The following is a 72,089-nucleotide window of genomic DNA, read 5'->3' as shown; positions in this document are numbered from 1 at the left end:
TGTTGGAATTGGTTATCTGAATCTTTTATTTGAAAGTTGGTTTTTGGTGCTTTCCTTTTCAAGTTGCTTGCTGCTTCAACTTGAGGGGATTGTGAATTTTGTTTTAAGCTGTGATTAACCTTTCGTTTGGGGGTCTCACTTTCCCAGTGATGGTAGCTACCACTATGTGTATCGAAGCTTAGCCTTTGATTCTTTGAGCATACACGTATCAAATTATTATTTTCAGCAATGGTGATTTTCAGATATTTCTCACTTTGTTGCTGTGTTTTAATTGTTCCTATTGGTTTTGTGGTGTTGTTGCTGTGTTTTAATTGTCTTGTTCTTGTATTTTTAGTTCATGTTCACATTCTTTTTATTATAATTTGCTATAATTTGTTAATTTGTTACCTTGTTGTGTTATCAATTTATAATTGTTCTTGTCTTTGTTCAGTGCACGACTCCCTTGTATAATTTGTGTCTGATTGATAATTTATATATATTTTTAGTTATAAAAGATAGTATCGATCAAGAAGCATTTTTTATAATTTTGTTATTTCACTTTTGAGTTTGTATTTGGATGAATTCATAACATTTTAGTTGATGTAATACTTTTTAATTTGGATGATATTTTAAAGTTTACATTAAATTATAATTATGTTTTTATTCTGTTTATTTATAATTTATTTATTATAAAATGTTTTTCGGTTGAACCATAGTTGAACTGGTTGGACCAGTGAACTAGTTTATAAAACGGTTCGGTGACTGGTCTGATTTTCAGAACCTTGCTCAACACTATTACCTCCCCTTTCCTTTTCGTTCTGCTGATTCTCCCTTCTTCGTTTTGAGTGATGACGACGGCGTTTCAAGGAGCTGCAACCTCGGTGGCTCTCAATGACCACCACAGGTCTCAGATTCACACCTTCCATGGATTGAGGCCTGCTTATGCTTCTTCTCTCACTCGCAATGCCCTCACTCTCTCTTCTCCCGCTCGCTCTTTCTCCCTCATACGTGCTGTTTCCACGGTTTGTTTCTCATACCTTGCTTTACTTTACCTGTTCCTCTTTTTTCTTTAAGTTTATTATATTTTTTTTCAAAAGAATCATTTTTGCTATACTGTTGCACTCTGGAACTTGAGAAATTATGGGGAATGAATTTTTTTTTTTTAATTAAAAAAAGCTGTAGCATTTGTGGTGAATCTAGCTTTCTTTTACTTGATTCTTTTTAGAATATAATTAATGTTTGGAGAGCTGGAGGTTTCAGCTAATCAATTCCGAATTTATTGCTGCTTTTTTGGTATGGGATTATTAGTATCTTGTTTAATATGTTCAATATTGGTCAATCATTTTGCTCCTTTTTTCTTTTGTTGTTGTGAAATTCTATTACTTTGTAAGATAGTAACCAAAGTCGTTTTGATGAACATAGTTACTTCAACTGAAAAAACATGTAATAGGCAATATTAGGAAGAAGAAACAAAGGATCATTCGATGAATCTGGTTTATTAGACTATGGATTGTGGAATATTGTTGTGATCAGTTTCTGTACTTGTTGTGCTTGTAACTTGTTTATAGTCGGGGAAGCCTGAAACTGCCACTGAGAAGCGAAGCAAAGTTGAGATATTCAAAGAACAAAGTAATTTCATAAGGTATCCTCTTAATGAGGATCTGTTAACGGATAGCCCTAACATCAATGAAGCAGCCACACAATTGATCAAGTTTCATGGTAGTTATCAGCAGTACAACAGAGACGAGCGTGGTACAAGATCCTACTCGTTTATGCTGCGTACGAAGAACCCTTGTGGGAAAGTTCCAAACCAACTCTACTTGACCATGGATGATCTTGCTGATCAGTTTGGAATTGGTACGCTTCGTTTAACCACCAGACAAACATTTCAGCTCCATGGTGTGCTCAAGAAGAACCTTAAAACAGTAATGAGTACCATTATCCATAATATGGGCTCGACTCTTGGAGCATGTGGTGACCTAAATAGAAATGTCCTTGCTCCTGCTGCTCCAATTTTGAGAAAAGATTATCTCTTTGCTCAACAAACTGCGGAAAACATAGCTGCACTTCTGACTCCTCAGTCTGGATTCTATTATGATATTTGGGTCGACGGGGAAAAGTTTGTGACATCAGAACCTCCTGAAGTAGTTCAGGCACGAAATGACAATTCTCATGGCACGAACTTCCCAGATTCACCTGAGCCAATCTATGGGACTCAGTTCTTGCCAAGGAAATTCAAAATTGCAGTTACCGTGCCTACTGATAACTCAGTGGATATTCTTACAAATGACATTGGTGTTGTTGTTGTTACTGATGATGATGGGGAACCTCAAGGGTTCAACATATATGTAAGTTGGATTTAAAAAACAGTTATACTTAAATGAATGTTTACCTGCCATTGTTCTAACTGGCATGGCATCTTTTTCTCATGCAGGTTGGTGGTGGAATGGGAAGAACACACAGGTTGGAGACCACCTTCCCCCGCTTGGCTGAACCATTGGGTTATGTTCCAAAAGAGGATATTTTGTATGCAGTGAAAGCAATTGTTGTTACACAACGGGAAAATGGGAGAAGAGATGACCGCAAGTACAGTAGAATGAAATATTTGATCAGCTCTTGGGGCATTGAAAAGTTTAGAAGTGCTGTCGAGCAATATTATGGCAAGAAATTCGAACCTTTCCGAAAATTGCCAGATTGGGAATTCAAAAGTTATCTTGGGTGGCATGAACAGGTTAAGCCTCTATATGGATGACTAATATTGATATCTTTATGTATGCGTGTAGGTATGCTTTATATTATAGCTTGCTGATGCACATGGTGGATAGTATTTTGGCATGCTTAATTATGTTATGGATCCAATACCTGATGCAGATACAATGGAAGTTTGTTTTCTTTTGTGCATCGCATCTTGTAACAAACACAATTGTTTTGGATAAAAATGGTGCTTTGTAGATTTTTTTTACTTGCCTCCTTTAGTTGTAGATATGTATATAAATTCTTTCTCACACACCCATGTCTTGTTTTCATGTGGTTAAACAATCTTTAGTTGACTCATTCTTTGGTGATACATCTTTGGCTTGAATATAGTTCCATTCCATTATGCAACGTGACCTTATTTGCTGCCATCTTCCAGGGTGATGGTAGTTTATTTTATGGTCTTCATGTTGATAATGGTCGCATTGGTGGAAAGATGAAGAAAACACTGAGAGAGATTATTGAGAAGTATAATTTGAATGTCCGGATCACTCCAAATCAGAACATCATCTTGACTGATATACGTGCTGCATGGAAGCGTCCCATCACAACAACTCTTGCTCAAGTTGGTCTTCTGGTGAGATTTGTCTACAGCTTATTGTTTTCTTTGTTGAACTAAATTTGTTAGCAAACACATCCCATTTGACGTTGCTTAAGAACTATACCTTGCGATTCATTTGAGGTCATAATTAATAATTAGTAGGGTATGGGATACTCTTTAAATTTCTTCATTTTATCTTTTCCTTTATCTGGTCTCCTTCCTGTTTTCCAGTTTATAGATTTTTCCATTATTGGCCTATAATGACCTGTTTTTCCATGTACAGCAACCTAGATTTGTAGACCCCCTCAATCTAACGGCAATGGCATGCCCTGCTTTCCCACTATGTCCACTGGCAATTACTGAAGCTGAACGAGGGATACCAGACATTCTTAAGCGGATTCGAACCATGTTCGAGAAGGTATTGCGGCAAATGAAAGTCATATTTTTTCATCAAGATCTCAAAATAGTATGAGTTATTGTAATTTAACGATCTTTGACTGTGTGGTGCAGGTTGGTCTGAAGTATAACGAGTCTGTGGTTGTAAGGGTAACTGGCTGCCCTAATGGTTGTGCTAGGCCATACATGGCCGAACTTGGACTGGTTGGTGATGGTCCAAACAGCTATCAGGTATGCTACTTAGGGTTTCAATCACGGCTTTCAGAAATTTGCAAACACTATCATATTACGTAAGCATGTTAACATTGTTAACCTTTGTTTTTCTTCCCGTTTCTGGTACAGATTTGGCTTGGAGGAAACAAGAATCAAACATCATTAGCTCAAAGTTTCATGGACAAGGTGAAGGTTCATGACCTTGAAAAAGTTTTGGAGCCTTTGTTTTATTATTGGAAGCAAAAGCGCCAGTCTAAAGAATCATTTGGCGAATTCACTGCCCGCATCGTGAGTTTTGAAATTGTGCTTTTTCTGTTTGCATCTTTGCACTTTTTTTTTGTTTTCTTTTGTTTTAATCTTCAAATGATTGTTATGCTTAGAGGTAGGGTTTAGCCAAAGTGACACCATTTTCTTTGTCTAGGGATTTGAGAAGCTTAAAGAATATGTCGAGAAATGGGAAGGTCCAGTAGTGGCACCAACACGACACAACCTTAGGCTCTTCGCTGACAAGGAGACATACGAAGCAATGGATGGGTTAGCAAAGCTTCAAAATAAGACTGCTCATCAGTTGGCCATGGAAGTTATCCGCAATTTTGTTGCTTCCAACCAAAACGGAAAAAGTGAATGAGCTCGTCGACTAACCTGGCCAAGGAAAGACTTGTGCAATTTTGCGAATGGTGGACAGGTGACTGATTGTTACTCTGCTGTAATGGTGGTAACCCTAGGGCTGGATGAAATTCATGTTTGGATTTTGATTAATTTCGACGGTAAAAAGCTTTTGATGTAGAAACTTTGGATGCATCATCTTTTATTGTATGCTTTGCCTTCCATAAATACAATAAGTTTTTGTATCAAATTTTGGGTTGTAGACAACTCTTTTCTTGTTCACATTTGTCTTTTCTAGGTGAGATAGTTTGTTCAATCTTTAGCTTCACTCAAGCTCATTGTGTTCATTGTAATAACATGCTTAGTTTACACTACACGGAGATTATTAACTGAATATGATCATGTGTCTCAAGCCGTATGATAACCATGGGGGGATTCATTACATTCCCGTGATCTAGGATAGTGTAAAGAAATTCTTAGTGAAATATTTGACATGAAGGAAAATTGTATACTAAAGTGTTTTTTGTTCTCATTGCCATAATCGCTAATTACAATCCAAACTAATTGTGTACTATGTATATATAAAGAGAAATTAGCTGATATATAAGTTGGCTAATGTATTGGGCACATACATAATTCGAACTCTTACACATTTGTTTAAGTAGACTAGTGAACTGATCAGTTCTAGTTAGGTTTTATCTCTAGTTTGCCATAAGCAAATAATGTTCAACAAATTGGAGGCTGATTTTTATTAGCTTCCCTGCCTTGCTGGCTTTTGCAGTTTTGCTCTTCCTACATCACAATACCATGCCATTTATTTTTAGGAATAATTTTGTTTGAAAAATATATAATTAAATTAATCCTTTTCCCTTTCTTTTTTCACAACGAGGTTTGTTTTGTTAGACGACCTCCACAACCTTATAGATTGATAGTGTAAGAATCTTTTTGGTCATGCACTCACACACAATGAGTTCATTCTTCACCGAGTTATAACCAATTTCGAAAGTCGAACCAAGTGCACTTCAGCTATGCCTCCGCTTCCAAATACAATATTTACTACGTTTGGTTCGTGCAAATGCACTGGACCACAAAAGCTTTTTTTCACCGCATAAATTTATTTGCTCTAGAAAAATTTCTAACTTCCTGTCATAAGAAGATTATGTAAAATGATATTCGAAAATAAGTTTCTAGCATCTGTTCTTACGAAACAATAGTATCACCAAAAGGGAATAAAGTCATCACACGCATAATATTCAGTTATATACTACAAATATGCTACAAAATATTAGTCCATTGAAAGAAGTCAACATCAGAAATACATATATCCTCCACAACAAATTAAAAGTAGCTAGTTGGTATGGTAGAAGTTAAACCAAAACACAAAAAACAAAGGAGCCAAAATACAATACATGCTAATAAACCACAAGTTCTGATTTAGGGATGCAATTTTCTTGAAGTAAAAAAATCATAATTTCCAATTTTGCTTTTAAGGATACAAATACACTTATTATTGAACAAGGATAAAGGAAGTTGTTTTGAGACTTGCAATGGCATGTAAGGCATAACCAATTGAACTCTTAATAAGATCATCAAAGTATTTCCTTTCGTTCTTTATGGTAACATTCAAATCTCACAACGCAACAGAAGCGCATACGATCTTATGAAGAAGAACGGTGAATCATATGGAGATGCCAAGGAACCGCAATTGGGCTCAGAAAGCGAAAATGAAGCGAGGTTGCAACATTGATAGTATCTCCTCCTTCTTCATCAACTTTAACTTCAACATCAGTGCCTTCCCGTTCAGGTGAGTCTTTAAATGAGATTGGTTGTCCAAGAGAACCCGATTTTTTGAGGTAGAACTTGATGACACCTACTCGGTGGGCTACTTGCAAATGATGAAGAAGACCGATATGAATCGAATTGAAACTATATTTCTTCTATGAATCAAAATCTAAATACCATAGAAATTCAATACAACCCTGTTGTTACATACATTTCTTGTATATAATCAAAATCCTCCAGTCAATGAAAAATTTGTTTCATCAACCACCTATCATGCAAGTAAGACATTTCAGTTAAAAGCTTAATATACTAAAAGTGGTAAAGTTTATGACCCAAGTTGGAAATCTAAAAAAATATAAACAAAAAAACTATATAGAAATTAGAAAGGTATACTTGGAAAATACAAAGTACAAAATAACTAAAGTGTTTGATTGTCTCCACTCTTTTCTTCACTAAGTAAAAAAAAAATCTAGTTTAAAGTGAGCAGAGAAAGTAAAGTGGGGATCCTTAAACAAATGCAAAAGTTAAATAAAAAAATAAAATTAACAGAGTCACGGCCGGAGTTGCTGTTGTCTGATTCAGTTGTTCTTCCTTAGTTACGGTAAGCATTTTTGTTCCGAAACCCTTGAGATTTAGTATTCTATTATGGGTTTTTAAGATTCTGAAGTTTTGATAACGTAGGGTTGAGTTTCGGTTATTGCATGTCGCAATTGAAACTACCGCTGTTGCGGGTCAGGAGCAAGATAGGTTTTGACGCGTTTTATAGCGTTTGGGTTTTGACTATTCGAGGTATGGATTTTTCTTAAAACTCATTTTATTTTCAAGAATTGTTATAAATCGATATTAATGCAAAAAATGTATTTTATGATTTTGTCAGTCTTATGGATTAAACTGAGCTATTTTGGATTAATGAAGTTGTTTGCTTGATGGGTATATTGATTATTTGAGAAGGTTGAATAATCCGGTTAATTGATTGGTTGTTGTAATTTTGTTATGTTGATTCTTTGATTTGGCGTTGGATTGAAATTGGTTTGATAAAGTATGTTTTTGTAAGTTGATTGGAAAGTATCAAATGCTAGAAATCCTAATTGAATCGGTTTTCTTGATTTATTGGAAGTTAAGTGGTATTTGAAAATGATTTGAGATTTGGAAAGGATATGATAATTGAAATTAGTTAATTTTAAAATGGTTTGATATTGGAAAATGATTTAGTATGCAGAAATAGTTTGACGTTGAAAATAATTTGATATTTGGAAATCTGAATTTTGTGTTTTATTGGAGAATAATTTGATTTTGAACTCGTTGGAAAGGATTGAGGAATAGTTTAATTGGGACCATTAAAGGACAACAAACGTCTGAATTTTAGAGGAGATGCTACCAAAATTTTTATAAGCATTTAAATGAATTTAAATCATTGGAATTGATCGGTGAAATAAAATGTGTTTGTTTGATTAAAAAGACTATGTTTTTGAGTAATTTTTGAGAAAACTAAAGTACTGAAAATGAATTGGAAATTTAACTTATTTTGGTTTGGTTAACTTTGGAAAGGATTTATGTTTTGGGGCGTTTTAAGCAAAAATAAAGAGAAGTTAGTTCCTGAAAAGCTTGGTTAATTTGAAAAGGGGTTTAGTTTGATTAAGATTAATTAAAGAGGTTATATTTTGAAAAAAATTAGTGAATTTAAAGTATTTAGATCCAATGGGTGAAATATAATGAGTTCTTAGACTTTGAAAGGCCTGAAATTCGAGAAAGGAGTTGAAATTACTTTTGATTCTGATTGGGTTATGTTTGATGAGATTACATGGTATTATGGGGTTGGTTATGATATTGATTATGCTTGATTTTGATTATGTTAACGATGAGATTATGATTGATGATGTGATTGGTAAAATTTATGGATTTGAATTGTGATTATGATTGAATGAGATAAAGTCTTGAAACATCTGGGTACGATGCAAGGATTGTGGTTTTATCCCACTTGTTCTAAATTGAAATTTGAAACACTTGGGTAAGATGTAAGGGTTGTGGTTTTGTCCAACTTGTTTCGGGTTGAGATTGTAAACACTTGCATGGGTAAGATGCAAGGGTTGAGATTTATCCCACTTGCTCCTGATTAAACGGGTAAGATGCAAGGGTTGCAGTTTAGTCCTACTTGCTCCGTGATGTGGTATTCTATGTCTGGATTAGCTATTGAATGTGTCAGATTCTGGCTATAAAATTTCGCAAAATACTAAATAATTAATTAACAACTAATAAATAAATTAAATGACAGCGAAAAAAATTAGAGAATTAATGTTTATAATTTAGGAAAATAAAAATATTTAGGGTGCGAATTAAAACTCTTATCTTAAAGATTTTTGTCCAAAATTAGGTTAACGGGTTAAAACAAGTGAACTGGGCCAAAGTGGATCCAAACTCACACATATAACCCTCCATTACTTCACAAAATTCTAAAGTTTCACATTGAGAGAGTGAGGGAGGCGGACAAGAGAAAAGAGAGGGAAACCCTAACCACCCTCACCTTCAAATCTCCATAACTTTTGCTATGGAGCTCCGATTGACGAGTCGTTTGTAGCTACGCAAAATTTGTCTCCTCCTCTTCAATTTTGTCTAGATAGTTTGGTGAGTGACTCGAAATCTTAGTCCCAGTTTCTCATTTACATTTGAAATTTTATTTTTAGTTTGGGTGTTGAGAATTTTTAGTGATTTTGATGTTATAGGGGTCCTCTAAATTATATTCTTGGTGATACTCATCACTAATTTCAGTGGATAAAGGTAAGGGACCATTTTTTCTCTTGGTTAATCAATTTATAAAATCCCTAATTTTTAATATTGTCTTAAATCATATAATATGATGTTAGATTGAGTAATTGGAAGCTTGGCTTGGTGGAACCTTTAAAAGGAAAGCTTGGAAACTTAGAATTGTGACATTAAGATACGGGTGGTAGTTTTGAGTAGGCATTATATAAGGGTATGTGAAAGTCTAGGTTACTTGCCCCTAGGATATGCTGAACAAAATTAATGGTTGATATGTTTGAATAATGGTTAGTATGAGTATTGTGTTGGTTGATGCATTTTAGCATGAAATTGAGAGTAAAAATAATGAGTATTAGATGAAATAAGAAGTGCTATGTGATATGATTGTAATTGGATATTGTGAAATATGTTGGTGTTATGTTGCTTGAGAATGAATATGTATGTTGATGTTTTAAATTGAGAATTTAATGTATGAATATTGTAGTATGTGTAAATTGGGTCAGAGGTTGTGATAGGGTGAGAAAAACCCTATGTAGTAAGTTGAGGTAAATGTTGTGAATATTTGTATGAGAACGAGAGAATTTATTATTGATTGGTTTGAAAACTGGATATATGAATGTTGTGTGTTATTGATGAATATGAGGAATTAGACAAAGTGTGTTAAATAAAATGGGAATGATTTGAAGTAGGCTTTGAGTGGTTGAGAATTGTTAAATAAGTGTTTGGGGTGTATTTGAGAGGTTTTGGAATGGTTTTATGATTGAATTGAATTGAAAATTGATAAAATTGAGGAGTTTTGAGAAATTGGTAAAAACATATTTTTAGCCAACTTTAGCGGGTCGTAACTTGGCCCTCAGAGTTCAAAAATTAATGAAAGTAAATTTTTATGAAAATTTATTCAATGATCTTTCCAATGGTTCAAGAATGGTTGAAAAATAAATTTTGTAGAAAAAGATACGCGAGTTTAAAAATTCGGTTTAAAAACTGAATTTTTTACTTGATAGCTTTTTGCAATTCTGCAACACTCGCGTACGTGAAAGGGGGCATGCATATGCGGGAGTGTCAAAATTGCATACTCGTGTACGCAGACATGGCACGTGATGCCAGGGAAAGCTGTTGTTTTCAGCGCTCGCGTACGCGGACAAGGGCTCGCATACGCGACACTGAAATTTTCAACCCTTGCGTACGTAAGCCACATGCATGCGTACGCCAGACCTCCAAATTTGCAAAACTGTCTTTTTAAGCTTTTTAACCATTCCTTTAGCCTCCGAAACTTCTGTAAACCCTGTTATGAGTCTAGAACCGGTGTAATAGAGGGTTGAGAGGATAAGTATGGAACCTAATGAGTTGAGTCAGTAAATTGAAGAGATGTGGATTAATGTAATGATTCGAGAGCATAATGAGATTGAGTTAATATGATTGAGTGATGAAATGAGATGATTCGAGAGAATGACGAGATTGAGTTGATTCGAGAGGACAATGAGAATGAGATTATATGATTGATTGACGAGATTGAGTTGATTCGAGAGGATAATGAAAATGAGTTTGATTGATTATCAAGCTTCTGGGGTAGATGCAAGGTTTGTGGTTTTGTTCTGCTTGCTCCCAGTTGGTATTTGAGCTTCTGTCCAGGATGGAATTGAGACTGTTAATCCTCTGTCGCAAGATGTGGCCAGACACTTATATCTTCCCGAATAAACCCCCCAATGGATATTGATCAATGAATATGAATACAAGCTTTGGGAATACGCGCACCGAGGAACTGTCCAGGGTTAGCTACCGGACATGTCAGGTTTGGCTGTATAACCGACAGATGAGCTCATTGGCCATAAGACATGCATGCATCATTTATATTTTTGTGTATTTGTTTGGGTGTGCATCTTGTATTTGGTTTGTCTATTTGAATAACTGTATCTATCTGCTATTTGATCTAATTGCTCTACCTATGTATTTGCATAACTGAGAGATCCTTTATACTGATGGTGGTGACGCTGAGGGTTGTTCTTGATGAGAGATGATGATTTGAGAATTATGGAAAGATTGAGAATGAATTAACAATCTTGAAACTAAATTTTAATATTGGATTATTAAATTAGTTGGGTATCTATGTTATTGAGAGAGATGATGACTTATATAAGGAAAAATTGAGATTTAAAGACCACTAATATAATTGAAATTTAGCTTATTTATCTTGAATCGGATTAGTAAGAACCCTAGGCTTGGACTTGTGTGATTGGAAATTAGGATTGCCTAATGGGTTCATATGATTTTACATAGTATCTATTTGGAATTATTGCCCTGCTGAGAACCCCGTAAGGGATGATGTTCTCAAATGTTTCGGAAATGATTACATTTCAGATGCAGGTCTTGGCGTTTCTCAGTGAGCGGGAGGTTTATCTGGAAGGACAACGAAGAAGATCTTTATTCTACTTTAATTTTAAACTCTCTCCTTCTTTTGGAAACTCTTATATTATACTCTTATTTTAAAGACCTGCCTTTAGAGGCTTATGATGTATTTTGGAGAGTTAGGTTATGTCTATCTAGCTGTTTTACTGTTGTAACTCTAGCCAGTCTAAATCTATATATATATATATATATATATATATATATCGAGCTTTTGATTATCTACATTCTAGACGCGCTTATGTTTAATATCGAGTGTAAACGATTGGCAAATTGTCTTTCATTCGAGTTTTAAATCTTTTCACAGGCTTCTAGTATAATATTCCTTTCTATATATATAAATATTTATATTCCAACTTGAGTCGTAGCACCAAACTATAATTGAATTATGACTGAAGCATAAGGCCATGAATAGTAGGGTGTTACACTGGTAATATAATCGACACATGAGCTCATAGCTAGTAAGACAGACATGCATCATATGTATCTATATAACATTATTTGGGTGTGCATATTATATTTGGTTTGTCTATGTGAATATTTCTGTTTAACTACTAATTGCCATGCTTACTCTTGATTGTATTTGAAATTTATTACTTGTGATTGTGACTGTTGGTTTGGAAATATGGTGGTTTGCTTGCATGTTAGGCTGGAGGCCATGGTTTGCTTGTATGTTGGGGCATATGCCGTGGTTTGCTTGTATGTTGGGGCGGAGACCGGGATTGATTATATGTTGGGTCGGGGGCCGAGATTCGATGATAATTAGGCCAGAGATCGGGATTGGTAAGTTTGGTTGGCTTGATACTGTGATGTGTATTGGAATATTATGGAAAGATAATTGATTTGGAATTCTTATAAAGCTTGACAAGAATGTTAATTTTGGATAAGAAAATGTCGTGCTTTTAAAAAGATTCATAAGACGAACGAAGATCATTGTTTTTGAAATCCATTCTTCTTTTTATACGTGTTCTCTTATGACAATTCTTAAACCCTCTATTGAGAACCTGCGAGGACGATGTTCTCACCCCCTACAGACTTCTCTTTTCAGGACAAACGAGGAAGCTTATGAAGTTTTTGCTGAGCTCTTAGCTGTGCTATTTTTGTTTCGATATATTAGTTATAGTTTTTACCTCGCCTTTGTTATTATTATGTTTCTGCAAAGAGGGATAGGAATTGTAATGATATGTATGTTTATAATATTTGTAAGTTACTTGAATGAGAAGTTTTTTTTATATATGTATGTTTGTAAAAAGTGAAGAAGAACTTTTTGTTTTTCAAAGAAAATAGCAATACGATTTTGAGAGTTAAAGTCTCTTATTTTATTAATAAGTATATTTAAAGTCGTCGTAACACTCCTCGCCATTAGAGTGGCACAGCTGAAAGCGTGACATTCTGATAGTAAGGATATTATATGATGTAATCAACAATGACAAGTAATTTTTACAATACGAAGTGAAATATGACCTACATCCAGTCTCCGCCACAACAATGGTAGAATTTTTACTATTATCAATCCGTATTACAATCACAAATTCCAAAAGACTCACACTCATGTAACTCACCTAAGCTATCCCAAGTTTAGTAACTCACCTAGGTGCTAACCTAACCTAGTCAAAGGGAATCAGGTGCACTCTAACTCATCACACTTTTGAAATTAAACACTCGTACAAAATAGAAATTGGCTTTTGTATGAACCACTCTCTTTGATTTTTGAATCTCTTAAAGTAAGCTTGTATCTAGACTAAAGAGAAGTAAGAACACACTCAAAATTTCACAATGCCAAACTCGTCCTCCCACCCTCCACAGCGTCGAATTCCTCCTCCTACCTGTTACAGCACCGGTGTCCTCGTCGCGGTCCTTTCTCTCCCTCCCTTCCTCATCGGTCGTCGCGCTTCCCTCTCCTCATCACGCTTCCCTTGTTGTCTCCTCCACGCCGTGTCTCTTGACATACCAGGAGTTGCCTATTGTCTCCACGCACAACAGCCGTCGTCTCCTCCACGCATTGGCAGGCACCATCGTCTTCCATGCTGTCGTCCTCAAGAATAGAGCCTCTGAGTCAGGTATTCACTAATTTAGGATTTGATTTTTGTTCTAATTATTCTTTTGCTCTATTTATTTTTTGTTGTGTCTATTAGGATTTTTACTTTTGTTTTTTTAATTCTGTTTTAATTTTTTGTTTCTATGATTCTAATTTTTGATGTTCTGTTTATAAATTTGTTGTTATAATTTTGATTTTTTAATTTATGTTTTTATGATTCTATTTCCTTGATCATAATTTATTGTTTTCATTTTGAATTTTGAAGATTTTTATGATTCTGTTATAATTTCATTGTTTTGAATGAATTTACTATTTCAGAGCTTGAAATCAACTAGCACATTTGAAAAAAACATTTTGGAAAAGGAGGTAAAAGGTGGAAGAAATGCAACAGCTGAAATTAACTAGCATTTTTGGTTTTGATTTTGTTGAATTTGTTCTATTCTGATTTATTTTTGTTCTAATTTATTTGTTCTTTCTAATGCAGTTTGGTTCTATTTTTTATTCAATCTCTTCTTGCTTTTTGTTTTCTTCTTGATTTTTTCTTAGTTAGATTGGTTATTGTTCTATCTCTACTGTTTTTGCAAAATTGTGAATGATTTTAATTTGTTGAACTTTTGCTAATGGTAAATTTTATGGAACCTTTTATTGTGGTACCTACTTGCGAAACTTGCTTTTATAAGTAAGAAATAAAATATATAAAGTAAAAATAAAATATTTAAAATTTATTAAATATTATCTTAATAAATTAGGCACAATGTCATAGACACCATAGCATTTATCTTTGCTAATTTGTCTTAAGAAAAAATAGTTATATGATTTTGTGTTGACTATTAAACTTTTTATGACAATAATTGTCTTATTGTAATTTTTCGGTCATTGAACCTCATTGTGTCAAGACTATTTTGTTTGTTATTGTGTTGTATAATTTTATGTTAAGACTTTATGAAATAATAGAACAAGCTTTTGGTTGAATTAATTGAAAAACCAAATAAAGTTCGAATCGAATTTAATTGATTTGATTTGGTTGAGATGGTCACTAAAAAACTGAACTAAATTGAACTATACTATTAATATAAAATTAAATTGGATGACTTTTATTTTAAAATCGAACCAAACTGCACTACCAATATCCGTACTTAGTTGTCTAAACCTTTTTATTTTTTGTAATTATGTCCATCAAAAACTAAATTTAAAAATGTGTCTAAATAATTTAATTACATGTTTATTTAAAATATAAGCAAATTGTAAGTTATATATTAATAAAAAATTAAATTTTATTTGTTAAATAAAATTTAAAATTAAAACTAACCCTAATTGCATTCATTTATCCTTAATTTGAAATCCAAGAATAATCATACAACTTATCTCCATATTTCCTATGGTTCATCTTCAAACCTCATCATCATGTGTTGATTGTGTTCACTCCCAACACCAATCTCATTCAACTCTTCCACTTGGCACAACCATCACGACCATTGCATACTACCGTCAAAAGGCTTGGATCTTCCACCCGCTTACCCACTATTCTTCTTGCTTCTTTGATTGCCAAAGAACCTCATCACCCATTTTTTGCCCAACGCTGCAAAACTCCCAGATTTGTAAGTGTTAATGGCGTCTACATCTACAAAAAATCTAACCTCGCTTCTTTTCTTTATGAGTTGCTTAATGAAGTGGAGATAAATTTAGATTTTAAAATTGGGGATGATTTTTTTTTTTGTGTGTCTAAACAGTAAACAATGAAAAAGAAGACTAAGAAAAAAGAAGCTTTTTCTGTTGGACAAATGATAACATTAGGTTTGGTTTTAATTTTAAAAATTTGTTCTTAAATTAGTTAATATACAATTTGATATATTTTAATTTTTTAATTAACTTCTTTAGGCTCATTTTAAATTTAGCTTTTAATAGGGGTACAATTGCCAAAAAAATATTTAGACAACTAAGCATATGAATTCATGTTAATTTCTTCACTTGGTGTATTATTACTTATTAGCGGTCCATATAATATAAATATTGCATACTTTTTCAAATATTAGGACATGGGAGCAATCACCTAAGTTTATTATTACCCTGTCTTAAAAAAATAATGAATTTATTATCCCCACACACAAGACTAAAATATTGGACAGGTAAAGGTTTTCATGAATAGATGTTAGGTGATGATAAAATTTCTGAAATCTTGAGATCTTTGTTAGCTCAATAAGAGATCTTAAGTTCATGTTTTGGATATGCAACTGTGTGAAAACTCAAAAGGAATAATTTGAAGAGAACAACTCGAGTTTCAACTAGAAGTAACCTATTGAAATGCCACTTTTGCGTTTGAAGAAGCCCATGAAAATCCCATCATTTGTGACCTTATTTTTTGTCGTCTAAGCGTGTCTCTAGCATTGACCTGTCCTGCACATAATTGCATTTCTTCTAAGGCCTTCCCATGCTTGAGGAGAAATTTTGCAAGTGTAACTTCATTCTCACAATCCAGAAACCCATGGATTTTCACCACTTTCAAGTGTTGTAAAAAGGGCTTTAGACTTGGTATTTGAGATTCCCAATATTGCTCTTCCTCCGTGCTTGTCATGTCCCACAAGTCCCTGTTCCATTGCTGAAGTGCATGAAAAATGAAATCAAACTTTGAAAATGTTCTTCAAATGTGAGCAAACATAAAATTATAATGGGAAAGTTTGGGAGTCAATTAGAGTTGTATATTTTAAATCCAAAATATGATTCATCCTTTGAAAATTCATAACCACATTTTGGATAATCAGTTTTCTAAAAGAATTTTAAAATCCATAACCAATTAACCAAAACCAAATTTCATCCTACCATAATTTCAAACTGTTTTCACCGTCGGCAAACACTCTCCCCAAGTCTCTCGGTTTCTCCACTCTCTTCTGCTCTACTCTCTCCACCTCGGCCTCCCATGCTCGCCGCTATTCTGGTTTTGCCTCTATTTCTCCTTCTTCCTTTTTTATATCAACTATTTTTGGAGCTTTCTCTTTTGAACGAGCATACTTGCTGTGTAGTTAATTAATTTTTTTGTGTTTTTGTTGACTCATTTTGGGGACAATGATTATGATAAATGGGTTTTTGGTCAAACTTGAAATTTTGTTTGCTTTCTTCTCCTTTAGAATGCCGGATTCATTTCGTGTGTCACATTTGGATTCTTGAACTTGTTCCGTTCAATTGAAGTTTACTGTTTGTGTTGCATTTGGTAATAAGGAATTAAGGATATGTAGATCGGCGGATCTAGAAATTTTAAATCCTGGGGCAAATATATAACACATGAAACTAACAATTTTTTTTATAAACTTATCAAAGTATATAGACTTAAATAACATGAAATGTTAAATATTAAATAATTTTTTAGTTATTCATTTAGAGGAATGCTAGGAGGTTAGCAATTTTGGTATTTTGTAACTATCAATTGGCTATCAATAGTGTTTTTAATGGAGTGAAATTACATCTAATGGTGAGAAATCACTCACTTTTCTTTTGATGATTAAGTATTGGTCAAAAAACACAAAAATTGCTAGCCCTTAGATTTTTCTTTATTTAATACTGATATATTAATAGCTACCAACATAGTTATTAATTTACATTTTTATAAATTAAATACATATAATAATGGTAAGGATGAGATTAATCAAGATAATAAATAGCTTATTTTTTAATCAGAAATTTTTTTATACAAGTTATCGAAATAGCAAAATATGATTTTTATGATGAAAGTATTTTAAAAAAATACACTAAACTCTTCATATCCCATTATATATTTTATAGTTTACGTAATAATTATTTAATTATTTAATAAAAAAAGACAAATAAATTTTTGATTTAGTAAAAATATCACTACCAACAACAACATCAATAAAGTTTGTTGGTTAAATAGATAAATAGCAAATAAATAGAAATATAAAACACTTTATTGATTGAACTAATTTTAAATAATTTTTAATTTGATTTATGTTTGAGAATTAATCATCAAAATTGAATACAAATTTTTTTAGTTTACAACTAAATATTAAAGTTTAATAAAAAAAATTTAAGAATATACGCTAATTAAATAAAATTTCTAATTGAATGGTATGATAATATTCTATTTTTATTAAATTAATTTAATATATACTATACTTTTGGATGAAATTTAATAAAAAGATTTTATTATTATGTGAAATTAAATTTAATAAAATATGTATTAAATTTAATTTGGTAAAACTTTTATTTTTTAAAAGCTACCGTACCTTTGGTAAAATCAAATAAAAAATTATTTTTGATAGGCACAAATACCATATTTATGTTTGGTAAAATAACTTTTAAAAATAAAAAAACCATAATAGACATGTATATAATAAAGAATTATTATTTTTTTTGGTGCTAATAATTAATAAGGATATTTTTGGATATTTATTATTATTATATAAAGTCATATTAGATTTTTTAATTTTGATAAGTACAAGCTAACTTTAAAAAGTTTCTCCTTAAATGCTTTCAAAAGTATCCCTAATTTTTAAAAGTTGCAGGCATAAGCACATAAACTTTTAATCTACCAAATATAAGAATTTGGATCCTCTAAATTTTGAATTTTTACTTTAGAAAATAAAGTATGATCTCTCACTCTTGAATAGTTTCTCTCTTATGTTTTCTCTTAGTCCCACCTATAAAATAAATGATAAAAGATCACACTTTACCTTTTAAAGTGAAATTCAAAATTTAGAGGATTCAAATCCAAATATAAAACGAAGTGCTTGTGCTTTTAAAAAGTACAAGCTCCTCTCTAAATGAAAAATATTATTTTTTTAAGGAAAAACACAATTTTCAAATAAAAACCAGAATATTTTTAAAAAGAATTTAATTTTGATTTAATATCGGTGTAAAGCAGCTTTACATATGCATCCAATCATATAAGTAGCGTTTGGAGAAGAGATAGAGATTGAAAGACTGAGACTGAGAGACAGAAATTAAGAAACAGAAACTGAAATAAATCTCAGTATTTTATTTTGTATAAAGTAGAAGACAGAAATTAAAACAAGAATGAAGCTCTAATTTAATTTGCACAAAGGATAAAATTAAAATTAATTAATTGGAATGATCGTATTTTTGATATAAAATGTTATTAAAATTTTAGTTTCTGTATCTAAAAATTTCAGTCCATATGTCCTCACTTTTTAGAGATACTGAAATTTTAGTATCTGAGCCAACAAACATAATATTGAGTCCCAGTCTCTCAATCTCTGTCCCAATACCTCAAAATAAACGCTACCATAATGTCATATCATAAAAAATAATTACTATTTTTATTAATCGCATAAATAGCCATTCAAAAAAATAGATAAAATTGCACGATTATGTAAAATATTTTACATTATTAATGTATCAAAATTAAACTCTTTTTAAATTGGTTTTTATTTTTAAAATTTGTTTATTAATTTTGTAATTGGTCAATAACCAGTTTTATTAATGAAAACCAATTTAGGTTCTCAATGTAAATCAAATTTTTAGTTAATTAAAATTCGGTTGAGTTTTTTTTTTTTCTGTTAACCTTAATAATGTGCAACCCTAGAGTCAATACCTCTCGACCAATATTGTAACTAACGGTATTCATCACTTGAAATTGAACATAAAAATAATATTTGAACCTCAAATAAAATATATTTGAAAGTCAAATAAAGTAAAATCAATTTTAAGTTATAGAACTTAGAATTTATGGTTTAAGGTTTAAAATATAAAGTTTAAAATTTTGGCTGGTGGAAGGGGACGAAATTGTAGTGTTAGAAAGAATAAAAAAATAATTTCTTCAAAAATGCTTTATATTTTTTTATTTGTTTTATTGAATTTTTTGGCTGACAAATAGTTATTGGTAAAAAATATTGGCTACAATATTTGTTTCTTTCATTGTTGGAAGAAAAAATTTAAGAAATTAACTCTATATGTAATTAAGTAGCTAATTTTTTTTTTAAAAAAATTAATTTTTAAATTTTAAAAACTAGTTTTATGCTAAAAAAATAGTTAATTTCCACTTTTTTTATTTTTTTTTTCCGCCTTCAGTCTCCTCTTCTTCTTCTTTTTCTTTGCCTTTTCCTCCGTACTGCCTCTCCCTTTGTTTCTTTTTCTTCTCGGGATCTCTTTTAAAAGTTTTTATACAACATTTTATTAAAATATTTCTTTTTGTTATATTTTAGATATCTTTTTTATTAGGATTTAAATATTTTTTTAACTATGATTTTAGAAGTTTCTTTTCATTTAATTTTAGATATTTTTTTGTTATGTTTTAGATATTTTTTAATTTTAAATTTTTTTAAAATCAAAAAATAACAAAAAAAAAAACAACACATAAAATCATCAACATCTAAAAACTCTGAAAAAGCATTTAAAATCATAAACAAAACAACATCCAAAATCTCCCAAAAAATTGAATCTACTTCCCTCCAAATGCTCAAATAAAAAATCTAAGAGATATTTAGAGTAGGTCATAGAACTTGGGACTTCACCGTGGCAATGAAATAATGACGGTAGAAAAAAGCACACATATAGCAGAAGGAAGCGCATAAATGGCGGAAGGAGGCTTTTTTTTGGAAGAAAGATGTGGGAGAGAGAAATAAAGTGATTAGAGATTTTTTATTTAAATAAATTAAAAAAAATATTTTATTTATTAAAATAAATAATTTTTAAAATTATTACAAAAATACGTAAGATGACTTATCTCGTTTATAGTGTAAACGAGATAAGTTTACACATATTTCGTTTATATTGTAAACGAGATAAGACAGTGCGCGTAACACGTGTATATCTCGTTTACAGTGTAAATGAGATACGCGTAAACTTATCTCGTTTACACTGTAAACGAGATAAGATTGGGTGAAGCCTAATATAGATGCCGTTCACAGCGACCTTATAGGCCCCATTTCCAACCTTTCCACAACTTTCTCCTCTCTTCTATCTTTTTCTGACTAGATTATTGAGTAAGATGAAGATGGCGCACGCAGATGCATGTGATTCGAACATCAATCGACTAAACGCAACATGGCACGTCGCAAGGGCAACTGACTTCGCGGTTAGTTTTGTTATTTTGACGTTTATGTTTTCTCATATATGTACAACCATGGTTAGGATACTTACCAAGAACAAGAATACAATTTACGATTTAGGTGGCTAACTAATAGGGTATGATTTCAGGGACGTGGTTCTAATTTTTTTGTAATTAAATTTTTAAGTACATAATTATTAATTTAGATATTAAATACTATGGTAGGGATATTTCAACCCTTGAAGTTAATTTATTAGTTACATGTTTCTTAATTTATTAATTTAGTTATTAATTATCCAAATAAAAGTTATTTTTTAAGTGAACAATTATATAATTTTGTGTTTACCTAAATTAAATTATTAAATAAAAATTTGTTAATTAGATTATTAATTACTTTAGTCGATATTTTTATTTTAAGTAATGTATTGAGGAAACGTTTATTAATTAACTAAGTAAATATTAACATAGAAAGTTTTATAAACATAAATTCAGTTAGTACATGTGTAAATTTTTGTTAAATAAATGAATATAATAGTTAACTCAGTTTGTTATGTCAATGCACATATAAAATATTTTTTTAATTGTGATTTTTTTTGTCAAAGGCCTCGCTTACTCTGCCTCGGCGAGTGAATCACACAGAAACTCCAGGGACATCTAATTATAGCTTGGCAGCAATGCACATGGTACTTAATCAGTCCAATTCGATCACTCGGTACTCAACACTTCTGCGAATACTATAGTTCTTCACACCTTACATCACTACATCTTTGCTTTTGAATTTGCGGCCGACGCGAAAATTCACACTACTGTTTAGGTTGTAATCGTCTTCCCATGTGTTAGAAACAGAAATTTCTCATGCATCGCCTCCAAATCCAATGCATGAGTGACTTGGTACATCTGATAGCGCCGAAATCAGGTGGGGGAGGCAAAACATAAAGCACCGCTGTCTTCGCTGGCGTCTCTGGTACGAATTTCTCCTCATCATCATCATCTTCATAAGAACTACTCTCATTGCTATCTGCAACATACTCTTCGTCGAAGTCTTCATCATCCACGTCCATATCTTCTACTGGACTAACAACATAAATCGGAGGTAGTGCGAGGGGTGGGTCATCCTGCACAAAGGTCGAGTGGACGGATCCACTGCCACCAACATCACCAATCTCGGCAGAAAGCTCTATCACTTGTTCCGCCATGATTCTTCCACAGATGTCAAACATGAGGCGCACATGCTCGTCTCCCTGAAGCCGAAACAGACGAATTTGAAAAACTCTATTTTCCAATGGTGCTACCAACATATTCCCCCACCCTTCTTATCTCTTTTCTTCCTACATCACCAAGGTTACTCGATGTCAGACTCTTTAACTCGGATAAGGAACTTCTTCGCCGAGTGCGCAACAGTAATGGATTATTACACTCAAATATCACCCCATTGTCATTTTTTCTCATACGACAATTGGAATACACACAGACAACTATATACCCGCTACTACTGGACATTTTTGCCTATTTTTTGGAAGAAAAACAGAGAAAAAAAAAAGATATGAAATGTGTGTAAAAAATGCCAAGAGTTGTACATCCTTTTATAGCGGCTGAAAATTTGTCTTAATGTATCTCGTTTATACTATAAACGTTATAATTTACTATGTATCTCATTTATGTAAACGAACTCGTTTACACTGTAAACAAGATATACATGCGTCACACGCACTGTAACATATTATTTATAGTATAAACAAGATACGTGTAAATTTATCTCGTTTACATTGTAAACGAGATAAGTCATTCTACATATTTTCGTAATAATTTTTAAAATTATTTATTTTAATAAATAAAATATTTTTTAATTTTTTTAAATAAAAAATCTAGTGATTAGGATTTTAGATGGTTTTTGTTTTTTACAGTGCTAATAAAATTGATTTTTTGGAGTGAATTATATGTTGTTTTTGGAGTTTTTTAAATTTTTTTACAACTCAACTAATAGTTGACTGTAATTCACTGGTATCCTAATTGGTTTCCTAATAAGATTGTTGTTAAAAATGTATGTAATAATAGCATAAAATGTAATTTATTCTAAACTTTTAGTTATGTGCAGTTTACTTTCTAAAATTTTTTAAATGTGTAATTCGATACATAAATTATATACCAAAAAGATTTAATGTTAAGAGTTAGAGGGTCAATTGGCAATTTTAAAAGCTAAGATCAGAGGATGAAACAGCGCAGCACATGAATAAAAAATGTGAGGGTAAAATATATTTTACCCATAAATAAATTCAAGGTGCAACTTACTTTTCTTTCAATCTGGAAATCGTTAATGATCTTGAGAATTAGAGTGTGGAGTGTAGGAGAGCTCCTGAATAGGCATGCTAATCCTTGAACATTACTTTTGTTGAAACCAGTATGCAGCTCTAATGATTTAAGACTATAAAATGGCTGAATAAAGAATTTATTATTTGATAGAACCTGAAATTGAAAGCGAGGGGGAAAGTTGTTAAATCTATTTCCACTTTCAAAAGAGAAATACACGAGTGAATAAGAGTAAAATTATTATCATGTACTACCAGATTTTTATATCTGTATTAGATTTTGCTCATGAAATATATTCTCTAAGAAAACAAAGTTTAAGAAAAAAAAAGACTTAAAAAATTAGGAAGTAGTCAATCTTTTAGTTATAAGATATTAATAATTAATAGAATAAACTACTAATAGTATTCAAAAAATTTTACTGTTGATAAAATAATTCTAAAAAACTGAAACTAATTTATATTTTACAACCTCTAAAAGATGATAATTATTTAATATAGTGGTCCAATCATCAACTTGAATCTAATTTCATTGTTATCTATGGTTATTTAGCATGTTAAATCTTAATACTAATATATTTGTGTGATAAACGAACTTTGATTGACCTTAATGTTCCAAAAGAAACCCCTAATCTCTCAACTCTTATAGCTTTTCAATTTTTCCCAACACATTGAGCTATTCTGTCAAATATTTGATGACAACTTTCGAAGGTTGATATTAATTTTTTTAATTATGATACATATACACTAAAAAATAATTATTAAATTAGTTATTAATATAAAATACATATTAAAATATAAAATATACATTAAAAATAAGTTAAATAACACATATATTTATACATAAATATATTATAACTAATTTTTAATGTGTATATAATATTTTTATATTTTTTAATATTTTTTTATTAAAAAATCAACATCTTTTAAAAGTCGAAATAATCTAGTCTTAAGACAAATACTAGAGAATTATTAGAGTTTATTATTTTTAATAATTTTTAAAAATTATTTTGACAACCATAAAATCTTTCTAAGAACTATTTGACTAGTTTACTCTTTTCACTAGTTTGTTCTCTAACTCGAAATAGGAAAATAAATTGGCATGCCTTTGTAAATTAACATCTCAACAAACAACCAATATAACAATGAGAATGGAGTTTCATATTTGATAGCAACCATTAATTATTCCTATGCACGCATAACTTGAACTACTTTACCTCAATGGTTTGGCTTTCAAGAGTCAAGGAACGAGCATGAGAGAGTCCAGACAAAAAATTATTCACACTTTGAAGCTTACCAATACTAACATCCTCATTCAGTATGAAGAAACCAACTGAAGCATCACCACAGAACAACGAAAATGAATTCGACGAGGACTGATGATGATTATGATGATAATGATCCTCAAACATACTCATATCTGTAACCGCATTATAGTGCCAAACCAAATTTTGAAGTTTCGGCGCACTAATTCTCACCCAACTCTTTTCACTATACGCGTCAAAACAACTCGCCACCTTCAAATTCTCGAGCTTCCCACACGAGATATCCAATCCTTGTAACTGAAAACATTTCTGTAAACTGAAATCTTCAAGAGCCTTGCAGCCAACACGGAGGTATTTCAAACCAAAACACATGTCCAGGTGCAAATTCTTGAGGAGAGGAAACGATGATTCGGAAAACAAATCGGAGAGAAAAGGCTGATTATACAAAATTACTAGCGATAACGAGAGTGTTTGCAAGGACTGGAAACCGTCCCTCATGATAGAGGACGGTGGGAGGCGAAATCCGGACTTCAATTTTAACACTTTTAACGATTGGCTGCCGATGACGCAGCGAGGAAAGTTGAAATAATCATCTGTAACGACTTCCGTTGCGACTTCAACGTCCAGTTCTTTGACGTTGTGACGGATGGCGCTTCGGATCAGGTTGTTGAGCCTTGAGAAGCTTAAACGGGCGCGAAAACAGAGGACTCTGATGTCAGAATTCTTCTCGCGGATCGAGAAAACTTGCGTGATGAAATCCGGCTTTCTTGAGGAGGCAGAGTGGCGGTTGACGGTTGAGAATTTGTAACGGTTTTTTGTTGTCGGCGGGGAGATTGTGAAAGGGCTGATGGTGGTGAAATCGAGATCTGGAAACGTTGTCCAGAGGAATCTCCACCTCTTTGAAAGAACACTCGTCTGTGCAATGCATTTGATGGGAAGGAGGAAGAGAATGCGGTGAAGAATCGCGTCAGGGAGATCACTGATCCTATCAATGGCCCTCTTTTTGTTAGCGCCTTTCGCTGTCGTTTGATTCCGATGAGCAATCTTCTTGCGCTTTGTGGATCGTGTTTCCATTGCGGATCTTTCCTTGACTTGCTTGCTCTGATTTGGTTTGCGTTATGAAACACATGCAGCAATAATAATAATGTAGGAGCAGTTTTTGTTCTTTTGGTTCTTCGTGTTTTCGTTGATTGTTAGATTTTGAAAATTTCAAAAGTAAACACAGTTAATTAGGAGAGTTTGTTTGAGATCTGGAAAATGAAACTGTTATCTACGTAGTGAGTGAAGAATCACAAATTCTATCAAATTAGTCTGAAGACTCGGACCTAAAAACATATTTAGAATAATGGTATATACACAATTTTTTTCTAGATATTTTTATAAGAAGTAAAAGAAGATAAAAAGTTTATTTTATTTTATTTTAAGAAGAGCGTTAGGTCCAGTAAATTTTATGATTTGTAGTCATCAATTAATTATTATAGATATTTTTAATAGTGTAAGATTTTATCTAATAAAAATTACTCATTTTTTTACTATGACCAAATTTTAATAAAAATGTTCGTCTTCTAGACTTGCTCCTCTTTTAATATAAAAAAACTAAAAGAGTATATAAAAAAATGTATAAAGAGGTGTTATAAATATTATTTCTCAACAATGTATGATAAAAAATATATATATAAAGTAAAATTGCTAGGTTATATGGTTTTGTTTGTGCATCTTATTAAAAAAAAGGCCACGCCATTCAATAACTTTTAGCTATATGGCATTTATAACACAATTAATGTGTAGATTTTTTTTATCACGTGAAGAATGTGTTATTTATTCTCAGTGAATACTACGAATAATAAAATGTTATCGATGTTATAACTCCATGCGACAACAAGATCAATCGAGTAAATTTTTATAATGATGCATGATATTTACATAATTACTTGATTTTGTCTCCGAGATTTCAATTTTTTTTATAGTAGCCTTTGAGAAAGAACTTCAGACACTATAGTAGTTTTATTGTTGTTTCTAGTGCGGAGTCAGCATTTACAGTATTGATATATCTTGTGTCACGTTGGACGGTCCCAAAACGACGTCGTTTTGGTTTAGCACCCAATCTTGGCCAAAATAACGTTGTTTAGATGTTTCTTTTGTTAAAAAATAAACTGTGATCAAATACAAACATTCGTCCGTCTTCTCCACTTTCACTCTTCTTCTTCTTTCTTTTTTCATCAACGACGCTATTTTAGGGCTTGGTTTCTTAAGCTGCATACCTCACGATGACTACTACGACGTTAAAAAACCGAGTGATATCATCTGCTCCTCAGTTCAAAGGTTAGTGTGGCTCCAACATCCTTGACAGTGAAGGTATGACAAATTTTTTTCGGCAACGAAGTAATGCTTCTTTCATGTAATCGTGGTGTGAGTATTGTTTGAAAACTCTATTTTTGTTTGTTCTTTTTTGTTACTAGGGTTTAATTGTGTTATTGCTAAGTTGGGGTTTATGCTCTATTTTTTGAATAAAACAAGGGCAAAGTGCATAGGCTAGAGTAATATGGTTTATTTGGTTTGTGATAGTGTTACATTATTGTAAATAGCCAAGAAGTTCAATTGGATTCTGGAGTAACCATTGTAGAAATATTTGCATATAGATGAGCCATTGGACATCCTGTTTCACCACGGCGGTAGTTTCAAAAAAATGAAGAAGGGGTGTTGGTTTCTTCACCAGATCGATAACAGGAGCTGTCTCGATGATCTAGATGTAGACACCTTGGATGTGTTTTATGTAAGAAACTATTATAAGGAGCTTGTTTACAGTGAAATAAAGCATTGATGGTGGCATGATCCTGGTAGAGGGCTAGAGAATGGTCTAAGAAACTTGAATAGTGACAAAGAGCTAATTGAAATGGTGAGATGTGGTAAGAAGAATGAAGGGGTAGTTGACATATATTTTGAGCATAGTATATCAGTTCCAATTAAAATACGCCTTATGACGTTTTACAGATCCATCAGGGTTGTATTTAATTTTGAAAAGCCATTTGCATCCTATAGCATTCTTCTTAGGTGGCAAAGAGGTGATCTCCCAAATCTTGCTATCATTAAGTGAATCAAGTTAAGATTTAATAGCCTTTTTTCAACAAGGTTGAGACATAGCCTCCTCATAATGCTTGGATTCATTATTTGTGGACAATACAATCAAAAATGCTCTATGATTTTTAGAAAGTTTCTCATATGAGAAAAAAATTAGATAGAGAATACTTATAGTGGGCATTGACGGAAGATATGGGATTGGTGGTGAGATTTAGGTACTGATAATGTTAAAGATAAGAAGGAGGTCTTCTTATTCTCGAGGTCCTTCTTTGCGTATTCTGTTTAGCAATAGGTATTGGAATACTTTTTTAATTATTAGTATTAGTGTTAGAGGTAGTAAGTGGTGGTGAATTATTAGAAAGTTCAATTTGTGTTGACTCTGCATTATTGAAAACATCATTATGTGAAGAATGGCCAGTAAATTTACTCGTTTGGATGTGATTCAAGATTAGCTAAATTTTGGTGTTATATATATACATATATATAAAAAGGGTCCATGAGATTGAAAAATGTCATATGAAAAGGGATCGACACTCATAGATTGTTGCTGATTAGATGTAGTAGTGGTTAAGGAGTCAGGTTCATGAGAAAAAGAAAAGTGATCTTCATAAATATAGTTATAAAAATCGAATTGGACTGGTCGACTTGACCAAAAAAATCAATGAACCGGATTCTAAACCAGTTTGATTTACTCCTTGGACCATTCAAAAAAGAGAACCGGGGTGAACCAATAAAAAACGGAGAAAACAGGTCAAAATCGATAAGAATTGTAGCCAAGGTTCAAACCAAGAACCTTAGTGTTGCAGCATCTTCCCCTTACCACTTAGTCATCATGCTTCTTATTATTATATATGACAAATAGTAATTATATAGTATACATTTAATTACATAATTTTATAGATACCTAATTTAATTTAATTTTGTAATCTTTATTTGTCAAATTAATTATATTTTAATTATGTATCACTATTTATATAAATATATATTTCACTAAAAATTTATTAATCTGCTTGATCTATTTCAATGCTAATATTATGATTAAGGTTATTTGTTTTTATGCTAGTGCTAAAATCTACTGATATTATAGTTAGATGATAGACTTTGTGAATTAATCATTACTTTTATTGCGTCAAATTAAGATACTATTGTAGTAGTACTGACAAAATTTATATTTTTTTATATTAGTTATTTTTAGAATTTGAGATTTGATTCTTTATAAAATGTTAGTGAAGATATGTATTTCAAATTTTAGTTTAAATTTTTTACTATTTTATATTTTTTATTTACGTGAGACTAGTTTTACCGGTTCAACCAGTAATTTATCGGTTGAATCAATAAACCAGTGAACCAGTAGCTTGATTGGTTCGATCACCGGTTCGATTCTGACAACTATATTCATAAAAATGTACATGTCTTAAAACAAAAATTTGTCTAGTTTGTAAGTCCATGAGTACATAACGTTTGACACCCTCCCTGAATCCAAAAAATACTTATTTTCGAGCTCTTGAATCAGGTTTTGATCTATTTGAGGTGATGATGCTAGCATAAGCTAAGCAACCAAATACTCTAAGAGTCGAGATATTATGTAAGATTTGAAATGGTGATTGATTGTTTAGAAAAATGCTTGAAACTCGATTTATGACATAAACTACATGAAAGATAGCAAAATTCTAATATCATTTTGGGATTCCAAATTGAAGGAACAAACTGCTTGTGGCAGCTAATATATGTTGATGTTTTCTCTCAAAAATTTCATTTTGTTGAGGGGTCTCAACACAAGAAGTTTGGTGTATTATCCCAGTTTCAGCATAGTATATTTTCATTGAAAATTCTGGTCTATTATCTATTCTAATGTACTTTACTTGGCTGCTGAACTGAGTTTTTGCAAATTGAACAAAATTTTTTACTATTGTGCTAGCTTTAGCTTTGGTTTTCATTAAATGAGTCCAAGTGAATTTAGATTTGTCATTCACTATTGTTAGAAAGTATCTGTGGCTAGCAACTGAGGGAATTACAAGAGGTTCTCAGATATCAATATGAAGAAGTTCAAATATGCTTGCTGAAATAATATTGCTATTTGAAAAATTCAATTTCTTTTGCTTTGAAAAATGGCATGTATCACATGGATTAATTTTTGTATTACAATCTATAAAAGAAAAAATAGATTTCATTACATGGAGTCTTTCAAAAGGTAAATATCCTAACTGAAAATGTCAAAGATTTATTCCTTTATTTCTGACTTTGGCAAGGTAAGAATGCTTGCTGTTTGTGCAAAGTTGGGCCTCATTGCTTCATTGTTCAGTGTATAAAGTCCCTCACAAGCTCTAGCTACTTCAATCATTTTTTTCAAGTTAAAATCATGTATCTTACATTTTTTGTCATCAAAATTCATATGACAATGCAGATGTGATGTGGCCTTGGAAACATAAGTTAGTTTGAAATTAAAAAAAGGGATGTATAATACATCAACAAGGTAAAGTTCATTTGTAAATATGATAGTTCTAGCAATTTTACAAGGATTGGAGCTATCTCATGATATGTATGAAAGTTATTGAGTGAGTAAGACACATGGTCAATTTCCCTGTGTCCATTACCCATGATGTAAACTTCTTAAGAAACATTTAATGCGAAAATGTTTGATGTGAAATGCATAATATGTACTAACTTACTTGGATGAGGTGTTGGCAAAGACTCTTTGTGAGGATCAACACTATGACTTGGGTTTTGCACTTCCTTATTGAGAAGTGCTAATAAGACTGATTTTTGTTCAGATGTGAAATCAAAACTTGTTACATCACTATCTTTCCCACTGTAAGGGTTCCTTAGATTCTCATTGCTTTCTTCAGATTCAGTTGCACTCATGTTAGTGAATGCTGTGTTATATCTTTGCTTAAGATGTAGTGACAATCCATGCTTTTTGTAGCATGTATAAACATGTCCCATCTTGACACAATATGAGCATTGCATCTCGCCTCTTCCTCTCTGTCCTCTTCCAAAGCCTGGATTTTTGCCTCCTCTGTCCCTCTCTCTCCCTCTGCCTTGAGAGACCTTTGCAGTGTTCAAGAGAGGTGGCAGGTTGAGTGATTGTCTGAGCTATCATTTTTTGTTTTGAGACAAAATCTAGACTTTGAAACTGTCTTTCTTATTGTGTGACAAGAGAGAAAACAATGTTGACATTTGGGAATAGATCCATAAGTATGACTTGTGACCTAACTCCAGTATATTGTTCATTCAATCCTCTAAGAAATCAAGTAACCTGATCTTCAGTTCTAAAGTTTCTTATGACTCCTAGTCCACAATTGTAATTTCTTCCACACTCACATGATGGAATTGCTCTAAAGCTATCCAGATCTTTTCATATCGTCTTCAATTTCGTGAAGTACACGTCACACTCATGTCTCCCTGCTTAGTCGCATATAACTCTTCTTGTAGCTTAGCAATTTGAAAGCGGTGACGAATGGATTTTTGATGGTTTAGAATTCACAAATGAATTCTCGTTGCAAGTATAGTTTCTAAACCAACAATAATCCTTTTCATACAAAAAGTTGTTTGTCACTAAAACAAACCCCTAAATTTATAAACCGAAGTATTCAAACCTCGGGTCGTTCTCCCTAGGAATTACAATAAAGTGTCTTGTTATTGGTTTGAGTTGTTTTTGGGGTTTTGATAAGAGGCATGAAAGATAAATGGCAAGAAAGTAAACTAAGGCCTAAAAAGGTCTTGGCAAGGGTTGGTAGTCAAGGATCGCTATCCTAATCACTAACCACAATATGAGAATTGGCAAGGATTAATCCCATTAAATCATCCTCTAACTAGTAGTAAAGGAAAGCCAAATGAGCTATATCAATCCTAGTCCATAAGTCCTAACTCTCCACCAATTCAATTAGTGAGAACTAGAGTCAATGGCTCCCAATCATCAATCACTTGGACATTAGTAACTCAAGAGTTCCTAAGTTACCTTTCCAAGCCAAGAGTATAAAATTCTACTCTAAAATCCAACCAAGCATTTCATCAAACACTTGGAAGGCATAAAAGGAAAGCATAGTAAATTGCAAGAAAAGTAAATCTACACTACTCACTTACAAGGAATTAACAACAACAAATCAAAAGAAACACATTTATTAAGAAGTACCTCTTATTGAATTGAAAGAATGTAGAAGGAGCAATTCTAGATCTACAACAAAATATAAGAACAACATAAAGGAAATTACAATAAAAGAATGGAAGAAGAATGAATGTAACAACAAAGAATTGAAAGGTAGAAGTAGAAGAAAGCAAAGATTAAAACCTAGATCTAAGATTATTGAACTAAACCTAATCCTAATTCTAGAGAGAAGTGAGAGCTTCTCTCTCTAGAAACTAACTCTCACTAATCCTAATGAGTGTGATGAATGGAATGAGTTGGAATCCCCCTTTGCTCTTCAATCCTTGGCTTTAAATAGCATCTTTGGCGCCAAAGTTGGTTGGAATTGGGCCCCACAACCCTTGAGAATTCGTTGGTCACGTTTTCATTAAAAAACCATAAACCAACACCGACGCGTACGCGCACAGCACGCGTACGCGTCCATGGGGTGATTCGCAGGTGCGCGCCAGCGCCAGGTGCGCGTGTGCGTCCATGGGCGAGTTCAACTTCTTTGACTTTTCATGATTTCTCCACTTTGCATGCTTTCCCTCTTCACTCCTTTGATCCATTCCTAGCCTCTTCAATCTGAAATCACTAACAAACATATCAAGGCATCTAGTGGAATCAAAAGGAGATTAAAACCATCAAATTAAGGGTCTAAAAGCATGTTTTCACATCTAAGCACAAATAAGGAGACAATCACAAAACCATGCTATTTCAATGGATAAATGAGGGTAAAAGGTATTAAAATCTCTTAGAATCAATGCAAGACAAACCGTCAAAATGGGGTTTGTCAACCTCCCCACACTTAAACCAAGCATGTCCTCATGCTTAAACCAAAAATGAAGTAAGGGTGTGACATTTATTCAATGGAAACTAACTAAATGCAATCTACCTATATGCAACTATCTAAATGAATGCAATTGCTTGGTCAAAATAAATCAATTCCCAAGATGCATATATGCATAAGGGCTAAGGACTAGCAAGTCTAATCCACAATCGAATTGAGTTATTAAATATTTTTACAAACTTGCATGAAAAGATGATGATTGTAGGTGGAAGCATGTAATTGAGCATCGAACCCTCACCGGTAGTGTTTGCACTCTATTCGCTCTAGTGTTTAGGGTTGATTCTCTCAATTCTCTCCTAATCATGCTTTCTAAGATTTGTTTTTCTTCTAACAATCGACATATATTTCATGCATGCATACATATATCATGAGGTCTTTTCATAGGTTGTAATGGGGCTAGGGTCAAGGTAGGATGCATATTTGGTCACGTGGACTTGAAATTTGAATCTTTGATAAGCTTAAACTTCCCACCTAACCTATGACATCCTATACAATTAAATTCCAACCTAACTACCCATTTTTCACTCTTTCACATACTCATGTATTCTTTTTTTTTTTAATTTCACAACGCCTATGCATTGATTTTATTGGACTATACTTTGATTTGGGGCATTTTGTCCCCTTTTTATTCCTTTCTTTTTTTTTTCTTTTTCTTTCTTTTTCTATTTATTTTTTTTTCATATTGTTTTTTTTCCTTTTTCTTTTTTTTTTCTTTTGTTTTTCTCATTTTTTTTTCTTTCTATATACAAGAGCATCAATGCATAAGGTTTTACATTTGATCAATACATGAGTATGTACCCAATTCCCAATATTTTCAATAACAATACAAAACTACCATTTTATTCACCCAATGTCCCAAGGTTCCCACACTTAAATGATACTCACACACTCTAGCCTAAGCTAATCAAAGATCCAAATAAGGACATTTATTGTTTTTCGCTTTAAGGCTTGTAATGTGCCAAAATTAAAGAACCAAGTGGGTTAATCGTAGGCTCAAATTGGCTAACAAAGGAAGATAAAAGGTAAGGCTATTTGGGTAAGTGAGTTAAATGAAATGATGGCCTCAATCATATAAATGCATGTATACACAAAATAATGGACATAAAGAATCAAACAAATCAAAGATTACAATCATAAAAAGAGAATAATGCACACAAGAAGGAAAATAAGTGGTTATAAGATGTAACCACACCATTAGGCTCAAATCTCACTTGCTTGTGTTCTTAGCTCAAAACATGATCCATAATATATATAATTCAAGCAAGTTTTATGAAAAGTTTTTTTTTTTACTCAAATCAATTAAGGTGCCCTATAGATAGAAATCTTGAAAATTTTCATTATTTTGACTAAGCTTATTGTGTATACATATGCAAAAATAAGAAAATGCAAGTAAAATCCATAAAATCCTAGAATGAAATGCAAAAGTGTTGGGATTAGAAATTTGTCACCCAAAATCGCCGATCGGTCGGACGACCTCCCCACACTTAAAAGTTTGCACCGTCCTCGGTGCACTCAAAGATGAGCAAGGGGGTACGACGACTCTCCGGATTGCTACGTGTTCTTAGTCTTGCTTCCGTTATTGCTTGTGGTGCATTCATCATGAAAAACAAAAATATAACACCATAAGGTAGGGTAATACAAAAGCAAGGAAGCATAATTGTTGGAATGAGGTAAATCACTAGAATTGAGTGAGTGAATTAGTGTGGCATTAATGACAAATAAGTGTGTGAAATCTAAATTGCGCGGTTTAGAACACACATTAGCATAAAAGAGCTATGTCACAAAAGAAGTATGCACTTTACTCATTCTACTATGCTTGAGATGCTTTAAGTGAACTTGTAAGGTAAAACAAGCATTAAAGAAGCATGAAAGCATTCAAGCCAAACACATATGGATGCATATAATCATGAAATACAATGCATTAAGGTAAATGCACAACATCATCCATCAAGAGGTTGCCTAATCACGAAATAAGGCTCAAATCACATGGTGGCCAAATCATGTAATTCAAGAAGAGTTACAAGCTCGAAGGCAATTCTCATCACTTGGTATTTTTCAAAAGATAAGCATGAAAAACTCAAGACCAAGTAGCAAAATATAACCTCAATCATAGGATCCAACAAAGATTATCTAAAAACATTAATGCTAAATTAGCATTTAGGCAATGAGGGGGAAGTAATGCATAGTAAACAAAGTCAATAATCCAACACTTGTAATGAAAAGAGAGAAAATAAAATGAAAACTAAACTAAAGCTAACTAATCAACTAACTAACTAACTAACTAATTAACTAACTAACTAAAATAAATGGTTATCAATGGTGTTTGGAAGTTTTGGATGAGGGGTAGGAGGAGGAAAAAAAGAAAGGAGGAGGAAAGAAATAGAAAAAAGAGAAGAAAAGAAATGTGGTGAAGGAAGGAAATCCACGCGTACGCGCGCATGCCGCGCGCGCGCGGATGGTTTATTTCGAGAGTGGCGCGTACGCGTCATGTGCGCATGCGCGCAAGTGGGGTTGTGCCAAAGGCACAACGTTGGCGTGGCGTAGGCATAACTCTCTGGAAAATGTATGGAATGTGGAACTTCTCAATCCACGCGTACGCACGCATGGCGCGCGTGCGTGGATGGTCCAAAATGCATGATGTGCGCGTACGCGTGAAGTGCGCGTACGCGTGGATGGTGCTTTGTTTTTCAAAAAAAAATTTTTGCTATGTTTTTGCACCAATCCAAGCATTCTAAACCTCCAAGCATCTACCAAAATACCATAAAACCTTATTTGACATGATAAAATACTAATTAAACTCAACCAACTAATCTAAACATGAAATTAAACTAGTTCTACCAATATGTACAAAAAAGAAAATGAAAAGATTTTACCATGGTGGGTTGTCTCCCACCTAGCACTTTTGTTTATTGTCCTTAAGTTGGACTTATGGGGAGCTTCTCTCAAGGTGGCTTGTGCTTGTACTCATCTTGGAACTTCCACCAATGCTTGGACTTCCAATAAGCTCCATCATTCAAGATTAATATCTCCAAGCTTTGATGTAGTTCTTCACAAACCATGGGCTCCCAATGTTGATCCTTATGTGTTCCCGGATCCCATATTTTGTCTTCACACCCATCTCCAAGTTGATTATTATTAATCCATGTGGGTGGTGAGCAAGGTGAATTCTCAATAGAGTGACCAAACATCCTTCTAGACCCAAGCAATCTAGTTCTACACCAACTCTTACAATTAAGCTTTGAGTATGCAACCATGATGAACCTAGAATGATATTTCAAACCACTAACCATTTCCTTTTTACTCTTAAAGCCACAAATATATCTAAGTTGACCATCCGTCTCAAGCAAACCATATTCAAGGGGAATAATAAAGCTTAAGTATAAAGAATTTACCCACTTGAATGAAAAGTTAGATGGTGGTGGCTTGGGGAGAGGTATCTCCAATGTGCTAGCGAGCTCTACTCCCTTGTATTCTTCCTTGTCAACTTCCACCTCTTCATAAACTTCTTCATTCCCAATCCTTTGTTCATCAACTTCCTCTAACTCTTCTCCATCACTCAAGTCATAAATGGGAGGTTGAGAGAAATCTACCTCCATATCACTTTCAAATTTATTGGGAGAAGGTTCTTCAAATTCGAAGGATTCTTCACCAAGAAGATTGGATGCATGATCTTCATCACCAAGGAAACTCAATTCTTGCTTCATTCCTTCCAAGTCTTCATTAAAAAATTGTTTTGGAGATTGTGCACTTTCCTCCTCAACATCAAATTCAATCTTCTTGGAGGGGTTTTCTTCAATTCTAAGTTCCCAAGGGGGTTCCGCATCTCCTAAGTCTTCAACCACTTCTTCCTCTTCTTCAATGACCATAGGTTCCTCCAATTGTTCTAACACAAAGTAGCATTCCTCATTCTCCACCGGAGTTTCCAATCTCTCCTTCATGCTATGCTTTTCAATTGATTCTCCACATGTAACCATGGGAGTGCCTTGAGTACTCAAATATTGGAAGACTAAATTACTTACTACCTTGGTCAAAGTAGCCATAAATTCTAGTGTCTCCCTTTGCATTTCTCCTTGCCCTTGAAGTATAAGGCTAAGGATTTCATCCATTGAAGATTGGAGTGGATAAGAGGGTTCATTGTCTTGGAGGAAGGGTTCATTATAGGAAGGTGGTTCTTCTTGGTAAGGTGGTGGTGTGTATTGAGGTGGTTCTTGGGAGTAGTAATCTTGGAATTGTGGTTCCACGTATGGCTCATATGGTTCAAAAGGTGGTTGGTGTAGTGGATATGAATCATGGTCATATGGAGGTGTTTGGTGAAAATAGACTTGAGAGTGTGGTTGAGGCTCATGTTGAGGATATGACTCATAGGCATATGGTGGTGGTTCTTGAAAGTCACAAGGAGATTCACCATAGCCATTGGATTGGTGTGCATCATGGAATGGCTCTTCTTCATAGTGCATTGGTGGGGGTTGTTGCCATGAGGATTGATCATAAGCATATGGTTCCTCCCACCTTTGATTATCCCATCCTTGATACATATCTCCATTATAGTCCTCATCACCTACAACATAGTTGTAATCACACTCATAGCCAAAATGAGAATTCATGGTAGCAAGAGCAAATAAGAAACAAAAACTAATAAGAAATAATGAAACAAAATACTAAGACTAGCAAAAACTAACAAGCAATCCAAAAAAAATCAAGTTATTCACAATATTCACATATATACAATAACCAATAACACAACACCATTGCAACTCCCCGGCAACGGCGCCATTTTGACGATTGGATTTTTGACGGTATAGAATTTCACTATTGAAGTCTCGTTGCAAGTATAGTTTCTAAACCAATCAAAAATCCTTTCATACAAAAGATTGTTTGTCACAAGTAACAAACCCCTAATTTTATAAACCGAAGTATTCAAACCTCGGGTCGTTCTCCCTAGGAATTGTAATGAAGTGTCTTGTTATTGGTTGTGAATTATATTTGGGGTTTTTTAGCTTTTGGACAAGAAATATAAATGACAAAGAAAGTAAACTAACAACTAACAAAGCTCTTGGCAAGATATGAGAACTAGAAGTCCTATCCTAATTATCCTCCTCAATTGTGATAACAAATTGTCCATTACTCCCACTTAGTTAACCTCTAACTATGGAGGAAAGTCAAGTGGATGAATCAATTTGATCCCTCAAGTCCTAATCAACTCCTAAAGGAAAGACTAGCTTTAGAGGCATTCAAATTAATTAGCAACTTCTAATCATCAATCAACAAAGGAATTAGATAATTCAAGTGTCACTAATCACTCTACCTATGCCAAGAGGAACAAAACCTACACTAAAATCCAACCAAGCATTTCATCAAACACTTGGAAGGCATGAAAGAAAAGCATAGTAAATTGATAACAAGAATAGAATCTAACAACAATTATTGCAAAGAATTAATAACAACAATCAAAAGAAACGCATTTATTATGAATTACCTTGAATTGAATTGGAAGAAAGTAGAAGAAACAAAAGTAGATCTACAACAAAAACACAAGAACAACATAAAGGAAATTACAACAAAAGAATAGAGGAAGATGAATGTAACAACAAAGAAATTGAAAGGTAGAAGTAGAAGAAAGTAAAGACTAAAACCTAGATCTAAGAACTAATCCTAATCCTAATCCTAGAGAGAAGTGAGAGCTTCTCTCTCTAGAAACTACTTCTAAACTAAACTATGACTAATGGTAACTAACTTCTAAAGTATGTGAGTATATGAAAGTATGTTGATTCCCCTTCAATTCTTGGCTTAAATAGCATCAGAAATGAGTTGGATTGGGCCCACAAGGCTTCTAAAATCGCTGGCCACATGTTGCTTTAAGTGAACTAGGTGGCAGCAACGGCGCGTGCGCGTACTTTGCGCGTGCGCGCCACCATACGTGTAGCAACTATGGCAAATCTTATATCGTTTCGAAGCCCCGGATGTTAGCTTTCTAACCCAACTGGAACCGCATCATTTGGACCTCTGTAGCTCAAGTTATGGTCGTTTAAGTGCGAAGAGGTCGGCTTGACAGCTTTCCGGTTCTTTCATTTCTTCATGAGTTCTCCAACTTTTCATGCTTCTTTCTTCATTCCCTTGATCCAATCTTTGCCTTCTAAATCTGAAATCACTTAGCAAACATATCAAGGCATCTAATGGAATCAAGGTGAATTAAATTTATTCATTTTAAGACCTAAAAAGCATGTTTTCCCTCTTAAGCACAATTAAAGGAGAATATACAAAACCATGCTATTTCAATGGATAAATATGAGTAAAAGGTTATAAAATCCCCTAAAATCAATACAAGATAAACCGTCAAATTGGGATTTGTCAAGCGGTCACCTTGGTAATACCTATATTTTAGGTTTTTTCAAAGATCCAGTGCTATAATTCTAGCTCACACTTTTGAAAATGTCAGGCTCTAGTGAACGATTGATCTATGCAACTACATATATGTTACATTGTTCCCACGCCTCAAATAGAGAATCTTACTTTTCTGGCTTATTTAAGCTTACCATCAATAAACCTAAGTTTGTTCTTTGATTTTAGAGCAAAATTTATAGCTCTACTTCAATCTCCATTGTTCCTTCCATTTAGAATTTCATGAGTTATGGATATACCTAGATTTTCGGAGGGATGTAAGTAAAAAGGACTCGTAGGATTTTGGCTTAGTTCTTCGTTGCTTTTGTTTATGTGCGCTTGAATTACAGAAAGTTGATTCAAAAATACTGAAATTACTTGAAGATCGAGGTTCTCCAATGGTGATCGTGCCTCTAGTTGTGCGATTCTGCGAATTGGTTCCATCACTGCACGCTAACTAGCGATTTAGAACTTACATTTATGATTATCAAGTCTGAATGATTAAGCCCCTTCTTCAATTCAATCCCTTGGTGCATTCTTTGATCTCTACATTCACCACACCATGTGAAAGAAGGTGAGCGAAGCAGAGAGAACACATGCTAATAGAGAGAATTGAGAGAAGAAATGGAATAGGCATAAACTCTATCTACAGTGAAAGAACTCAACTAACTATCGCTATGGAAACAAGCTTATATAGTGCTAATTCAATTCTAACTAACTACTTCCAGATGGCAATAATAGTAACAAACTCAATAACTAATCTACTTAAGTTATATTCTGTTGTGTGTTGCTGCATGATATGCATATGAGTTTGCATAAGATTCTCTATCAAGTAACTATTTATTCTTAAAAATTACTCATTTTGTCGCCTCTTTTCTTCCATCATTTGTTTAACCTCTGCCTATCTGCTTCATCTAATTCGACCCAAGGTGATATTTACCAAGACGATGTTGCTCTTCACTAATGACACTAGTATTTTTTTGTACATTAAATAGATTGAAATAATTATTTATATCTAAGTATATTGTCATTATGAAGAATTTCAACCGCAAACATCCAATTTTTATTGTGGTCACAAGTTCTCTCCTTAATAGCACCTCTTTTTTCAAGTTAATAATGAAAGAAAAAATATATTAAGGGATTAGAAGTACAACATAGACAAGAGTTCAAGAAATAGAATGCATGGAAATAGAAGAACCAAAATTTTGAAGAAATAAATGCTGAAAAAAGTTAAATTTATTAGACAAACAATTAAGATAACTCAAATACTAACCTTATAGATTGGCATAAAAATTGACTTTATCATATCACCAACTACAGTGAGATATTCTTTAGTTTGCATGTATAGCATTAGGGTGGGAGAGAGAGAGGTGAGAGCAGATAAAGCAGACAGAAAGAGGAGGACAAATGTCGGGATGACAACATACATCTTACTTGCGGTATCCAATTTTATCTAATTTGATCGGGTAGAGTTGTCAACTCGATCATTCACACCATATAAATGTATATGTTATAAAAATATGTTATAGGTAGGTGTTGAACTAAGGACCTCTTAATACAAAAAATCTTTATTATTAAACCAAGATCATAAGTTAATAATTTAACATTTTTATTTATATAAAAACTAATTCTATTATAGTAATATATAAATACAACATAATATCACAATATTTTATTTGTATTGTGTTATTACTTTAAACAAAAACTTCTATATAGAATTGAACATTTGATGGTTATGTTAATTATGGGACTATTGTGCCGAGATGATTATGTTGTTTGTATTGAATTTTAATTTGCATGCTCATTCGATTATATAATAACATTGCATATTTGTAAAAAATTCACGATAGAATCGGATACCTACATATTGACCACATATAGGGTTAGGGTTAGGTTGTTTTTAATCCGCAAATAAAATAGAGTTAAATTTTAATAATAAATTTAACCTGCAAATAGGACTAGAATTAGGTTCAAATCCTATCCTACCTTACTCATTATCACTTCTAGACAAGTGAAAAGGTTAATTTTATCTTTATAAAAATAAAAAAAGATAGATAATTAGAGATTCAAAAAAATTAAGGTATCTTCAATTTAAGAACGAAATATTTTGTTATACCGAATATTTTTGTTATAATAGGGGCTAATTAAAAAAAAAATTAAAAATTTAATTAAAAAAAATATAAAAACTAAATTAAAAATTTACCAAAATTATAAGACTAATAGAAAAATTAAAGTTTATTTTTTAATAGATTTAATTAATGACCTTCAATGAATCCTTACCCTAAATAGCAATGAGCATGAAGCACCATTTTGAAAAGGATCCATACTAGACAAGCTACTTCACTTACCAGAAGAGTGCACAAAAGTGCCAGGGAAACACAGATCAGCACCAGATCAGAACCACATCGCAGACGCAGAAAGCAGCAAAGAATTCATGAATTTTCAGCCTTCACAAGTAAAGAAGAAGAAAAGAAGCACATATTAATTTTCATTTTCTTTTTGTTTTTTCAAAGAAATAAAAGAAAGAGTGATGGATAGGGAAATAGAGAGGTTCCTGAAGAGGCTATCGTTCGTGGCCATAGCAATAGCTTCCACCACTCTCATACTTCTCTTCCTCCAAACCCCCGACACGTGTGTCCCTTCCGACGCCCCACTCAAACCCCACCTTCGGTTCCCCAAATCCACCTGCGATTTTACCACGCGCATCCACGCGCCGCTCCATAAGAAGAACCAGCGCCTCTGGTCCACGCGTGACTGGAACTCCAAGGTTCAGTCCTTCTCCGCCGTCTTCCTCCCGCTTCGCCGCCTCGGCATCCTCGCCAACCACTCCAAGGTTCTCTGCGTCTCAGCCGGCGCCGGCCACGAGGTCGCCGCACTCTCCGGTTCCGGCGTCGAGGACGTCACCGGTGTGGAGCTCGTCGATTCGCCGCCGCTCGTCCAGCGCGCTGATCCGCACAACCTGCCGTTCTTCGACGGTGCGTTCGACCTCACGTTCTCCGCAAGGCTTGATGAGGCGCTGTTCCCGGCGAGGTTCGCGGCGGAGATGGAGCGCACTGTCAGGTCCGGCGGTTCGTGTGTTGTCGCCGTCGCGGAGTGCGGGGACGATGAGGTGAGGGAGGTCGTTGGTCTGTTCAGGAAATCGAGGTTTGTTAGTTCCAGTAATGTTAGCTTGATTGGAATGAGAATGACAAGTATTGTTATGAGAACTAGTAAATCTTCTTGATTAATGCTTAATTTTTCATTATTTTTTCCTTCAAATTTTGTATATTTGGTTTCATGTGTTTTTGTACATGTCTTTCTGAATTTATATCTATAATTGTAGGTGTTGATGTTGTACTGTAAATTATGCATGGGGTTCAATTAATCAATTCTAGTGATTTGAATCAAATATTGTTCAGATTTTTAGGGTAATTAGCTTGTGAATTTAGGGCCTTGTAACACAATGGTTCTGTATTTTGAAATAGGGTCTTGGTTTTCTTGTGATTTGTGGGATCTGATGCAAGTGTTATAGTTATTAGCGAGGAGGTAGAAGTAGGATAGGTAAAATCTTATGAGATCTTAGTCTACATTTCTTTACAATGGTGTCACTCTCCATGAAGGGAGAGGAAACTTGAGGAAGAAGAAAAGAGCTTGAGATTCTGGAGTAGTGTGTTATTGCAGAAATGAACAATCCAGCTCTCCGAATTCTGTGGTGTACATTGTTTATATACTCTCTAGATGAGTTACATAAACAACTAACTATAACTAGTTCTAAGCTCTATCGACTATCATAACACAGTAGCTAATGAGTAACTACTTTTAACTACCACATCTTTGTGCAATTGAGTTATGAAACAAAAATGTGGACAGTTGGTTAAGATTATTTTTGTGCATTCACTTTGATAAATTCCTTTTGTAGTTATAAGATGGAAATTTGGTGTTGATTGCTTATAAAAAAAAAGAATAAACTAATCATGTTGATTTGCTTTATTATTTCCTATTTCAGTTTCTGTAGCAGTGTTTGAATGGACTGTGCATCATACTCGATAATATTATAGGGCAAACTTATAAACGTGAACCTATTGTCCTGGTCCTGATTGGTTTATGAAATGCATGTAAAGCTCTTGTTCTGTATGAGTCATGAGCTTATGTTGTGACCTTCTGGATTATATGAATAATACAATTTTTTTTTTCTTTTAAAGAGTAAGATGGAGGTCTTTCTTATACTAAGTTGATATGAACCCATGGGTTTCCATTGTATGTTCTAGAAGGAAGTTCAGTGAGTAACTAAATTAGGACGATCGGAAGAACTGTGTCCAGGGGACTCAAGTCCTAGTGTGCATAATAGAATCATGAGCTGGTGTGGTGGGAGGGAACAGAGAGAGTGGACATTGCGTGGTTCGGTAGAATCATAGATAGTGAATGTATGGGAAGGAAAAAAAGGTAGGCTGAATATTGGAACCAGGCCTGGAGAGATTGATCTGAGTAGTGCTCAGAACTTGTTTTCTTTTGTTTGTATGGATATCCATTCCTGTACTGATTCCTCACTAGAGCCAGATTCAGAAGAGTAATGTGTATGATCTTACGTTACTGTTACAATTCAATAAGGAATCTATTTTCAGTATTAGAAACAACAGACTAGAATAAAATGATGATTATTCAATGAGTGTATTGTCTGCTTGCTGCTGTAAAGAATTGATAACAAATTATGGCCGGTTGTGAATATTGAACACAATGCGATTTGAACTATCAAGGATCATATATTTATATTGAGGAAGTTACATTGCTGTTTATTTGTTAATTGAAAAATTGTCACACATTATATGATTTCAATGACTTGATTGACTGAACTGTGTTCGGATCATTTCAACACAATCTGTATCATTTGAATGTCTCTTCTCTGAAGCTGGGCTGGGCAGGGCAGGGCAGGACAGGGCAGTTTTATTTAGAGGAACCCTAATAGTAAAGTGCTTAGATCCAAATTTTGGTGTATGTATATGTAGTATTCTTTTGCAATAGGTCTTAATATTTCAAGAACACCTAATATACTGTATCAACTCGTGTGTGTGACTTGGTAAGTTGTCCAATATTTGCTGCTTTCATGATTTTGGAAGTGGAAAGTAGACTATGCTTCAAATTAAATGTTGTTGTTTAAGTTATTGTTAAGATTACTTCTATAGAAACTTAGGCATCTCTCTATTTGAACTAATTTATGAAAATCTTAAGAGGCGTTTTACACATATGAGAATTAATTAAGGGAGCTATAGTAATAATTCATATAGTTGAGTGAGAAGCAATATTGGAGGACCTTGAAGTTTCTTGCTTAGCAGTTGCTACGACCCCTTTTCCAGATTTTACAGCACCCATAGTCCGACTGAATAGCTTGTGTACAATGTAATACCTCGAATGAAAAAACAAAAGTCTGTGATAGCAAATCATTGATCTTAATCTTCAAGTAGTGGGATTTGGCAAGTATTCTAGCTGAGTAATATTAAGCTCCAAAAAACCCCGGGATTTACAAATTAGTCAAAAGTTAGAATCCCATAAGCTTCAATATCTTATGCCTTTCATGTCATCAGTTTTAAATATCTTCAAATCGGGCATCAACTTCTTTGAGAAAACTGTAGCCGATAGCTGAGTGATAACATAATTCTCAAGCATGGCATAGAGGTACTTGTCACATTCTATTTAGTAAATCAAAACACTTATAAAATGTTAGGGGTGATAGCAGAATGTAGTAAGTTCTAGAATATCGTTAAGAGTGATTGGTTAGGGAAGTTAGTTAAGAGTTTGTTATGACAGCTAGTGGTCTAACTTACTATAAATATCTTGTAAGGAACCTGCTGTAACCAACTAATCATTTGTAACTCTTAATAACAGTTTTCATAGCTCTCAATTCTCTCTCAGCTCTCCATTTCGATTGTTCTTCATCCTCTATATTCTTCTTCCCCCAACTTCTTCATTGCCTGATACCTTTCATGGTATCAGAGCTCTAAGTTCTGATCAATCATGGCAGCAAACATACCAATCGAAGTTCCTAGAGCTCAAACGAGCTCAACACCTAATTTCACTTCTTCTCCGATCTCTATGAAGCACAATGAGGACAATTTCCTTCAATGGAAAGATCAAGCAGGGTCAACAATCGAAGGGCATGATCTCGAGTCACATAACAGGAGAAGGTATACCAGACCATTCTGATGCATTGGGAGTGGCAAATCCAGAGTTCTTGCGATGGAAGAGACAAGATGCGTTGCTCAAGTTGTGGCTGTTGGCCTCAATGACAAAACCGTTCACCACGAGGATGGTATGGTGTGTATACACTTATCAGATTTGGAAAAGGTTAGAAGATCACTTTGCATCTCAAATTAGAGCTAAAATATGCAACTAAAGAGTAAATTGAGTAGCATTCGAATTGGAGGTTCAGTAAATGAATATGTCTTAGCGTTGAAGGAATGATAGATGCATTAGCATCAGTAGGTGAACCAATGAGAGAACAGATTATATTAATGCAATTCTTCATGGCTTAACAGAAGAGTATGCTCCATTAATCACTTCTGTAGTTGCCAGATTCACAAGTATATCTGTTGGAGAGTTAGAGGCATGGCTTCTTGCACATGAAAGCATGTTAGAGAGGTTTCGAAGGTCAAAGTCACCTATCTTAGCTAATACTGCTCAAAATTCACATAATTACAATATGAAAGGAGGTTTTATAGGAGGTTCTCAAGGTGGCTATAGAGGAGGGTAGATTAGGAGGCAGGTTCAATAGGTTGGATGATCAATTTTAGTATGGCTCTAGCTCGAGTTTTGAAGGAACTGAGGCATGATTTGGAAATGATGCAAGGTTTGGAGGATATGATGCACAGTTTGATAGTTGTCATGGAAGGTTCACTGGAGGTGGTTCAAGATTCAGTAGAGGAGGCAGATTTGCTATGGCAATGGAAAAAGAAGATTTCGTAATAGATCAGCAGGCAGGTTCAATAATGGAGCCAAGGTTATGTGTCAAGTGTGTGAAAAATTAGGACACACTGTTCTAAGGTGCTGGTATAGGTATGATGATTCTTATGATGAAAGAAGTAGTGCTCACAATAGTTCTAGTTCCAATTTCAGGTCTCAACAGAATTTGACTCAAATACAAGTGCCACAAGCACTACAAGCTAATCAAGCCAATATTGATAACACCATAGCTACACCAACAACAATTTATGATCAAAGTTGGTATCCTGACTCAGGTGCAACTCATCACATGATTCTAGACCCTCAAAATTTGATGGAAGGAGAGAATTATGAAGGCAACAACCAAGTTATCGTTGGCAATGGCTCAGGTTTGCATATCACCGCTGTTGGTAAAGCGTATTTTGAATCTGATTTGAACTCAGAGATTTTTATGCAAAAGTTACTTCATGTACTTGAGATAACAAAGAATCTGCTAAGTGTGTACAAGTTTTGCTGTGACAATAAAGTCTTTGAATGTCGTGCTGACAAATGTTATGTCAAATCTCAGAAAACTAGCGAATTAGTCCTACATGGAAGAGTAGCAAATGGAATGTATAAGTTTGAGAACTTCACAGTTCACACGCTCAATAAAGGTTGTTGCCTATCACACTACCTTGACTGCAGATGATAAATTTCTTCTCTGGCACTCCAGATTGGGACATGCAGCTCGTGCTATTGTTGCCTCAGTTTTAAAAGCTTGTAATATTTTAGTTGATGAGAACAAGTCTGTGTGTACGACTTGTATAGAAAAGTCTCATCAGTTGCCTTTTCCTGTATCCAACACTGTATATACTACATCTTTAGAACTTGTCCATTCAAATATATGTGGTCCAGCACCAACCTCAGATCTGAATGGCAACTATTACTTTGTGAATTTTATAGATGCTTACTCTCATTTCACTTGGTTGTATCTGATTAAAATAAATCTCAGCTCAAATGGTTGAATTGCAGCTTAATGCCAGGATCAAAATGTTTTAGTCTGATAATGCAGCTGAATATCTCAGTTTCTCTAAGGATTTCCAGGCTCAGGGAATCATTCACAGGTTCTCATGTCCATATGTTCATCAGCAGAATGGTTGTGCTGAAAGGAAGCATCGCCATGTAGTGGAAATGGGGCTTACTTTGCTGTCAGGTGCAGGCATGCCAATCACATATTGGGGGCAAGCTTTTACTACTGCAATTCAATTAATCAATACTTTTCCTACTCCAGTGTTGCATCATGTCTCTCGAACTGAAAAAACTGCTTGGGAAGGAGTCTTCTTATGAGAGCTCAAGAGTATTTGGGTGCTTGTGCTTTTCACATTTGAAGCCTTACAATAGGCACAAGCTGGACTTCGATCTGCTCCTTTTGTGTTCCTTGGCTATGGCACTGCTCACAAGGGATACACGTGCTTGACACAACAAGGAAAAATCATCATCACTAGGAATGTAGTGTTCGATGAAACATATTTTCCTTTCAAGAATGGTGACTTCTTGAACAAGAATCATGATATGTCTATGACTCATCTCAAATCAACTCCCATCATATCAATAATTCCAAAACTACCTCCTTCTGTACCAACAATTTCTATTGCTCCAATTCCATCCTCACATCACTCACAACCTGCTTCAAATCAGTCACAATTTGTTCCACCAAATCACCCTTTACATCCTACTCCACCTCATACAAACTCTCTGATCCTCGTCTCAGCCATCCCTAGCTCATGATTTTAATACAACCCACTCTACTGCTGTCAACAATTCATCTCCAGCCCTCACCCCCTTGGTGCCATCAGCTACATCCACCATTGTTCCAATTTCAGACTTTGAAATGGTCTTACCTTTCTCGGATCTTACACCACAGCAGACTAACACTCATTCAATGATTACCAGGAGTAAGGCTGGTATTTTCAAACCAAGGTGCCTTAATGCAGTGCTTGAGCCTAGAACTGTTAAGGAAGCTTTGCTGCAACCACAATGGAAAGTAGCCATGGATGCAGAATTTGATGCCTTACAAAGGAACCACACTTGGAAGCTAGTGCCATTACCACCAAGGAGAGATGTTAATGGGTGTTTCGTGCCAAGTGTAACTCTGATGGGACTCTTCAGAAGTATAAAGCACGGTTGGTGGCTCAGGGTTTTTCTCAAAGGCATGGCTTTGATTTCAATGAGACCTATAGCCTCGTGGTGAAACCAACCTCTATTCTCATGGTCTTGTCCATAGCATTAGTGAATTCTTGGTGCATTAAGCAATTAGATGTAAATAATACATTTTTGCATGGTGATCTTATTGAGGATGTGTATATGAAGCAACCTCAAGGCTATTCGGTTGGAGACTCAAATTTGGTTTGTAAACTAACCAAAGGTTGTATGACCTGAAGCAGGCTCTAAGGGCCTGGTACAGCAAGCTGTCCACAGTTCTGAGGCACTTGGGTTTTTCTTCCATAAAGTCTGATGTTTCTATATTCAGTAGATTTTGCAAAAGTTCAGAATTATTTGTGTATGTGTATGTTGATGAAATCATGATCACTGGAAGCTTAGAAAGAGAGATGGTTGAGGTTATCAAACAACTGAGTGTCAGGTACTCTTTGAAGGACATGGGTGATTTGCACTATTTCTTAGGCATTCAGGTAACAAAGGATGCAAATGGAGGGTTATTGTTAAGTAAGGAAAAGTATGCTACTGATATATTGATCAAGGTTGGCATGAAAGGATGTAGTTCTTATAAAACCCCTCTGCCGCCTTCAATGAAATTCTCAGCTCTTGGTGGTAGCGTTTTTGAAGCCCAAAGCTATATAGGTCTGTTGTTGACAGCCTTCAATACTTGACTGTACAAAGCCTAAGATCTCTTATTGTGTGAGCAAAGCCTCTCAATTTATGCAGTCTCCTCTAGATACTCACTGACAGCTAAGGGTGTTCAAGACCAACCCAGCTCGAAACCTGGCACGGACCCGATGCATATTTTGTCGAGTTCGGATTTGCCATTTCTATCCGGTATTATTTTCGGGTTGGGTTCAGGTTATGCTTTTGGTCACCTTGCCCGGCTTGAAGTTTTTTACAATAAAAATATATATTTTAGAGTGAAATTAGTAATATCATATTATACTTTTATACTTCAATTACTATTTTTTTTATTATATGGTATTATTTTTGTTTTAAAATAATTTATTTTGATATAAATATAATATAACATTTGTTAAATTTTATTTTTAAAAGTAAAATTTTGTTATTTTAATATATAAAATTTACAAATTTGTATATACTAATTTTATATCGGTTCGATTCGGTTTAACCCGGTTTATTTCGGGTCACTTTCAGGTCAGGTCAAAATGGACCCGGCCTCGCCCATGAACACCCCTACTGGCAGCTAATCAAGCGAATTTTGAGGTATATTAGTTGTACTTTGAGCTATGGACACTTACACAAGAATAGCACACTTGATCTTGCATATAGTGACTCTGATTGGGGTGGAGACCCTGATAATAGAAAGTCCAACGGTGGTTTTTGTGTGTTCTTGGGCAAGAATCTGGTTTTGTGGTCATCCAAGAAGCAAAGTGTAGTGGCAAGGTCCAACACTAAGGCTGAGTATCAGACCATGGCAGACCTTGTAGCTGAGCTCATTTGGGTGAAAAATCTCCTATGTGAGCTCAAGCATCCTGTTTTTGAACCTCCAATTATTTAATGTGACAATTTGAGTGTTATGTTATTGGCTGCTAATCCAATACTTCACTCAAAGTCCAAGTGTTTTGAAATTGATCTGCACTTTGTAAGGGTCTATGTGACGAAAGGTATAGTTAAGGTCAGTCATGTTCCAGGCTATGTTCAAATGGCTGACGATTTAACAAAAGCACTGCCTTCAGCAGCTTTTCTTCATTTTCGGTCAGCCCTTCAAATTACAGATGTAAATGTTGGTTTGGTTACTTTGGTATCAATGTTTTGGGGATATAATCCTTCGAAAAATTATGCTGTACATAAAAAATTTTGTCTACACCAAAAATTGTATTGTGCATCAAAATCTCTGTGCTTTAGTGTTTTGAACATTTATAGGAAAAAAAAATGATGACAACCAGAATGATGATGATGATAAAAGAGGACGAGGAGAAAAAGAAACGAAGAGACGAAATTAAATAACAAGACATTAGTGGTGACAGCACCGACGAAAGCAACGGTGACAACAGCGATGGTGGCAGCGATAACGACCATGTTGAAGCTTGGACGCTTTATTGAAAAGAATAGAAATCATATTCTTTCTTTTAGAAATTTGGAGAGAGGGGTTTCACGGGGACAAACTTTTTGTTTTTGGAAAGAATTAAGTTTCGTGGAGATATCTTAATCCAAACACAATATTAGATGTTAATGGTCCAAATAAAAAACATATAAAATAATTTTACAAAGTGTTTTTTTTTAATCTCCTTCTCGATCATTTCTTCCATGATAATACTTCTGCAACTACTATCAATAACACCAAGAATACTATTAGTGGCAGCACCACCATTGTTCCCTTTTTTTTTCCAAGATTGTTTTTGTTGTTATATATCCAAACTTTGAGAACACCATGATCAACACTAACCTCACCACAAAACCACGAATTCATCATCTCTCTTCTGCATTCTTTGTTGGAGATGCTTAAGCTGCGGTGGCAAAAATTGGTGTCGCGGTGCTTGACAACATGTGAGATTCTACTGAAGGTGGTAATAATAGGGGTGGCAACGGGGCGGGTAGGGGCGGGTTTTTGCTCTATCCGATCCCGTCCCGCCGTACAACAATCCGCATAGAACCTGCCTCGCTTCTATCTGTGGGTAGTAAAATGTTGAACCCTAACTCGCCCCTGCGGGTACCTGCCCCGCCCCTATAATTATTAAAATCCAATAAATAAAATAAAAGGAAAAACAACCATTTGTACCTATGAACTTTATGAACGCTGACAAAAGTACACATTAAAGAAGGAAACTAACGTTGTATCCATCAAAGATGGATTCCGTATGATAAAAGTACCCAAATCTAAAATTTATGTTGATTTTTTAATAAAATTCCAAAATTACCCCCACCATTATCTTCAACCCCTCCTCTCTTCTTTCCCAAATCTCAAACACCTCCATTGCCTAAAAACCCTAATCTCAATACCTAAAATCCCAAATTATCATTTCCCAACCCTAATCTCAATACCTCTTTTAGCAAATTTCAACCCTCTCTTTATTTTTTTCATCAATTTTATCACTTGTTTGGGATAAGAAGAGACAAAGAACAACAACACAAACAAGAAAATTCAAACTATAGAGACTCCAGAAGCATGAAATTCTCTTCATCTTCTTCTACTACTTCTGCTGCTAAGAGAAATTCAAGTAATTCTAGAGTTCTGTGTCACAATTCAGCTACCATTCCACCCAATATTTCTCCAGCTGAAGCAGCTTGGTTGCAATCTTTTTACATAATCAATGAAGAAGCAGAACAAGCATGCCATTGCTGTTGCTGCTGCTACTGCAGCTGCTGCTGTAGCAGCAACACAAGCTGCAGTTGCAGTGGTTAGGCTCACCAGCCATGGAAGAGGTACTATGCTTGGTGCTGGACATGAGATTTGTGGTAAAATTGATGAAAAGAATAAATAGAGGGTTGAAATTTGTTGAAAGGGGTATTGAGATTAGGGTTGGAAAAATGATCATTTGGAATTTTTAGGTATTGAGATTAGGGTTTTTAGGCATTGGAGGTGTTTGAGATTTGGGAAAGAAGAGAGGAGGGTTGAAAATAATGGTGGGGGTAATTCTGGAATTTTATTAAAAAGTCAACATAAATTTCGGTTTTGGGTACTTTTGTCGTACGGGATCCATCTTTGATGGATACAACATTAGTTTCCTTCTTTAATGGGTACTTTTGTCAGCGTTCGTAAAGTTCATGGGTACAAATGGTTGTTTTTCCTAAAATAAAATTTCAAAATTTATATAACCATCATTACATATATAACATAAATTAAAGTAAAAATTTAAATATGATACATTATTATTAATTATTTTACATATATTATACATATTATATATTAAAATTATATATATTATATATGTAGCGGGGCGGGTAGGGGCGGATATTACCTAAACCTAACCCCGCCCCGCCCTTCCCAAGAACACGCCCCGCTAAAAATCCGTCCCGTGCGGAGCGGGTAATTACCCGCCCAAAGCGAGAAGGGGCGGGATGGGTACCCGCGGATTCGGGTGGTATTGCCATCCCTAGATAATAATAACTAGAAAGAGACCGGCGACGGATACACCGAGTTATGCCTTCGGTTTGGCATGGGAGAATGTGGTGGTTATCTTATAAATGAAAATCGAAAGCGGGGGAGATGAGCCAGTCCTCTGGCTTACGGTAGTGAAAATAGTGGTGGTAGTAGCAGGCAGCACTAGATGGTGCAAGATCGTCGACAGTAGCAGTGGGTGTTGGCAACTTGGCATGACTTTTCCGTAGCCGTTGAGAGTGTGGCTGTTGAAAGCAACAATATGGTTCTTCAAGCATTTCTCATATATAACGAGTTGTTGGTAGTTAGCAACGATGATATAGTGAGGATTGAAGTGCCATGAATAAGGAAGGTGTTTTAATAGTGCTGATACTGGAGTAAATCTCCATAGTGGTCCCTGAGATTGACGCTGTGCACCAAAATCATCCCTGAGATTCCAATTGCACCAATTACGTCCCTGAGATTGAAAAAATTACACCATAGTAGTTCCTGACCCGTTTTCCGTTAAAGGCGCGCTGACGTGGCTTAATGACGTAGACATTTGGTGACACGTGTCACCTCATGGTTTGGCCACGTGTAATGGTATAATGACGTGTCGGTCAACGACATGTGACATGCTGACGTGGATGTTTATGCCATGTGTCACAATGCTATTTTGCCACGTGTCAGATTATGCCATGTGTCGCAATGCTATTTATCCACGTGTCATCCACTATGTCATCGTTACATGTGCACCAAATTGGTCCCTTACTTTGCATCAAATGACTTATTTTAGTCCCTGAAATTGAATATTGTGCACCAAATTAGTCCCTTCATCAAATTTTTCTCATTTTTTAATAAATTTAAAATTCTCATTATATATTTGAATACACTAATTTTAATTATATTTTTTATTATATATATTTTATAATAAATTTTTTAATTAATAATTTTAACTTGTATTATTAGAGTACATGTTAACCAAAACCAAAACTTTATTATTGTCTCTTGTGTAATTTGTATCTGTTTTAATGCTGTTCAAATCATGGTTACAATAAGTACTTATATTGATTAATAGTGTAATATATAAAAAAGTTGCCTAACTAAATTATAGATAAAATGAATTATTATAATCGACAGTATAAATCGATCTTATTAATTTAGTGAGAAGTTAATTATATGGAAAATCGGACATTCTTAAAATGGATGGGAATAATAAATTTATATTAGTTAATAAGTGTCTTATCAAGTATTCCTAAAATATTTATTAAAGTGTTAAATATTAAAAAAATTGTATTAAAGAATATTATACTCTTAACTTATACTTTTTATTAAATCAATATCAATATGTCACATAATTCTTTTAATAATGTAGAAAAAATTGTATAATTAAAACTATTATTTTAAAAATATTTTATAAAAACACTTATATTTAAATAACTTGTAAAAAGATAAAATTAAAATTAGTGTATTCAAATATATAACGAGAATTTTGAATTATAAAAAATGAGAAAAAACTGATGAAGGCACTAATTTGGTGCAGACATTCAATTTTAGGGATTAAAATGAGTCATTTGATGCAAAGTAAGGGACCAATTTGATGCACATGCAACGATGACATAGTAGATGACACGTGGACAAATAGCATTGCGACATGTGGCATAATATGACACGTGGCATACCCATCCACGTCAGCATGCCACGTGTCGTTGACCGACACATCAGCATGTCATTACACGCGACCGAACCATGAGGTGACACGTGTCACCAAAGGTCCACGTCATCAAGCTACGTCAGTGCACCGTTAACAGAAAATGGGGTCAGGGACTATTATGGTGTAATTTTTCCAATCTCAGGGACATAATTGATACAATTGGAATCTCATGAACGATTTTGATACACGGCGTCAATATCGGAGATCACTACTCGGTGATACTGATTGTATGGAGTGGGAAAAAGAAAAAAGAAAGAGAGAAGGACAAAAAAATTTCACAATACAAGTGTTTTTAAAATATTTAAATATACATATTAATTATTGTATAATTTTAAAGGTAAATTCTAGCCTACCCTTCTTATAATAACATGTAATTTACCCTCTGTGACATGTCATCTTTTAATTGGTTGCTATGTTAACTATGGTTAAATTATTGATAATTAAATTATAGCCCAAAGTGGGTGATTATGTAATTAAATACCTCCAAATTTAATTTCAATGCCATCCAAAAATCCCATATCATCATCACCATCACCATCACCATCATCATCATCATCATTATTTTCATTTTCTTTTTCGTCTTCCCCTTCTACACTATCATCATAAAAAGCCATCATAATCGATTTCACGTTCTTAAATTTTAAGATTTTTTGAATTTTGCAAACGTAAACTTAGTCTCACCTGGGCTAGGTTCACCAAACAAAAGCAGTTTTTATAACTAAACACAAAGAACACAAAACACAGAACACGACCTTACTTGAATAGGATCTATTCTATAGGCTCGTACATCTGTATCTTTGAGTTCTAAGAAGACTTTGGTTGAACTATGACCGTGAGGTCAGAGCGTGATTAATTGTTCCAAAGCGCATGCCATCTGAACGGTGGATCGTTCGCGCTACAATCTTGTGGTCGAGATGGTCTCACGGTGTTCTGACGGACTCAAATGTTTTTTCCCTGGCCATTTAATTAGTTATTTTCTCTAAATACTTGTGTGTGTTTGGATTACAGTTTGCAAACGGGAGTTTGAATAAAATTAATTTTGCAAACTTGATTTTGATGAAAAGTAAGTTTGTATTAAGTGATTTATGTTTGGCAATATTTATATCAAAATGAATTATAGTAAAATAAATGTTGTTTGGATTACACTATTCAAAATCACTTTTAGATACAAAATTACTAAAATAGACATCAACTTAAATAATTTTTTTATATTATTTTAATTTAGATATTTGAATAGATGTTATTAATTAATTCTATAATAAAATTAATATTTATACACTAAGATAAAAGTAATATATAAAAATTGACAAAATATACTTTTAATTAAAACTAACAAAATATAAATTTTAGAGAGTACTAAAAATAATAAAAAAATTAAATATTTATTTTGGTAGTAATTGAAATAAATCAAAAAAAATTATGATATTTTTTATACAGTATATATTTAGTACTCTTAGTACTCTTTTATAGTATGTTATAATTTTTTATTATTATTATTTACAATTAATTTTTTGTTTAATTTACTTTCTTAATAGAATCAATATATTATATTAAAAAAATAAAAATAATACAAAAAAATTATAATTATAAAAGTGTATAATATCAAATAAATAATTAATAAAAAAATAGTAAATAATAGAAAAAGATAGTACATATAAACAAAAATAATATAAATAATACAATAGTATGCATAAAGGATAAAATTAGTAAAAAATAAATAAAGATTGAGTATTGATGGCTAAAAGCCCGTTGGTGAAACGCAGAAGCTTAAAATTATTGCTTCTTGAAAACGTGGTTTTGAATGCAAAATCACTTCTGCGTTTATGAATCAAAAATTTGCCAAACCAAAAATTACAGCTTTCAAGATATCTAAACGTACTTCTTCTCGTGGTTGCCAAACATACCCTTATTACCTGGTTCATCAAAATATGGAACACCCAATGAGTTGATTTTTTCTTTCAATTTCAGAGAGAAATGAGACTGGGGTAAATTGAATTTCTACACAATGATAAAAATATAACTTTATTTTTTAATGTTTATAGAAATTATATATTTATTTCTCTTATAAAAATATTTAATTACAAAGTTACCCTACTTTAGTTAATATATTAACTCTTATTGAGTTAAATTAACTCAAACTAAAACTAAGCATCCAATTAAAACATGTCACGTCACGAGGGGTAATTTACATGTTGAAATAGAGGGGGGTTGGGTAGAACTCACCAATTTTAAAATGTGTTAAATTCTAGTCATCAATTCAAATTTTCAATAACCGTAATTTATAAGGAATCTTGATATTTGAAGGATCAAAATATACTTTTTTTTTTTTATTTAAGAAAATTCTTTCAAAGTGCAACTACAAGCCACACTAAATTTAGCCACACCAATAATTATAATATTGGTGTGTTTTATGGTGTCTAACTTTTCAACTATTTTATACAAAAATATAAAGAATGAAATCCACCTTTATTTCTCTTAATTTTTAGGCAAATTATATATATATATATATATATATATATATATATATATATATATATATATATATATATATATATATGTTAGACATAATAGAATTTTTCTATAGTTTATTATAAATTATCTAAGGACACATGTAGATCCTTTACTGCTTTTATGGGTTTTTAAGTGTGATAATATCCTATTTCATTTTTGTATTCCAACCTTTGATAAACCCAACTTTCAGATTTTTATCCTATCATGTGCACGATATCTAAACCTATTTTATTCAAATAATTATGTTAAGTATACATTAAATTAAAATACTAAAATAAATTATTAAATATAATATATTAAAAATAATTTAAATTATACATATTTATACACAATATATTATGACTAATTTTAATATTTATATATTATTTTTGTTGCTCAAATTATGGGAAATACCTTTGAAGAATCATAAATTCATATATTTGGTTTTGATCATCTTGGTGTGTTTTAGTGTAATTGTGTTTCCACTTTGCTATATTCGGCCGAAGTTAAAAGAAAAAAATAATAAAACAAATAAAGTTATTTAATATTACAATCAATGATTTGATCTAATTAGAGTTTGAAATGGGACTGATAATGGTTAAATCTCGGACAATTTAATATCAATTTCCTTGAATAATTAATATGTGTCTAGTTAATAATAAATTAACAAGTATTTTTAAAATGTACTCTATATTAATTAATTGTTATTTATTAATAATTATTTAAATTTTATTTTTAAAAATATAAAATTATTAATTATTAATTACAATGATTTAAATTTAGCTAGTTAAGAATTTTTTATTTAATATTTATTAAAAAATGATGTCATCCAATCAACCAAAACATGTACTCAAGTCAGTGTTATCACTCAAACACAAATTAAAGTCCAACCAAAACTCTTTTTAGTAGATAACGAAAACTACAATAAAATCAAACGAATCAGTACTCACTGATAAATAAAATAGGCATTTTAGGAGGAAGATGAAAATAAACTGAATACGTTTTTATTAATAAAAATTTACGCTCGAAATAGAAAGATAATAAAAATATTTTTTTTATTTTTAGCGTAAATTTTTTTAGCCTAAGTGTATTTTATTTTTATCATAAATTATTTTTTTTAGTTAACAATAGTTGTTTTTTTACTAATAGCTAAATTTTTTTTAATATTCTTATTTTTTCCTCTAGAAAATAAAATAATTAAGTAGTATACAATTTACATATGTTTAATCGATTTGTTGATAACAGTCTATGCATTTTGTTATTATTTCTAATGGGATGATTCATTAATCCAACTGACAGAAAATTATAAATAGATTAATTTTTTTATTTTATTGGAGATTTGGAATAGATAGATTCTCTATAAGACCCGTCTTATTGACGGATTTATTACTACTATAAATACTTTAGCGGTTCAACCGGTTACTCGAGAATCCCTATTATTTCTATTTCCTGATGCGTACACTGGTCAAATAGGACCTTTTTCTTGTCAAGACATTTTACTTTTTTTTACATCACGTGGGAATTGGAATTAATTTCAGTTTATATATTTTTATCCATGTGGGGGAAAGAAACTTTTGTATTCAACTACAAAATTTATTTTATACACTGTGAAAAACTCTACCTTTTTTTATTAATAGAAATTCTAGGTATCGGTTTATATATTTCTAATGAACCGATATTAAATTTTAAAACATTAACTAATCAACCTTTTTTTGGGGTGCTCGAAATAATATTTTATATGGAATTTCATTCTTTTTACTTTTGCTGTGAAATTACCGATTATACTTTTACATACATGGTTACGGAACACTCACGAAGAAGTACATTACAACACTTGAATGTATGAATTGGCTCGAATTAATATGGAATTATTACCTCACGTTCATTTCATATTTTTTTCCTGGTTAATGTTATTAGGTTCAATTCAAATAATCTATGCAGGTTCAACATCTCTTGATGAACGTAATTTAAAGAAAAGAATAGCTTATTCTTCAGTATTTCATATGGATTTCATAATTATTGGAATTGGTTTTATAAGTGATATGGGGATCAACGGGACCATTTTACAAAAATTGATTTATTGGTATCTTATCAATGGTTTCTCTTGCATTGCCACGCATGAGCGATTTTGTTCCAGAATTGATGATTTTTTTTTGGAATACTAACCAGTCAAAAATATCTTTTAATGACAAAAATTAATAATTTTTTTAGAAAAAATCTAGAGCGCCAACAACTTTTGTATTTTGTGGCCAGCACTTAACCATCAAAAGAAAAGTGAGTAATCTTCCATCATTGGATTTAAATCTCACACCATTAAAAACACTATTGATAGGCAATTGATGGTTATAAAACACAAAAATTACTGGCCCCTAAGACTTCTCATTTTTTTAAACACAATTGGAATTATATTAACTCCTATTTATTCATTATCCATGTCACGAGAGATGTTCCATGGATACAAGCTTTTTAATACACCTTTATTCTGGTCTGCTAGAATTATTTATTTCGATTTCTATCCTTATACCCGTAATAGGTATTGGTATTTATCCAGATTTTATTTTTTCATTCTCGGTTGACAAGGTTGAAGCCATTTTATCAATTTTTTAAAAATCTTTTTTAATGAAAATTTGTAACATCCTAAGTTAATATTCTACCTTTAAAGGCCTTTAAGTAGGGTGTCACACTTAATATGAAAAAGCAAAGAACTAAATCGTTAGTTAAGAAAAGAAGGAAAACACACGCGAAACTTTGGGTGGAAATCGAGTAGTACTAAAAGGATGAAATTGAACAAAACTCAAAGGGGTTCAAGCAAACATAAAAGAATTCCCATGAACACGGTTCTAAAGGAGATAGTGCTTAAAGGTAACTATGACGAAAAGGAAACTAACGCATCCTAACTAGTTTCATCGAAGAAACTTCCATCCTTGTGTCATGTCCTATCCTTGGCTCGGGTTGTCGGATTCCTCTTCCTCGGTTTCGGAGTCAGACTCGAGGTGTACCACCTTAGATGACCGCTTCTTAGATGCTGAAGCGTTCCTATTTAGGAAGGTTACGACGGGCAGCTGGGGTTCTTCTTCCACGAACTCTCGATCTAAATAGATAGTTTGGAGCACGGTAGTAGTGGTCGCAACTACCCACGTGTGCTTTGAGGGGTCATACTCAGAAGTTACCTTTGGGGGACACTGCGTTATCTCTATCCGCTGTGCCATGTTCCTCTGGAGATAGTATGGGAAAAGAAAGGGAGTGAGAACCTAACGTCTCAGTAGGAGTGCTATGCAACACCTCCATATCCATCTCCAGCCCACGTGTGGGACTTTTAAAAAGAGCGTATAACGTGGCATGTAATATGTATCTTTCTTGTAAAACATGTGTGCAAAAAGGAAAGCATATAGGAAAATAGAAGGATAACATCTTAAGTAACATCAACATAATCACAATTAAATCTAAAGAAAAAAAAAACATAAACATCAAACTTTCATTCATGCTTTCTTCTTTCTTAACTTTTAACTTTTATGGAAGGTATTGAGCTCAAACCGGTATAAATGAGAGTCCCCTTCCCTTACCGAAGGTTCTTATCTCGAGTGTCTTGGCGATCACCTTCCCTTACCGAAGGATCATCTCGATCGATCACCCTCCCTTACCGAGGGATCATCTCGATATCTTGTCTTTGGAGGTCACCTTCCCTTACCGAAGGATCACTCCCTCAGTTCAATTTACAATCAAGGTTATTTAGACATACACAAGAAAAGAGTTATATCAACAAAGATATCTTATTATAAAAAATTGATGGGAGTTCCCTTCCCTTACCGAAGGTTCCCAAAGGTTTGCCGATCACCTTCCCTTACCGAAGGATCATCTCGATTCGATCACCTTCCCTTACCGAAGGATCATCTCGATTATCTTGTCTTTGGGGGTCACCTTCCCTTACCGAAAGATCATTCCCTCAGTTCAATTTACAATTAGGTTGTTTAAACATACACGAGAGAAAAATCATATAAGAAGAGATCATGGAAGAAAAGAAACAATTGTGATAATAAAGGGATATATGAAAATCATGAGACTCTAGCATGTGTATAGATTTTCTAATTAAAAGATCTTGGTAATATAATAGCATGGATTGAAAGAGGTCATATCAAAGTGCAGAAAATAGGGCATTTTAAATAATTGCACAAAATATTAAAGAAATTATGTATTCTCGATTCTAAAGGAGTAATATAATGGTGCAACGATCATATAATAAGAATAGAGTATATTATATATTTGAATAAAACATTTAAGAAAGCATGTACTCTTGACTTTGAAGGAGTAATAATAATGATATGCACATAATAGAATAGGGTATATTAAATATTTGAATAAAATATTTAAGAAAGCATGTACTCTTGACTCTAAAGGAGTAATAATGACATAATGATATGCACATAGTAGAATAGGGTATATTAGATGTTTGAATAAAATATTTAAGAAAGCATGTACTCTTGGCTTTAAAGGAGTAATAATGACATAATAATATAACAGGTCACATAGATGCACATAATAAAATAGGGTATATTAAATTTTTGAATAAAATACTTAAGAAAGCATGTACTCTTGACTTTAAAGGAGTAATAATAACATAATGATATGCACATAAAATATTTGAATAAAATAATATAAATAGTAATATAATAATGTAAGAGATCACACATATGCATATAATAGAATATGGTATGTTGAACAAGACAGTATAAGAAGGCATGTACTCTCGGTCCTAAGGTAATATTAATATAATAATATAGGAGATTGAATAAGTATTATAAGAAGGCATGTACTCTCGATCTAAGGGAATATTAACAATATAATCATATGAACGAGCACAAAATGAGTATAGTGAATAATTAAATGAACATTACAAAGAGACATATACTAACGATTCAAGAAGACATGAATGACATGGTGGACAGACATGATCAACATGAATAAAGGATGAGTGAGAGATAATTAATGCCATGATAACATTTGTGAATGGAAGAAAATAAAAATGGAACATAACACATGCCAAGCATTTTAAAAAAACATAATTCCCTACACTTTTTTCTAACGCTTCCTCGTTGCCTATGAGCTTGCCTCTTGTGTTCCTTGTGTTTGCACACAGAATATATTTTTGTAGGGAGAGAAGGGAGAGGATTAGTGTTTGAGAGAAGTGATTTTCTACCTATAGGTGCACCCCTATTTATATACATTTGGTGATAGGGTGGTTGGGATAATTTTAAATTCAAACGGAAGACGGTTACTAGATTCCTATCCATAAATTCAAAATTCTAAGCCCAACTCCCAACTGACTTTCGAATTTCGAATTTAATTTTTGTTTCTAAAAGGGGTGGTTGTTACAAAATTAATATAACATCCAAAAAAAATAAATAAATCACACAATAAAATTTGAATTAATTATATGTAAATATGTTTGTTGTTTGTGAGAACCCCTTAAATCATTACATTACTACTTAATTTAAAAAGTTTTCGACAATTCCATTTTTTCTTTCTTTCTATATTCATATCAAATATATTATATATAAATAGAATATCGAATATATACTAAAACTTTTTATATATTTTATATATTAGTATATTAGATATGTATATATACTTATCTCTTATGATGTATATATACTTATACTTTTTTTATTTGTATTTGTTAGAGATTTTTTTCTTAATTATATTCAATTCAATTAGATGTAAATGAACCATAACTGTGTAATCCTATACCTAATAAATTGATTCCTAAATAATATATCCAAATTATTGAAGAATTTACACTTTTTAATTTTATATTTTTTTGAGTATGTAAATAAATCGCAAATATGATCCAAGTAATAAAGGTTCAAGTTTCCTTGGAATTCCAATTCGAATATGATCTCCATGCCTCATTAGGCCACATTGCTCCTGATAGAATACCTATCGTTAAAAAGAGAAAATCCAGACTAATAATACGATAATTCCAACGATCGAGTTGTTGAATAAACTGAGACCTATAATAATTTTTAGAAGAAGAATTTTTTTTTTGTAAAACATTATTTCTTTCATTCTTATTTATGTATTGGATCTCAACAAAAGAAAATGATTCATTTAAAAAGTACAAATTATTGCTTTACCCAAAATTTGTATGACTTCTCCAAATGTAATACCTAAGATTCTTACAAATAATAACGATCCACATAAAAGAGCTGCATAGTCAAATATTATCATACTTACGTGCATCATTAACCAATGAGATTGTAAAGTGGGTACTAATATTGTATATTGATGCATTTCGGTTAAAACACCCGAAGTAGCAAAATCTTGAGTAAAAATAACACTCGGTGTAATTATTGCACTTAAATCATTTTTATGCTTTTTAAAACAAAAAACTATATGAAAAATAGAAAAATCTCAAGAAAGAAAGATTAATGATTCATATAAATCACTAAATGGTGAATGGCCCGACAAAATCCAACGAGTAATTAAACATCCTGTTATACAGAAAAAATTTATTATCATATCATTTTTGGACGAATCATGAAATTCTAATATGTTATTGACTAATAGAGTTATCAAATGAGTTGAAATTACAATTAATACGACCGAAAACGTTATATAAGTTAATATATGCTCTAAGGTTGAAAATATCATAAAAATAAGATGTCCCAATAATTAATATTAGAAAGATAAATCAAAAATTGAATTCATTTTAGAGTAAAAGATGCCATGCTGCCACTCTGACTCAAATCGAGATGTTCTAGCACTACTTCCTAAGAGCAGCGTGTCTACCAATTTCATCATATCCGAAATCATAATAATCTATTTATTGTAAATCGTCGAGATTGAAAGAATAAATTCAAAAAATGCAATTTTTTAGTAATTAAAAATATTAAAGAAACAAAAGAATTATATTCTAATTATTTTTTTATAAAAATTATTAGAAATTAAATTATTTATTTACTTGAATATATAAATATATATTCAACTAAATAAGAAAAATTTGTATATATAGAAAGAGCTTATATAAACATTTCAATAATAATAATTATTATTATCTCGTTTTTTCGAGTTTTTGTTTTATTTTAATATTTAATAACAATGGAAATGATTTTTCGTAGTTTATTCTCTTTTTAAAAAATAAGCACTATTCGACTTGGTTCGCACTCCAATTTGAAAATGGAATAAAAAATTTGTAGTTTTTTATTTATTATTAAATCTTTTTTATTTCTATTTCATTTTGGAATCTAGAGATGCATATTTTTTTCAATTAAAAAAAATTAAAAATTTATTATTTTTGGATCATCAATTTAGTATTCCATTCAAAATATTTTTTTTATAAAATAAATAGATTCCAAAATAGATATTTATATGAATTATAAGTTAAAATTTTATTTAATAGAATTATTTTTATTTAAAAATTTATTAAATAAAAACAATTCTAAAATTTTGTTTTTTTTATTTTATTAAAAAATATAACTATTTAAAACTATTTTAATTAATATATATACAAATTCTATATTCTATTAGAGAATAGAATCCAGCTAATTTAAAGTATTCCAACATTTGTATTTTTTATACAATTTTTTTGAATTTTCTGTAGAAATTGATTGCGCTAACGAATAAGCTTTCAATACTGTATAAAAACCTCTCCTTTTCTAAGGAGTTTTTTAGATTTTTTTTGGATCTTGAGATGCATTTCTTTAAAACTGCCATACAACTGATATAATTTTTTTATTGCTATAAATCATGTGAAATACATATCTTCTGTTTCATAAAACAAATAATTCTTTTATTTAATTAATTAGCCATTTTTTTATTCCCGCTTTTTTTTCTATCTTCCTATCTAAAGTAAAACTTTGAATATTATAACACTTTTTTTAAAATTTTGCCAAACATAGATATTTGTTTAATGTAAAAAAAAGAAATTAGTTCGAAAAAACTAATACTTTTGAAATAGAAAATAAAAATTCTTATTTATTCGATTGGGTCATCTCATATGAATTTAATTTTACTGCATATCAAACAAAATAAACGAATGTTTTTATTTGATTTGACAAATTTTGTTTTTATGAAAATTTTTTACTAAAATACAAATATTAAATTTTACTAAAATACAAATATTAAAAAAAGTATATTAGTATTAAAAAAAGTGTATTAGAAATTTGAATTTGTTTATTCGACCTTTTTTAGTACTTTGAAATATTCGGAAATATAAGAAGTATTGTGCAAAGATTTAGAAAAATAAATAATTCTATTTATATGTTCACTCTTTTTTTATTAATTGAAGCCTTTAAAAAAGAGATAAAATCGACGAATAAGAAACAAAACTCATTAAAAAAATATTTTATCTTTTATTCTTTTTTATGAAATATACACATCAATCTTTATGGATCATACCTTTCATTCCACTTCTAGTTCTTATGTTGATAGGGGCGGGACTTCTATTTTTTTCCACAACAACAAAAAATCTTCGACGTAGGTGTGCTTTTCTCAGTATTTTATTGTTAGCTATAGTTATGCTTTTTTCCGTCACACTGTCGATCGATCAATCAAATAAATAACAATAAGAGTTTTATCTATCAATATGTGTGTCTTGGACTATAAATAATGATCTTTCTTTAGAATTTGGTTACTTTATTGATTCACTTATTCTTATTATGTTAATATTAATCATTACTGTTTACATTTTGATTCTTATTTAGTGATAATTATATGTCTCACGATCAAGGATATTTGAGATTTTTGTTTATATGAGTTTTTTTAATGCTTCAATGTTAAAATTAGTTACTAGTTCGAATTTGATCCAAATTTATATCTTTTGAAAATTAGTTAAAATGTGTTCTTATTTATTAATAAATTTTTGGTTTACACTTCCTATTACAGCAAATGCTTGTCAAAAGGCATTTATAACTAATCATGTAGGAAATTTTGGTTTATTATTAGATATTTTAAGTCTTTATTGGATAACTGATAATTTAAAATTTCAGAATTTATTTTAAATATTCAATAACTTAATTTTTAATAATTATCCTAATGTTTTTTTTTGTTACTTTGCATGCCTAATTCCGTAGCTAAATCTGCCCAATTTTTTTTATGTATGATTACCGGATGTTATGGAGGGGCTTATTCCAATTGTCGTCCATAAATGCATCTATTTTTTTTTCAACTTATCAGTTACCATAATTGTCGTTCGAAGACACATACGTTAGAAAAATAACTTATAAACAGTACAATAAAATAAAAATTTCAGAGACAACTTCGTTTAGCTTCTTTGTGTTCTTAAGATAGTAGCCTGATTTGAGAGGCTTGAATTGAGTATATTTCAACAATAATGAATTTAAATCCTTTCTCCAGTCACAATTGCAATTTTTAAAAGAGAGTATTTAGCTAGCACTAGTTTTAGCAAATCCAAAATTGGACTTCCTAAAATGAAACCAACAAGTCAAACTCCACATAAAATTATGACATGATTGTAGTATATCATCTGTTTTATATGAGAAGATTCCCCGTGATCATCAAATAGGAATTTATTGGATTAGAATGCCTAGTGAATTATTGAGTTTATCTATTTACTCGAAGTGAAACTCATAATATTGTGGGCGTGTATGGGTCATTTTCCATGGTGACTTAAATATAACTGATTTCTTGAATGTCTTATTTGTTTCTAATCACTATTCTACACAACAATTTCACTATTGCCGCCGTGATTTTTTTAGTGCTAGTCCTCGTTATTGTTTAAAGTTTGATTAAAAAATATAACAATAGTTAGGATAAAAACTCATGAAAACAAAATCTCAATCTAAAAAGGTAATTTTTTAGGTGAAAGAGTCTTCTAACTTAAATATCGTATTAAACTTGCTTATTTGTTCAATGTTAGATTCATGCATAACACCTAAAAGAAACTGCATAATAAATTAAAATTCGAATCAATTACCCTTGTATATATACGAGACTTTCATTAAATTTGGAGAATGTCGTTGAATTGAAGAGGTTAATCTTTTTCTAGTTAAATGTCAAGCATTTGATTTTCTAACTTAGACATGAAGAAATTTTCTATAGAAGTGAGTATAAGCCAAAAAAATCATAATCACGCACAATACTGGACAGTGAATATTTTAAAAATAGACAAAAAAAAAAATAGTGTATATGATTAAATTTGTTCCTTTGCAAAAGCCAAACCAAAACCCATTTTGAATCACATGTACTCATTCAAAGTTCTTCACCATGTCCGGCATCTTGTCATGGTGGACTCCCATTTAATAAGATAAAAAAATAGATAAATAATAAATGAAAAGAAAAAGTTCAAAATATGATCTTAGGACCACCGACCTTTGTTAGAAAGTGTAAATGGATATTTGACCTGAATCTTGGACAAACTTAAACAATTTACAAAGGGATTCACAAATTTTGAGATTGTACAAGAACTACACGCACTATATGATTAAAAAAAATTAGAACCATAGGCACCACTTCTTTCTATTAATTATTTGTTATTTATTGTCCATAAAAATTTCTATAAGTTTTTTTTGAAGCAAAAAACTCAATATAACAAAGTAAAACAATTAACTAAACAAAAAATATTTTTTATAATTATTTTTGGTATTGTCATCAACAACAAAAATAATTAAAATTAATCTATTCTTTATAGTTTTTACAGATAAAGAACACACTGAATCACTGACTATGAAAATAACAGCTAATTAAAGTCGTTAATTAACTCCTTTTTTCTTTATCAAAAACATAAAAATCTTGATAATTACAAAATTTATCATGCTAAACTTTTCGAGCATCTTAATTATTTCAAAAAAAGAAGGTATACAATTTTAAGACTACTCTAACATATTAATATTATATTAATTTTTAAACTTGTTATTTAAAAAAATATTTAAAAAACTTGTTAGCAATTTATAGCAATCACTTTATATTAAATTGCAGTCTTGAACGGGAGAAATTACCAAATTAATATTGAATAGCACAACATATTCAACATCATTTACATACCCATCCATATATCTAGATATAGCAACATCTCTACTTTTTATTTTTTAATATAACTGATGAATGATACACAATCTACAATTCCACATAGATGCATCTTCTCAATTTCAGTCTCAGTATATATACACATTGAATTGCTGAGTTACTCGCAAATAAATATTAAAATATTATTGAAATTGATAATAAAAATAGGAAAAACATGCATAAATAGAAAGAAAACAAAACACAAATCAAACCGATGAAAAAAGTGTTATTAATAAGAAACTAACAAATCTTAATATTCAAGCTCTTAAACTAATAATTAGTGGTGGTAGAGAGAAAAAGAGTTGTAAGAAATCTTATATTCACAATGACAATAATACATATTAAGTATGTATATTGAACTATATCACACTAGCTAATCAATAATAATACTATGTAGGACTACAACTTGAAAGTTCAAAGTTCAAACCAACTTAGTAGTTTGTCCTATGAATCTCTGAAATAAGTATCACTCACTATATATTTATTTTCACTTGCTGGTATTAGCACAATAGTCATCATCATCACCATGTCCCTTTCTTCTTGTGACTCGAATGTAGCAAAAGACAGCAGCGAGAATGGCGGTTACAAGGCCACCAATGATGACACCTCCACCTGCCACCGACTTGTCCGACGAAGACCGATGTCTTGCGAGCTTTCGGATATTCGATTCCGGAGCTTCGGCTGCCTTCTTGGAGTGTTCTTCCGATGATAATTGAGCATCTTTATGTTTTACCTCTTCTACTGGAAGAGGAGAGTGTGCCTCAGAGTGATCATTGGCTATGGCTGCTTCAAGTTGAAGTAGTGATAGTAATAGTAGAAGAAGAAGAAGGGAAAAAATAGCAAGATTATTGTTCTTCATTATTCTCAACATATTTGTGTATGATGAATGGGAGGGAAGGGGGTTTTCTTTAAATAGAGTTGTTTAGTTTAGTTTAGAGAAAGAGAAATAATAATGTATGTAGGGCTGTGATCTTGTGTTGGAAAAGTATATATGGGGAAGGTTTCATTAGGTATAGGTATTGTATCCCTCTCCAACATGGGTCCCCTTTCTTTAAGGGAATTCTCTTGCCAATAATCATACACAAAATGACTTTGAACAAAGTATTTTTGTATTTATATATACACTAGCTTAGAATATATCATTTTTGTAAGCTTCAGTGAGCGAGTCGGACACTTAGCTTGAAGTTAGGACAAAGTTTCATTATTTAAAAAGAAACAAAATTGTCCACTCCGATCCTAATAAAATCAACAGATAAAATCGATCTCACATTATCCTAACGAAAAAAATAACTAAATCAATCAATCTCACATGTCTTAGCTAGCTTATCGAAATCAAGTGGAAGTAGTGAAAAAAATTGAAGAGAACTGAGCCGCAATTGAAATCACCAGCGCATGGATTTGCCCTTAAATTATGTATTCGGTGATTTTCTTTGCTAACTGCTACAACTATTCGTGCTCTTATAAGGCCAACATGCATGTCGATTCAATTTATTTATTTATTTATTTTAATTCAGAATAGTTAAAACAACCTACCCCTTTTCGGATTTATCTCCCTTTCTAACTAAATAAATTTGGAAGAAAACGGAGGAAAGAACAGCTGGCACCGTATACATGGCTGGAAATTAGCATATTAATCCATCCCCTTATTTATATATATATCACTTTCATCTTATTCTTATTATCTTTAGATAATTAAAACTAGTGATAATTTATTTATTTTATTAATTCCAACTTATCAATTACTATCATCATTGCTGGTACTAAAAATTAAAGAATAGTTTAATAATGATAGTAAGGTATATTTTGGTAAAGCTTTTACTTTTCAAAAGTAGCTTATAAAAATTAACTTTTAAAAGATGATTTTTTAAAAGTTGTAGCATTTATGTTTGATAAATCAAATCAAAAATAGCTTTTAATAAACATAAGCAACATTAATTGTGTTTGGTAAAATAGCTTTTAAAATTTAAAAATACTATAATAGACATAAATGTAAGCATTAAATTTAAAAATTAGTTAATATATGAGGTTATATTAGATTTTTAAATTTTGAAAAGCACAAGCCAACTTTAAAAAGTTCTATACTAGGTGCTTTCAAAAGTATCCCGGTCTTTTAAAAGCTGCAAGTACAAGCACATAATCTTTTTGATTTACCAAACACCAAATGAGGAGTTTGAGCTTTTAAAAAGCACAAACACCTCTTCAAAAAGTTTTATCAAACCAAGCCTAAATAAGCTAGTAGTAATTCTGAATGAATTTTGTTAGGTAGACAATGATTTTTATGAATAATGTGAACAATAAGTTTTAAAATTGGCCTAATAAAATAAAAAAATATTCCACCTCAAATTACCCTCTAAATCCTAACAATAGGATAACCACTCGTACACATAGTGAATTGAACATTCACCTATTATTAATTGTGCATGAGTAAACCAAATTAAAAGGAATAATCATCCAATTAAAAATCAACATAACCATTTGTATACCTATTGAATTGAACATCCGGCATATGTTATTAGTAACGACTTAATCACACCAACTGCATAAGTATATATTAGACTAACCATCTACATACCTAATGAATTGAACATTTGGCTTATTATTCATTGGTGACTACGTGTGAATGCAAAGAATTGTCATTGGTGAATGAGAGTGGGACATCACAAAGTTGTTCATCCAAGTTAGACTCTATTTACGTGTATGTGACGGTTATGCACGTATAAAAATGTAGCAACGTATGGTGTTGGACGTCGACGATACTACCACACACGGCGAGGCTGCGATGGGACCTGCACAGCCAACGACGGGTGAGCAGTGGAAAGGATAATACACGGGGCTGCTACAGCACGATCTCACATCGCAACGAAGCACAAACAGGACGAGGAGAAGTTGGGCGGCTTATAGTAAAAATTACCTTAATTACTGTTGAGATTGAAAAACTTGAAATATAATGATGATCAAACATTATTAAAAATATTAATTACCAAGTTATTAATTTAATTTTTTATTCTAATTGGTTGATTAATAATTTTGTTAATGTGCAGATTTTGTTATTGGGCCAAAAATTACACAAGCCCTATATGATAAGGGTATATTCAGCCTTTGTACAAAAAAAAATTTCTAAGCATTGTGGCTGAATTATTTTACAAATGTTATTTGGGTCAAGTATCATGTGAATAATCCAAATTAATTCTTGTTGTGAAACCAACAAGCCTTGGTCCAAAATTGAAAGAAGAAAGAAAGTAGTGGAGCATGCTTTCCAGGGTTACCTTTCTCCATGGGTTATGAAATTCAAAGTTGAATTAAATTAAATGCATGCATTGGTAACAGGAAAGAGAAAATTCAAATTGATTTGATGGCATTTAATGTTCCACACGTTACTATGCATAGGAGAATGGAAGTGGGATTTAATTTATTTTAATTCCATTCATTGCATCCAAAGTCTTTTTCTCTCTTCTCTCTCTTTGCATTCGGTTATGTCATACAGGAAGAAAGAAAGAAGAAGTTATCAGAAAAGCAGTGAAGCTATGAAGAAGGAAAAAGGCTAGACTGATGATGGCCTTTGAGAAAAGAAGATCTAAGGCATGGCGTGGTTAAGATTTTTGCCACTAAAGTTAAGATGTGAAGAAGAAGTTTCAAGATCTCTATGCCAAAAGTAGAAGTAATCGGTCTCGATTAGAGAAGAAGATCTCTGTGGTGAAGCTCGTTTTCACTTTTTGTTCATCAAAGACAGAAGGTAGCTATTGTAACTATGTGGAGGAAGAAACAAAAATGGAATAGATGGAGCTGTCAAAGATCAAGAGTTCAATAAGGGTCAGAATTCTTTCTTGGGGACAAAGTCAAGATGGAAGGCTCAGATTGATAAAGCTTGATGAGAAGGGATGAGAGAGAGGTACATGCATGTTGATTTGCTTTCGATTTTTCCTCTCTCCTCTCTCTGTCCGAACCGGATTTGTGTTGGAGAAGAAGATGGTGGCTTGGTTGAATCGGTTTCAACCTTGAAAACTTCCCCTTCTATAATAAGGGAGAACGGCCAAGGGTTGAGACAAGGAGAAAAAATACTGAGTTCTCATAACTACCCGAAGCTAACAGTGTTCTTCTCCTTCAATGGGTTTCATTTTGTTTTCTTTTCTTTAGTTTTGTCTGTCTGAGTCTCATGGTGAAAAAGACAAACAGAGTAAGGTTTGTAAGAAAAAGCCAGTGAGAGAAAAAAGACAGAGAGTGAAAAATTAAAGAAAAAGTCATAGATGTCTTAGAGGTCCTTTGAACATCTATATGTTGTGTATCATGATTCTGTGGGAATCCCCTTGCAAGATGGGTTAGCACTTTGTGGTTGAAAGTTTGGTAGTTGGCCAAGTCAAGTTCAGTTTTAGGGATAGATTCTGGATTTGTCCCGGATCAGAATGGGTAGTTTCTAGGGAAGAATTGGTGTATGTAATCAGATGATTATAGTGAAATTCCGTTACTGTTGTGATGAAGATTGGATGTAGGCTGCATTTCACTTAGCAGATGAATCAGGATACTTTTGGGTGTGATTCTCTTTTTCTCTTCTACTCCTTTTCTATTTTTGTTCATACGAGACAAAATTGAAAAATATCTAATAACCGGTTACGAAACAAAACGAAAATATCTCTTGACTTATTATGAGACAAAAAGCAGAAATATCTACTGAAACTATTTTAAATGGCAGAAAGTAATTCAAAAAAAGAGGCTAAGATTCAACCCACCTTCTCTTAGCCATTGATTACTATCAACTACAAAATTAAAAAAATTTAAAAATTACAAAATTACTTTTTGGTGTACAGTAAAAATTACCTTAATTATTTTATTACTTTTATTTTCATTCATCCAATTTATTTATAAGTATGATTTGAAAAATATAATAATATTACATTGATATACTAAACAAATACTTATTTATTAAAAGATTTTAGTTATTTTGTGCTCTTAGGACACATTTTAAGAGGCTAATAATAGAAATTTTTTAGAGTATATACTTAAATAAGTCTTTAAAAATTTTTTTATTGAACATTTTTGTCTTCTAAAAAATTTTATTACATTAAAATTTTTGAACTTTATAAAAATAAGATATATAAGTCATTTATATTTTTAAAAATCTATTTGTTTAAATAAAAATAATAAAATTGACTAAGATAAGAATTTGTCTTATTTTTGTAAAGCACAGAAACTTTAATATAATAAAATTTTTTTAGGATGAAAAATATTTGATAA

The 72,089-nt window shown here is 32.5% G+C and overlaps 3 protein-coding genes and 1 pseudogene across 3 annotated transcripts; 3 read left to right on the top strand and 1 right to left on the bottom strand.

The window, feature by feature from the left end:
• Window positions 1–526: 526 nt before the first annotated feature.
• On the top strand, window positions 527–5,017 carry LOC130968250 (sulfite reductase [ferredoxin], chloroplastic). Its single transcript, XM_057893427.1, has 8 exons — window positions 527–1,001; window positions 1,548–2,327; window positions 2,414–2,710; window positions 3,113–3,310; window positions 3,558–3,692; window positions 3,785–3,901; window positions 4,013–4,171; window positions 4,305–5,017. Exons 1-8 carry the CDS (start codon window positions 828–830, stop codon window positions 4,509–4,511), a joined length of 2,067 nt encoding a protein of 688 aa, XP_057749410.1. The 5' UTR covers window positions 527–827; the 3' UTR covers window positions 4,512–5,017.
• A 10,745-nt stretch (window positions 5,018–15,762) lies between these two features.
• LOC130968109 (putative F-box/FBD/LRR-repeat protein At4g03220) lies at window positions 15,763–25,129 on the bottom strand. The gene is made up of 3 exons (XM_057893194.1): window positions 24,008–25,129; window positions 22,777–22,950; window positions 15,763–16,065 (listed from the first exon to the last, which is right to left on the bottom strand). The coding sequence occupies exons 1-3, from the start codon at window positions 25,127–25,129 to the stop codon at window positions 15,763–15,765; spliced, it is 1,599 nt and encodes a 532-aa protein (XP_057749177.1).
• Window positions 25,130–40,815: 15,686 nt separating this feature from the next.
• Window positions 40,816–49,397, top strand: LOC130970541 (uncharacterized). The gene is made up of 2 exons (XM_057896657.1): window positions 40,816–48,429; window positions 48,754–49,397. The coding sequence occupies exon 1, from the start codon at window positions 41,015–41,017 to the stop codon at window positions 41,705–41,707; it is 693 nt and encodes a 230-aa protein (XP_057752640.1). The 5' UTR covers window positions 40,816–41,014; the 3' UTR covers window positions 41,708–48,429; window positions 48,754–49,397.
• Window positions 49,398–54,098: 4,701 nt separating this feature from the next.
• Window positions 54,099–54,286, top strand: LOC130972404 (small nucleolar RNA U3; annotated as a pseudogene).
• Window positions 54,287–72,089: the final 17,803 nt, after the last annotated feature.

This window comes from Arachis stenosperma, chromosome 3 (genome assembly GCF_014773155.1).
Source record: "Arachis stenosperma cultivar V10309 chromosome 3, arast.V10309.gnm1.PFL2, whole genome shotgun sequence".
Classification (NCBI taxonomy): Eukaryota; Viridiplantae; Streptophyta; class Magnoliopsida; order Fabales; family Fabaceae; genus Arachis; species Arachis stenosperma.
Note: the sequence above shows the minus strand (reverse complement) of the source record. Positions and strands in the feature narration are given on the sequence as shown.

Coding starts and splice junctions, on each gene's coding strand:
- LOC130968250 (XM_057893427.1), top strand. CDS start 828: ATGACGACGGCGTTTCAAGGAGCTGCAACCTCGGTGGCTCTCAATGAC. Junction 2,711..3,112: donor ATCTTGGGTGGCATGAACAG/GTTAAGCCTCTA, acceptor GCCATCTTCCAG/GGTGATGGTAGTTTATTTTA. Junction 3,311..3,557: donor TTGCTCAAGTTGGTCTTCTG/GTGAGATTTGTC, acceptor TTCCATGTACAG/CAACCTAGATTTGTAGACCC.
- LOC130968109 (XM_057893194.1), bottom strand. CDS start 25,129: ATGGAAACACGATCCACAAAGCGCAAGAAGATTGCTCATCGGAATCAA. Junction 22,951..24,007: donor TTGAAAGCCAAACCATTGAG/GTAAAGTAGTTC, acceptor TTTCAATTTCAG/GTTCTATCAAATAATAAATT. Junction 16,066..22,776: donor ATTTCCAGATTGAAAGAAAA/GTAAGTTGCACC, acceptor CATGCACTTCAG/CAATGGAACAGGGACTTGTG.
- LOC130970541 (XM_057896657.1), top strand. CDS start 41,015: ATGGATAGGGAAATAGAGAGGTTCCTGAAGAGGCTATCGTTCGTGGCC.